At 37.1% G+C, this 72,089-nt stretch overlaps 1 protein-coding gene and 1 long non-coding RNA gene across 2 annotated transcripts; both read left to right on the plus strand.

Moving 5' to 3' along the window:
• The first annotated feature begins 21,830 nt into the window (after window positions 1–21,830).
• On the plus strand, window positions 21,831–42,882 carry LOC140138886 (uncharacterized). Its single transcript, XM_072160670.1, has 4 exons — window positions 21,831–21,842; window positions 21,979–22,167; window positions 38,857–39,205; window positions 42,147–42,882. Exons 1-4 carry the CDS (start codon window positions 21,831–21,833, stop codon window positions 42,473–42,475), a joined length of 879 nt encoding a protein of 292 aa, XP_072016771.1. The 3' UTR covers window positions 42,476–42,882.
• Window positions 42,883–44,872: 1,990 nt separating this feature from the next.
• Window positions 44,873–53,391, plus strand: LOC140145971 (uncharacterized). Its single transcript, XR_011858161.1, has 2 exons — window positions 44,873–52,569; window positions 52,617–53,391. It is a non-coding gene; the product is annotated as an uncharacterized lncRNA (long non-coding RNA).
• The last annotated feature ends 18,698 nt before the right edge of the window (window positions 53,392–72,089 follow it).

The following is a 72,089-nucleotide window of genomic DNA, read 5'->3' on the forward strand; positions in this document are numbered from 1 at the left end:
GCCGTGTTGTTACCCCTAATGACCTTTGACCACAAAATATATGAAAACGGCCAAAGACATTGGCTAATGTCAATGCATGGGTGCATGTGGCACCACTTTGCTATGTTACTTGTGGCAGAAGGGGCATTTTGAAGGTTTTTCGTCTCAGACCGGAAGTGACCCCTTAATGACATTTGACCCCAAATAAAAAATACCACATATGAATTGGGTACCCATAATTCATGTGTGAACATACCGTTACTGTCCTATGTTTTTCTTAGCAAATAAAAAAAATTGAAGGTTTTTCGTTTTATACCGGAAGTTACCCCTTAATGACCTTTGACCCCAAATCTGTGAGGACCCCATAGACACTGGGTAATAACAATGCATGTATGCAAGTGGTGTTACTGTCCTACGTAATTTGTGGGAGAAGAAGCATTTAAAAGGTATTTCGTTTTGTACCGGAAGTGGCCCTTAATGACCTTTGACACTTAATAAAAAAATACCACATATACACAGGGTAACTACAATGTATGTGTGAACATACCGTTACTGTCCTATGTTTTTCTTAGCAAATAAAAAATTTTGAAGGTTTTTCGTTTTATACCGGAAGTGACCCCTTAATGACCTTTGACCCCAAATCTGTGAGGACCCCATAGACACTGGGTAATAACAATGCATGTGTGCAAGTGCTGTCACTGTCCTACGTAATTTGTCGGAGAAGAAGCATTTTAAAGGTATTTCGTTTTATACCGGAAGTGGCCCTTAATGACCTTTGACCCTAAATAAAAAATACCACATTTACACAGGGCAACTACAATTTATGTGTGAACATACCGTTACTGTCCTATGTTTTTCTTAGCAAATAAAAATTTTTGAAGATTTTTCGTTTTATACCGGAAGTGACCCTTTAATGACCTTTGACCCCAAATCTGTGAGGACCCCATAGACACGGGATAATAACAATTCATGTGTGCAAGTGGTGTCACCGTCCTATGTAATCTGTGAGAGAAGAAGCATTTTGAGTTGAAATCACGTTTTTGACCCCTATGACCCCTGCGTGACCTTTGATCCCACGAGTTTCATATGACATGTAGGGGCATGGTCAATGATGGTTATGACCAAGTTAGGTCAAAATCGGTGTAAGCATGTAAGTGCTAGAGCAAATGAAGTGGTCGGCAGAAAGAAGAAAGAAAGAAGAAAGAAAGAAGAAAGAAAGAAGAAAGAACCTGTAAGAAAAAAGACACAGCCGTGACTAACGTCACGGCTGTGTAACTAGACTAAGCTGTGGTCTAACCCACGAACACAGCCGTGTTGTTACCCCTAATGACCTTTGACCCCAAAATATATGAAAACGGCCATAGACATTGGCTAATGTCAATGCATGGGTGCATGTAGCACCACTTTGCTATGTTATTTGTGGCAGAAGGGGCATTTTGAAGGTTTTTCGTCTCAGACCGGAAGTGACCCCTTAATGACATTTGACCCCAAATAAAAAAATACCACATATGAATTGGGTACCCACAATTCATGTGTGAACATACCGTTACTGTCCTATGTTTTTCTTAGCAAATAAAAAATTTTGACGGTTTTTCGTTTTATACCGGAAGTGACCCCTTAATGACATTTGACCCCAAATAAAAAAATACCACATATGAATTGGGTACCCACAATTCATGTGTGAACATACCTTTACTATCCTATGTTTTTCTTAGCAAATAAAAAAATTTGAAGGTTTTTCGTTTTATACCGGAAGTGACCCCTTAATGACCTTTGACCCCAAATCTGTGAGGACCCCATAGACACTGGGTAATAACAATGCATGTATGCAAGTGGTGTTACTGTCCTACGTAATTTGTGGGAGAAGAAGCATTTTAAAGGTATTTCGTTTTGTACCGGAAGTGGCCCTTAATGACCTTTGACCCTAAATAAAAAAATACCACATATACACAGGGTAACTACAATTTATGTGTGAACATACCGTTACTGTCCTATGTTTTTCTTAGCAAATAAAATTTGTTGAAGGTTTTTCGTTTTATACCGGAAGTGACCCCTTAATGACCTTTGACCCCAAATCTGTGAGGACCCCATAGACACTGGATAATAACAATGCATGTGTGCAAGTGGTGTCACTCTCCTACGTAATCTGTGAGAGAAGAAGCATTTTGAGTTGAAATCACGTTTTTGACCCTATGACCCCTGCTTGACCTTTGACCCCATGAGTTTCATATGACATGTAGGGGCATGGTCAATGATGGTTGTGACCAAGTTAGGTCAAAATCGGTACAAGCATGTAAGTGCTAGAGCAAATGTAGTGGTCGGCAGAAGAAAGAAAGAAGAAAGAACCTGTAAGAAAAAAGACACAGCCGTGACTAACGTCACGGCTGTGTAAGAAGAAGAAAGAAGAAGAATAAGCTGTGGTCTAACCCACGAACACAGCCGTGTTGTTACCCCTAATGACCTTTGACCCCAAAATATATGAAAATGGCCATAGACATTGGCTAATGTCAATGCATGGGTGCATGTGGCACCACTTTGCTATGTTACTGGTGGCAGAAGGGGCATTTTGAAGGTTTTTCGTCTCAGACCGGAAGTGACCCCTTAATGACATTTGGCCCCAAATAAAAAATACCACATATGAATTGGGTACCCACAATTCATGTGTGAACATACCGTTACTGTCCTATGTTTTTCTTAGCAAATAAAACATTTTGACGGTTTTTCGTTTTACACCGGAAGTGACCCCTTAATGACATTTGACCCCAAATAAAAAAAAATACCACATATGAATTGGGTACCTACAATTCATTTGTGAACATACCGTTACTGTCCTATGTTTTTCTTAGCAAATAAAAAAAATTGAAGGGTTTTCGTTTTATACCGGAAGTGACCCCTTAATGACCTTTGACCCCAAATATGTGAGGACCCCATAGACACTGCGTAATAACAATGCATTTATGCAAGTGGCGTTACTGTCCTACGTAATTTGTGGGAGAAGAAGCATTTTAAAGGTATTTCGTTTTGTACCGGAAGTGGCCCTTAATGACCTTTGACCCTAAATAAAAAATACCACATATACACAGGGTAACTACAATTTATGTGTGAACATACCGTTACTGTCCTATGTTTTTCTTAGCAAATAAAAAAAAAAATTGAAGGTTTTTCGTTTTATACCGGAAGTGACCCCTTAATGACCTTTGACCCCAAATCTGTGAGGACCCCATAGACACTGGATAATCACAATGCATGTGTGCAAGTGGTGTCACTGTCCTACGTAATCTGTGAGAGAAGAAGCATTTTGAGTTGAAATCACGTTTTTGACCCCTATGACCCCTGCGTGACCTTTGACCCCACGAGTTTCATGTGACATGTAGGGGCATGGTCAATGATAGTTGTGACTAAGTTACGTCAAAATCGGTGTAAGTATGTAAGTGCTAGAGCAAATGTAGTGGTCGGCAGAAGAAGAAGAAAGAAGAAAGAACCTGTAAGAAAAAAGACACAGCCGTGACTAACGTCACGGCTGTGTAAGAAAGAAAGAACCTGTAAGAAAAAAGACACAGCCGTGACTAACGTCACGGCTGTGTAAAGATCCGATAGCATCACAAGACCTAGCCGGTGTCCCGGCTAGGTAAGAAGAAGAACTAGATCTGGTTACAGATCTGGACCTAGCCGGAGCCGGAAATGCCAGTCTTAAAGTTTATGGACATCTCATACCATTAATGGTGCATCACTGTAGCATGTAGGGGCTTTATCCGTCTTCCATAGGCTGAGATACAGCTACTTTTCCGTAATTTTAAACATTTTTTTGCAAATTTGATGTTTTGACCTCCTTAATGACCTTTGATCCCAATACAAAAAAAACCTTATATACACCACGAAAATGCATTGTTACAATTTAAATTAAAAAAATCTACTATGCTTAGTTATGGAGATAAAAATTCTTGAAGTTATTTGGCTTAAAACCGGAAATGACGTCTAAATAACCTTTGACCAAAAAAATAAAAATACCGTGCACACATCGGGTAACACTAATGCATATATGAAGTTTATTCAACTCTGGTCTGGTTACGTTTTGAGATAAAAAAAACATGAACATATTTGATGATTTTTGGTTTTTGATCGGAAGCGACCCTTAATGACCTTTGACCCCAAAACTGTAGACACCCCAAAGACCCTGGTTGGTAGCAATGCATGTGTGCTAATGACAATACTCTGCTATGTAATTTGTAAAAACAGTGATTTTTTGAATATTTTTAGCTTTCAGACCGGAAGTGACCCCCTTAATGACCTTTGACCCAAATTCTGTGAATAATTTATAGGCACTGGATATAGCCGATGCATATGTGCAAGTGACGTCATTGTAGGATGTAACATGTAGGAGAAGAAGCATTTTGAAGATATTTGGTTTTATACCGGAAATGACCCCTTAATGACCTTTGACCCCAAATTTGTGAATATCCTATAGACACTGGATATAGCCGATGCATATGTGCAAGTGACGTCATTGTAGGATGTAACATGTAGGAGAAGAAGCATTTTGAAATCTGTTGCCAGAAGAAGAAAGAAGCAGAAGAAAGATCCGATAGCATCACAAGACCTAGCCGGTGTCCCGGCTAGGTAACTAGATCTGGTTACAGATCTGGACCTAGCCGGAGCCGGAAATGCCAGTCTTAAAGTTTATGGAAATTTCATACCATTAATGGTGCATCACTGTTGCAAGTAGGGGCTTTATCCGTCTTCCATAGGCTGAGATATAGCTACTTTTCCGTAATTTTAAACATTTTTGCAAATTTGACGTTTTACCTCCTTAATGACCTTTGACCCCAATACAAAAAAAACCTCATATACACCACGAAAATGCATTGTTACAGTTTAAATAAAAAAGATCTATTATGCTTAGTTATGGAGATAAAAATTCTTGAAGTTATTAGCTTAAAACCGGAAATGACGTCTAAATGACCTTTGACCAACAAAATAAAAATACTGTGCACACATCGGGTAACACTAATGCATATATGAAGTTTATGCAACTCTGGTCTGGTTACGTTTTGAGATAAAAAAAAATGAACAAATTTGATGATTTTTGGTTTTTGACCGGAAGCGACCCCTTAATGAACTTTGACCCCAAAACTGTAGACACCCCAAAGACCCTGGTTGGTAGCAATGCATGTGTGCTAATGACAACACTCTGCTATGTAATTTGTAAAAACAGTGATTTTTGAATATTTTTAGCTTTCAGACCGGAAATGACCCCTTAATGACCTTTGACCCAAATTCTGTGAATAATTTATAAGCACTGGATATAGCCGATGCATATGTGCAAGTGACATTATTGTAGGATGTAACATGTAGGAGAAGAAGCATTTTGAAGATATTTGATTTTATACCGGAAATGACCCCTTAATGACCTTTGACCCCAAATTTGTGAATATCCTATAGACACTGGATATAGCCGATGCATATGTGCAAGTGACGTCATTGTAGGATGTAACATGTATGAGAAGAAGCATTTTGAAATTTGTTGCCAGAAGAAAGAAAGAACTAGATCTGGTTACAGATCTGGACCTAGGCGGAGCCGGAAATGCCAGTCTTAACTTAAAGTTTGACCTTTGACTGGCTATTATGGACATCTCACACCATGCATCACTGTAGCATCTAGGGGCTTTATCCGTCTTTCATAGGCTGAGATACAGCTACTTCTTCCCTAATTTTAAACATTTTTTGCAAATTTGACGTTTTGACCTCTTTAGTGACCTTTGACCCCAATATAAAAAAACCTCATATACACCGAGAAAATGCATTGTTACAGTTTAAATTTAAAAAATCTACTATGCTTAGTTATGGAGATAAAAATTCTTGAATTTATTTAGCTTAAAACCGGAAATGACGTCTAAATGACCTTTGACCAAAAAAATAAAAATACCGTGCATACATCGGGTAACACTAATGCATATATGAAATTTATGTCACTCTGGTCTGGTTACGTTTTGAGATATAAAAACATGAACATATTTGATAATTTTGGTTTTTGACCGGAAGTAACCCCTTAATGACCTTTGACCCCGAAACTGTAGACACCCCAAAGACCCTGGTTGGTAGCAATGCATGTGTGCTAATGACAACACTCTGCTATGTAATTTGTAAAGACAGTGATTTTTTGAATATTTTTAGCTTTCTGACCGGAAATGACCCCTTAATGACCTTTGACCCAAATTCTGTGAATAATTTATAGGCACTGGACATAGCCGATGCATATGTGCAAGTGACGTCATTGTAGGATGTAACATGTAGGAGAAGAAGCATTTTGAAGATATTTGGTTTTATACCGGAAATGACCCTTAATGACCTTTGACCCCAAATTTGTGAATATCCTATAGACACTGGATATAGCCGATGCATATGTGCAAGTGACGTCATTGTAGGATGTAACATGTAGGAGAAGAAGCATTTTGAAATTTGTTGCCAGAAGAAAGAAGAAGAAGAAGAAGAAAGATCCGATAGCATCACAAGACCTAGCCGGTGTCCCGGCTAGGTAACTAGATCTGGCTACAGATCTGGACCTAGCCGGGGCCGGAAATGCCAGTCTTAAAGTTTGACCTTTGACCGGCTATTATGGACATCTCAGACCATTAATGGTGCATCACTGTAGCATGTAGGGACTTTATCCGTCTTCCATAGGCTGAGATACAGCTACTTTTCCGTAATTTTAAACATTTGTTTGCAAATTTGATGTTTTGACCTTCTTAATGACCTTTGACCCCAATATAAAAAAAACCTCATATACACCGAGAAAATGCATTGTTACAGTTTAAATTAAAAAAATCTACTCTGCTTAGTTATGGAGATAAAAATTCTTGAAGTTATTTAGCTTCAAACCGGAAATGACGTCTAAATGACCTTTGACCAAAATAACAAAAATACCGTGCATACATCGAGTAACACTAATGCATATATGAAGTTTATGTCACTCTGGTCTGGTTACGTTTTGAGATTAAAAAAATGAACATATTTGACGATTTTTGGTTTTTGACCGGAAGTGACCCCTTAATGACCTTTGACCCCAAAACTGTAGACACCCCAAAGACCCTGGTTAGTAGCAATGCACGTGTGCTAATGACAACACGCTGCTATGTATTTTGTAAAAACAGTGATTTTTGAATATTTTAGCTTTCAGACCGGAAATGACCCCTTTAATGACCTTTGACCCCTTATCTGTGAACACCCTATAGACATCGTTCAAAGTCAAATCACATGTCCTAAGCATGTTACCATCACATGTAATTTGTGGAAGAAGAAGCATTTTGAACATATTTGGTTTTATACCGGAAATGACCCCTTAATGACCTTTGACCCCAAATCTGTGAACACCATATAGACACTGGATATAGCCGATGCATATGGGCAAGTGACGTCATTGTAGGATGTAACATGTAAGAGAAGAAGCATTTTGAAATTTGTTGCCAGAAGAAGAAGAAAGAAGAAGAAAGAAGAAAGATCCGATAGCATCACAAGACCTAGCCGGTGTCCCGGCTAGGTAACTAGATCTGGTTACAGATCTGGACCTAGCCGGAGCCGGAAATGCCAGTCGTAAAGTTGATGGACATCTCATACCAATAATGGTGCATCACTGTAGCATGTAGGGGCTTTATCCGTCTTCCATAGGCTGAGATATAGCTACTTTTTCGTAATTTTAAACATTTTTTTTGCAAATTTGACAATTTGACCTCCTTAAAGACCTTTGACCCCAATACAAAAAAAACCTCACATACACCACGAAAATGCATTGTTACAGTTTAAATTAAAAAATCTGCTATGCTTAATTATGGAGATAAAAATTCTTGAAGTTATTTAGCTTAAAACCGGAAATGACGTCTAAATGACCTTTGACCAAAAAAATTAAAATACCATGCACACATCGGGTAACACTAATGCATATATGAAGTTTATGCAACTCTGGTCTGGTTACGTTTTGAGATTTAAAAAAAAGAACATATTTGATGATTTTTGGTTTTTGACCGGAAGCGACCCCTTAATGACCTTTGACCCCAAAACTGTAGACACCCCAAAGACCCTGGTTGGTAACAATGCATGTGTGCTAATGACAGCACTCTGCTATGTAATTTGTAAAAACAGTGATTTTTTGAATATTTTTAGCTTTTAGACCGGAAATGACCCCCTTAATGACCTTTGACCCAAATTCTGTGAATAATTTATTGGCACTGGATATAGCCGATGCATATGTGTAAGTGACATCATTGTAGGATGTAACATGTAGGAGAAGAAGCATTTTGAAGATATTTGGTTTTATACCGGAAATGACCCTTAATGACCTTTGACCCCAAATTTGTGAATATCCTATAGACACTGGATATAGCCGATGCATATGTGCAAGTGACGTCATTGTAGGATGTAACATGTAGGAGAAGAAGCATTTTGAAATTTGTTGCCAGAAGAAAGAAGAAGAAGAAGAAGAAAGATCCGATAGCATCACAAGACCTAGCCGGTGTCCCGGCTAGGTAACTAGATCTGGTTACAGATCTGGACCTAACCAGGGCCGGAAATGCCAGTCTTAACTTAAAGTTTGACATTTGACCGGCTATTATGGACATCTCACACCATTAATGGTGCATCACTGTAGCATGTAGGGGGTTTAACCGTCTTCCATATGCTGAGATATAGATACTTTTCCGTAATTTTAAACATTTTTTGCAAATTTGACGTTTTGACCTCCTTAATAACCTTTGACCCCAATATAAAAAAAACCTTATTTACACCAAGAAAATGCATTGTTACAGTTTAAATTAAAAACATCTACTATGTTTAGTTATGGAGATAAAATTCTTGAAATTATTTAGCTTAAAACCGGAAATGACGTCTAAATGACCTTTGACCAAAAAAAATAAAAATACTGTGCATACATCGGGTAACACTAATGCATATATGAAGTTTATGTCACTCTGGTCTGGTTACGTTTTGAGATAAAAAAAAATGAACATATTTGATGATTTTTGAGTTTTGACCGGAAGCGACCCTTAATGACCTTTGACCCCAAAACTGTAGACACCCCAAAGACCCTGGTTAGTAGCAATGCATGTGTGCTAATGACAGCACTCTGCTATGTAATTTGTAAAAACAGTGATTTTTTTAATTTTTTTAGCTCTCAGACCGGAAATGACCCCTTAATGACCTTTGACCCAAATTCTGTGAATAAATTATAGACACCGACCAAAGTCAAGTCACATGACCTAAGCATGTCACCATCACATGTTATTTGTGGAAGAAGAAGCATTTTAGAGTAAAAATCACATTTTTGCCATTGTGAGCAGGTCAAAGGTCAAATGGAGTTCAATGTCATGTCACATGTGGGGACATGGTCAGTGGTGTTTGTGACCAAGTATGGTCAAAAACTGTCAAAGCATAACAGAGCTAGGGCGAAACGTGGCAAGTCACGCACGTGTTGCCAGAAAGAAAGAAAGAAGAAAGATCCGATAGCATCACAAGACCTAGCCGGTGTCCCGGCTAGGTAAAGAAAGAAGAACTAGATCTGGTTACAGATCTGGACCTAGCCGGAGCCGGAAATGCCAGTCTTAAGTTTATGGACATCTCATACCATTAATGGTGCATCACTGTAACATGTAGGGGCTTTATCCGTCTTCCATAGGCTGAGATATAGCTACTTTTCCGTAATTTTAAACATTTTTTGCAAATTTGACGTTTTGACAACCTTAATGACCTTTGACCCCAATACAAAAAAAACCTAATATACACCACGAAAATGCATTGTTACAGTTTAAATAAACAAAATCTGCTATGCTTAGTTATGGAGATAAAAATTCTTGAAGTTATTTAGCTTAAAACCGGAAATGACGTCTAAATGACCTTTGACCAACAAAAATAAAAATACCATGCACACATCGGGTAACACTAATGCATATATGAAGTTTATGCAACTCTGGTCTGGTTACGTTTTGAGATTTAAAAAAATGAACATATTTGATGATTTTTGGTTTTTGACCGGAAGCGACCCCTTAATGACTTTTGACCCCAAAACTGTATACACCCTAAAGACCCTGGTTGGTAGCAATGCATGTGTGCTAATGACAACACTCTGCTATGTAATTTGTAAAAACAGTGATTTTTTGAATATTTTTAGCTTTCAGACCGGAAATGACCCCCTTAATGACCTTTGACCCAAATTCTGTGAATAATTTATAGGCACTGGATATAGGCAATGCATATGTGCAAGTGACGTCATTGTAGGATGTAACATGTAGCAGAAGAAGCATTTTGAAGATATTTGGTTTTATACCGGAAATGACCCCTTAATGACCTTTGACCCCAAATTTGTGAATATCCTATGGACACTGGATATAGCCGATGCATATGTGCAAGTGACGTCATTGTAGGATGTAACATGTAGGAGAAGAAGCATTTTGAAATTTGTTGCCAGAAAGAAAGAAAGAAACTAGATCTGGTTACAGATCTGGACCTAGCCAGGGCCGGAAATGCCAGTCTTAACTTAAAGTTTGACCTTTGACCGGCTATTACGGACATCTCACACCACTAATGGTGCTTCACTGTAGCATGTAGGGGCTTTATCCGTCTTCCATAGGCTGAGATACAGCTACTGTTCCGTAATTTTAAACATTTTGCAAATTTGACGTTTTGACCTCCTTAATGACCTTTGACCCCAATATAAAAAAAAAACCTCATATACACCGCGAAAATGCATTGTTACAGTTTAAATTAAAAAATCTACTATGCTTAGTTATGGAGATAAAAATTCTTGAAGTTATTTAGCTTAAAACCGGAAATGACGTCTAAATGACCTTTGACAAAAAAAATAAAAATACCGTGCATACATTGGGTAACACTAATGCATATATGAAGTTTATGTCACTCTGGTCTGTTTACATTTTGAGATAAAATTTTTTTGATAATTTTGGTTTTTGACCGGAAGTAACCCCTTAATGACCTTTGACCCCAGAACTGTAGGCATCCTAAAGACCCTGGCTAGTAGCGATGCATGTGTGCTAATGGCGACTCTCTGCTATATAATTTGTAAAGACAGTGATTTTTTGAATATTTTTTACAAATTTTTCAGACTTTTACCGGAAATGACCCCTTAATGACCTTTGACCTCAATTTTTTAAATAAGTTTTAAGCACTGCCACATGTTGATTCATATGCATGAGTCACATGATCATTGCATGTAATTTGTGGAAAGAGAAGCATTTGAAATCAACATTTTTGACCATAAGGTCAAGGTCAAAGGTCACAGTCAGGTTAAAGTCAAATGTAAGGTTTGGCCTAGTCCAGTGGTCATTTGGCTCAAGTATGGTTGAAATCTGTCAAAGCATAAGAGAGCTAGGGCGAAACGTGGCAAGTCACGCAAAATGTCACGCTTTGTTGCCAGAAGAAGAAAGAAAGATCCGATAGCATCACAAGACCTAGCCGGTGTCCCGGCTAGGTAAGAAGAAAGAAGAAAGATCCGATAGCATCACAAGACCTAGCCGGTGTCCCGGCTAGGTAAGAAAGATCCGATAGCATCACAAGACCTAGCCGGTGTCCCGGCTAGGTAAGAAGAAGAAGAAAGAAACTACTGGGAAACAGGAGTCTAGCCGCCGCTCGGCTAGACTAAAGAAACTACTGGGATTCAAGAGTCTAGCCGCCGCTCGGCTAGACTAACTAGATATATTGCATCCTTAGTAAGGCTGCGAAGTCTAGCCGTGACCTTGAAATGACATCTGATGACCTTGAAATGACCTTCACCACATTTTGCATCATATCCACATAACATATACTAATTTTCATTCAAATTGAATAAACTTTGTAATTTGACCCCTTTTGACCTTTAGTTGACTTCTGGTGACCTTGAAATGACCTCCAATATATTTTGAATCATATCACGATCACATATACTAATTTTCATCTAAATTGGACAAATATTAGAATTTGACCCCTTTTGACCTTTCGTTGACCTCTGGTGACCTCGAAATGACCTCCAATATATTTAGAATCATATCAAGATCACATATACTAATTTTCATTTAAATTGGACAAACTTTAGAATTTTACCCCTTTTGACCCCACAACAGACCCCTCCTCCATGTTTAAGCCAAATCTGATTACAATCGTATATGAACATAATGCTAGAGCCCTTTTGGCATTATTCTGATGATCACAGCACGTAATATGCAGAAAATATTGAATTTTAAAGTGATTTTCAGTAATCAACCATTTTGTCCCCTATTTGACCTTGAACTCAAAATCTGTGAGGACCCCATAGACACCAACTAATGTCAATGCATATGTGTCAGTCGCATCTCTGTACCATAGAATCTGTAGGAAAAGAAGCATTTTGAAGGTATTTGGTTATGTGCTGGAAATACCACCTTAATGACCTTTGACCCCAAATCTGTGAGGACCCCATAGGCCCCGGCTATAGCCAAGGTCAATGTATAAATCTCATTACTGTACCATGTAATCTGTAGGAGAAGAAGCATTTTTGGTAAAAATCACATTTTTACCCAACATTACTCATGCATGACGTTTGACCCCAAATGGGTCATGTCAAATGTAAAGGCTGGGGTAGTGGAGCTTGTGCCCAAGTTTGGTCATAATCGGTCAAATAATAAAGGAGCTAGAGCAAATTATGTTAAATGTTGACAGAAGAAGAAGAAGAAGAAGAAGAAACTAGACTTAGCTGTGGTCTAAGACCACGAACACAGCCGTGTTTTGACGCCTTAATGACCTTTGACCTCAAAATATATAAAACGCCCATAGACATTGGCTAATGTCAATGTATGGGTGCAAGTGGCACCACTTCGCTATGTTATTTGTGGCAGATTGGGGCATTTTGAAGGTTTTTCGTCTCAGACCGGAAGTGACCCCTTAATGACCTTTGATCCCAAATGAAAAAATACCACATGTACAATAGGTAAACACAATTCACGTGTGAATATACCATCACCCTCCAATGTTTTTCTTAGCAAATAAAAATTTTTGAAGGTTTTTCGTTTTATACCGGAAGTGACCCCTTAATGACCTTTGATTCCAAATTTGTGAGGACCCCATAGACACTGGGTAATAACAATGCATGTGTGCAAGTGGCGTCACTGTCATACGTAATTTGTGGGAGAAGAAGCATTTTAAAGGAATTTCGTTTTATACCGGAAGTAGCCTCTTAATGACCTTTGACCCTAAATTAAAAAATACCACATATGCACAGAGTAACTACAATTTATTTGTGAACATACCGTTACTGTCCTATGTTTTTCTTAGCAAATAAAAATTTTTGAAGGTTTTTCGTTTTATACCGGAAGTGACCCCTTAATGACCTTTGACCCCAAATCTGTGAGGACCCCATAGACACTGGATAATAACAATGCATGTGTGCAAGTGGTGTCACTCTCCTACGTAATCTGTGAGAGAAGAAGCATTTTGAGTTGAAATCACGTTTTTGAACCCTATGACCCCTGCTTGACCTTTGACCCCACGAGTTTCATATGACATGTAGGGGCATGGTCAATGATGGTTGTGACCAAGTTAGGTCAAAATCGGTACAAGCATGTAAGTACTAGAGCAAATGTAGTGGTCGGCAGAAGAAGAAAGAACTAGACTAAGCTGTGGTCTAACCCACGTTCACAGCCGTGTTGTTACCCCTAATGACCTTTGACCCCAAAATATATGAAAACGGCCATAGACATTGGCTAATGTCAATGCATGGGTGCATGTGGCACCACTTTGCTATGTTACTTGTGGCAAAAGGGGCATTTTGAAGGTTTTTCGTCTCAGACCGGAAGTGACCCCTTAATGACATTTGACCCTAAATAAAAAAATACCACATATGAATTGGGTACCCGCAATTCATGTGTGAACATACCGTTACTGTCCAATGTTTTTCTTAGCAAATAAAAAAAAAAGACGGTTTTTCGTTTTATACCGGAAGTGACCCCTTAATGACATTTGACCCCAAATAAAAAAATACCACATATGAATTGGGTACCCACAATTCATGTGTGAACATACCGTTACTGTCCTATGTTTTTCTTAGCAAATAAAAAAAAAAATTGAAGGTTTTTCGTTTTATACCGGAAGTGACCCCTTAATGACCTTTGATCCCAAATCTGTGAGGACCCCATAGACACTGGGTAATAACAATGCATGTGTGCAAGTGGTGTCACTGTCCTACGTAATTTGTGGGAGAAGAAGCATTTTAAACGTATTTCGTATTATACCGGAAGTGGCCCCTTAATGACCTTTGACCCTAAATATAAAAATACCACATATACACAGGATAACTACAATTTATGTGTGAACATACCGTTACTGTCCTATGTTTGTCTTAGCAAATAAAAAAAATTGAAGGTTTTTCGTTTTATACCGGAAGTGACCCCTTAATGACCTTTGACCCAAAATCTGTGAGGACCCTATAGACACTGGATAATAACAATGCATGTGTGCAAGTGGTGTCACTGTCCTACGTAATCTGTGAGAGAAGAAGCATTTTTAGTTGAAATCACGTTTTTGACCCCTATGACCTCTGCGTGACCTTTGACCCCACGAGTTTCATATGACATGTAGGGGCATGGTCAATGATGGTTGTGACCAAGTAAGGTCAAAATCGGTGTAAGCATGTAAGTGCTAGAGCAAATGAAGTGGTCGGCAGAAAGAAGAAGAAAGAAAGAAGAAAGAAGAAAGAACCTGTAAGAAAAAAAGACACAGCCGTGACTAACGTCACGGCTGTGTAAGAACTAGACTAAGCTGTGGTCTAACCCACGAACACAGCCGTGTTGTTACCCCTAATGACCTTTGACCCCAAAATATATGAAAACGGCCATAGACATTGGCTAATGTCAATGCATGGGTGCATGTGGCACCACTTTGCTATGTTACTTGTGGCAGAAGGGGCATTTTGAAGGTTTTTCGTCTCAGACCGGAAGTGACCCCTTAATGACATTTGACCCTAAATAAAAAAATACCACATATGAATTGGGTACCCACAATTCATGTGTGAACATACTCGTTACTGTCCAATGTTTTTCTTAGCAAATAAAAAAATTTGACGGTTTTTCGTTTTATACCGGAAGTGACCCCTTAATGACATTTGACCCCAAATAAAAAAATACCACATATGAATTGGGTACCCACAATTCATGTGTGAACATACCGTTACTGTCCTATGTTTTTCTTAGCAAATAAAAAATTTGAAGGTTTTTCGTTTTATACCGGAAGTGACCCCTTAATGACCTTTGATCCCAAATCTGTGAGGACCCCATAGACACTGGGTAATAACAATGCATGTGTGCAAGTGGTGTCACTGTCCTACGTAATTTGTGGGAGAAGAAGCATTTTAAACGTATTTCGTATTATACCGGAAGTGGCCCCTTAATGACCTTTGACCCTAAATATAAAAATACCACATATACACAGGAAAACTACAATTTATGTGTGAACATACCGTTACTGTCCTATGTTTGTCTTAGCAAATAAAAAAATTTGAAAGTTTTTCGTTTTATACCGGAAGTGACCCCTTAATGACCTTTGACCCAAAATCTGTGAGGACCCTATAGACACTGGATAATAACAATGCATGTGTGCAAGTGGTGTCACTGTCCTACGTAATCTGTGAGAGAAGAAGCATTTTTAGTTGAAATCACGTTTTTGACCCCTATGACCTCTGCGTGACCTTTGACCCCACGAGTTTCATATGACATGTAGGGGCATGGTCAATGATGGTTGTGACCAAGTAAGGTCAAAATCGGTGTAAGCATGTAAGTGCTAGAGCAAATGAAGTGGTCGGCAGAAAGAAGAAGAAAGAAAGAAGAAAGAAGAAAGAACCTGTAAGAAAAAAGACACAGCCGTGACTAACGTCACGGCTGTGTAAAGAACCTGTAAGAAAAAAGACACAGCCGTGACTAACGTCACGGCTGTGTAAGAAATCGCCCAGAAACAGGAGTCTAGCCGCCGCTCGGCTAGACTAAGAAGAAGAAAGAAATCGCCCAGAAACAGGAGTCTAGCCGCCGCTCGGCTAGACTAAAGAAAAACAAATATGTAAGGGGTAAAACAAATTAAGAGGCTTCAAGATTAAGGGCCCATTTCTTAAAATGCTTACTAAGCTTTCCCTTGCTTTCAGCAATGGGCTATTCCAGAAAATAGATGCACACCCCCTATAGAGGAGTTCGGATATCCGGACTTTTTGTCCAGTCATGACTGTTGGAAATCCAGACTTTTAGTGTGCCCAAAGGCAAAAAAATCCGGCAGAAAAATAGTTCAAAATCAGAAATCCTCAATTTGAGAACTCATTTTCAACATTTCCATGATATTTCCTTCATTTTTATTTGATTTCCAAGCTTTTTCCAGTAACATTGGCAACTGGAATTTCAGTCGTTTTCAGAAAGCAGACTTGGAAATCCAGACTTTTCTTTGATTGAAACTTTACTCCTCTATAGGGGGTGTGCACCTATTTTCTGGAATAGCCCAATTTTATATTCGGTGGTTCTCTTAATTTTAACCAAATTTTAAAAAGCAACCAAATTCGGCTGGGTTTGTTGAAATTTACATCTGTGCAAATAAAATTTCAAACATTAGAAAAGAAAATTGATATGTTCGGACAAATTGGTAACATCAAACATTTTTTCAAAATTGGTAAATGTAAAAGACTCCCCAGACACACTATTGATTAAAAAGCATAATTCATCCCAAATACGGGTAACCTTAACCATGTTAACACATTCACAAAATAAATACTGATATTTTTGCTAAGGTTGCCGAAGGGTTTGTGGCAAAATGGATTGTGTATGATATTGAACCATACATAGATATGAAATCAATTTGGGAATGTCAGTGGTATATCAACATCCCATTACCTGATCAATCTTGTGCACACACTTTTCCAAGGTTCAGACAAAATAAAGAAGTTGGGGCAGCAAAAGGGACTTAATGACAGTAACTTTCCCAATAAGTGATAAATTCCTATGCCTCCAACAAAAGTTAAGGGTTTGCTCAATCTGATTAAGTTTTGGGATAAAATTGAGTTCATAAAAAGAGCTGACATTAAGAGAAAAATTAACGCCCAATGTTTTAAAAGTGTTTGATGAATTCCACCTAAGGCCGTCATCCTGAAATAGACAAAGATCGGTTCCCTTGAGACTACCAATGTGGATAGCTTCAGATTTAGACACATTAATTTTAAAGCCAGAAAAAGAGGCAAATTTGTCAAAAAGTGCCTGAAAAGAACCCAAATGTAGCCTAAAAAGCAATAACAAAGAAAAACAAATATGTAAGGGGTAAAACAAATTAAGAGGCTTCAAGATTAAGGGTCCATTTCTTAAAATGCTTACTAAGCTTTCCCTTGCTTTCAGCAATTTTGTATTCGGTGCTTCTCTTAATTTTAACCAAATTTAAAAAAGCAACCAAATTCGGCTGGGTTTGTTGAAATTTACATCTGTGCAAATAAAATTTCAAACATAAGAAACGAAAATTGATATGTTCGGACAAATTGGTAACATCAAACATTTTTTCAAAATTGGTAAATGTAAAAGACTCCCCAGACACACTATTGATTAAAAAGCATAATTCATCCCAAATACGGGTAACCTTAACACATTCACAAAATAAATGCACAAGTGTTTCAGGCAAATTGTTGCAAAAATAACAGTTTGGCGAGTCAGCTCTACCGATTCTATGAAGAAATTTGTTAGTACAGATTGCCCTATGAAATAATTTAAAATAAAAGGACCTCAACTGAGTTTCAATAGTGCAATTAAAATTAGCACTATGAATGTCATTGCATTCCACTTCATCCAAAATATCCAAATAATCGACCCATTTATTTTCAACCACCACTGCAGCACATTTCCTCATAAAAGAATTCTTGGAATTCTGAAACCAGAAGGGTTTGAGATAGGGCTAACCACAAGGCAATGGCTAATGCCATTAATTCCAAGTTTGTGAGCGTGTCCTCCCATGTTAATCCCATGGATCATTCTGAGCTTCCAACCTTCTTGCCCGCTGTGAAACCTGCCCCGTTCTTTATCCATGGGATGTGTATAGCGAGCTTTAATAAGAGAGTTAAAACTTCAAAATCAAGTGGCCCGGATGGAATTCCTCCCAAAATCATAAAGGAATTTGCTTATGAACTGAGTGGCCCTTTAACAGATGTGTTGAATTGTTCTTTTGAAGAGGGAATTGTGCCACACCAGTGGAAATCTGCCATAGTTGTCCCCATTCCAAAGCAACACCCGCCCAGCATTGATAAAATGATGCCTATATCACTTACTGATATTTTTGCTAAGGTTGCCGAAGGGTTTGTGGCAAAATGGATTGTGTATGATATTGAACCATACATAGATATGAAATCAATTTGGGAATGTCAGTGGTATATCAACATCCCATTACCTGATCAATCTTGTGCACACACTTTTCCAAGGTTCAGACAAACGCAACAATGTAGGAACGGTAGTCCTCACGGACTTCTCCAAGGCATTTGACCTGGTAAACCACAATATAGCTGTTGAAAAGTTGATTGCTTTGGGGGTCCGGGGGGCTATCGTTCCTTGGGTTTGCAGTTTCCTCAATAATCGCACTCAGTGTGTGAGATATAACCAAACCTTGTCTGATTATGCCCCCTTGTGTGCTGGTGTCCCTCAAGGTACCAAACTTGGTCCCATCATTTTCCAGGCTGTCATCAACGACGCTGCTGAAGGTTGCAGTTCTCACTACTGGAAATATGTCGACGATTTCACATTCGTTGAGAACCGTGCGTGTAGTGAGAAAGGCAACCTTCAGTCTGATCTTGACGACTTCCTGGACTGGTCTGTAAGTAACCACCTGAAACTCAACCCTGACAAATGTCAAGCCATTCAAATCTGTTTTATGAGAAACCCACCTTCTCATCCCATTCTGAAGATAGGCCATTCATTGCTTTCTTTTGTTTCATCTGCCAAAGTCCTGGGCATCTTCATACAGCAAGATCTTAAATGGGATGCCCAGGTGGATCACATGTGCAAGTGCGCTCTAACAAACGCCTCTTCATGCTCCGTTCTCTGAAACGTTTTGGTTTCAACGTTTCGGAGCAGACCACAGTTTACGTTGGTTACATACGTCCCCTATTGGAATACTCTGATGCCATTTGGCATTCATCGCTCACTGTCAAACAATCAAATACACTTGAGCGAGTCCAAAAAAGGGCATGTAGAATCATTTTGGGTGCTAATTATATTTCGTATGATAATGCAGTTAGTGTATGTAAGCTGGACTCTCTCTCTCTCTGCCAGGAGGGAACAACACTCGCTTAAGTTCGCGCAATCGCTTGCTAAATCAGAGCGTACCAACATGTTGCTCCCTCCTAGTAGAAGTGAAGTCCATGGAAGACAGCTGAGAAATGCAGCCCATATCTCCAAATTGCGTGCACGGGGTACGCACAAGCAGATTTGCTGAAAGCCCCGTTCCCTACATTAATCTGTTGAATAAGCAGTAGAAGCTTGTGTGCTGGTGGCTTCCCATTGTGGCCTTTTGCATCTCTCTGCTGTTTTTCCATGCCAAGTTGCCTTTTTTTGCTTTATAATTTATGTGTAATTGATTTCTTTCATAATATTTGTTTATTGTCTCTTGTATAATGCAATTCGGCCGTTTGGCCGCGATGTTGTGCAGGTTAATAAAATCATATCATATTAATGCAAAGAACTGAAAACAAATAAAGAAGTTGGGGCAGCAAAAGGGACTTAAGGGAAGGGGTATGAACGTTTGGACAGTATTTATTGTGGGACATTAGAGCACATCAGACATATCGAATTGCATTCTGAATACGAAGAATGTCATTCTGATATCAAATAATTTAGATTTTTGAAATTCGCAATGTAATACACATTTTATGGCAAATCATTAAAATTGATATTTTTGATATTTAACAGTACTCGAAGTAAACTTTTTAATCTGATGATTTATAATTAACGTGTATGTAGGTGGGATGAAAAGCCGACGATCAATTGAAAATTTTGACCTTTCGTATTGAAGATATGGATTTTTTCCCCAAAACACCAAAAAAAAATTAGGTCTTTTTGGAAAAAAATCCATATCTTCAATATGAAAGGTCAAAATTTTCAATTGATCGTCGGCTTTTCCTCCCAGCTACATACACTTTAAGAATATATCATTAGATTTATAAAATTTACTTCGAGGACTGTTAAATATCAAAATTTGAAAAATATCAAATTTTTATAATTTGTCATAAAATTTGTATTATATCGTGATTTTCAAAAATGAAAATTATTTGATATCAGAAAGACATGCTTCGTATTCAGAATGCAATTCGATACGTCTGAGGTGCTCTCATGTTCCATAAAAAATACTGTCGAAACGCCATAAACGCTCATTCCAGATCCCTTAATGACAGTAACTTTCCCAATAAGTGATAAATTCCTATGCCTCCAACAAAAGTTAAGGGTTTGCTCAATCTGATTAAGTTTGGGGATAAAATTGAGTTCATAAAGAGAGCTGACATTAAGAGAAAAATTAACGCCCAATGTTTTAAAAGTGTTTGAATTCCACCTAAGGCCATCATCCTGAAATAGACAAAGATCGGTTCCCTTGAGACTACCAATGTGGATAGCTTCAGATTTAGACACATTAATTTTAAAGCCAGAAAAAGAGGCACATTTTTCTAAAAGTGCCTGAAAAGAACCCAAATCTCCCTGTAAAAAGCATATGGTATCATCTGCCAGCAAATTGATCTTTTTTTCCATGTTGCCCACCTTAATTCCTTTGATATCATCATTTCTGCGAATTGCGATGGCAAGAATTTCAATTGCAAAAAGAAACAAAAACGATGATATTGGGCAGCCCTGAAAAATTCCGCGCGACATGTTATAAAGGGCTACTAAGAAATCCATTATTAATAATGTAACTTTTCCTTCCATTATAAAAAGTTTTCATCCACTGAATAAAGTTATCCCCAAGATTGAACCTGGATAAAACCTCAAACATGAACAAGAAACCATGTTCAACTCTATCAAAGGCCATGGTTTTTGCAATAAGCAGCATAAGCTTATAATCAGTTCTCAGCAGAGAAAGGGGACGGTAACTTTTAACATAGTTTGGATCCCTGTCTTTTTTTGGGCAGCAAGGTGATAATACCGTTTCGTTGGGATGATGACAAAATGCTATGTTCAAAAGAAAAGTTTAAAGATGCAATCAACAAGTCAACAATGTCCTGGAAAAAAACAATATAAAATTCCACTGGCAAACCATCAAAACCGGGAGATTTATTCTGGTGCATGGACTTCAGGTTTGTAAGTAACTCTGACTTTGAAATAGGTCTATTCAAAGTCTCTTGCAAATTCTCAGAAAGTTGTGGAATGTCAAGCTGGTCTAAAAAGGAACTAGCAGCCTGTTCAGAATCCTCAGTAAAACCAGAAGTGTAAAGATTATTATAAAATGAATGCAGTTCCTTTAAAATCTCATCAGGATCTGTTTGAAGGGTGCCATCATCCATAGTGAGACTACGAGTAACTTTTTTTTCTTTCAAAAGTACGCTTCTCTAGTTACAAAAGTATCTAGAACTTTTCTCACCGTGCTCCACCCATTTCATCCGAGACCGTACAACCAAGCCAGCTGTTTCCTGACTTTCCAAGGACTGAAGTTGATATCAAGGGTATTACTTGCATCACTGTTCACTGGGATGAGGCTGTTGAGTTGGCTGCACGTTTGTAGAGCCCAATACGTAACAAAATCCCAGTACGTATCAATTTGATCTTACACACGTTCACAAATCTGTTTAGCACACGATTTAAGTGAGAGAGTTTAAATAATTTTTATGTGGAGTCGAATCAATTTTTCTATAAAAGAACATGAAACAGCAGGTAAGTGTGTATTGATTTGGCCGAAGTGATTTTGAGCAAAATATAACATGTGGGCCTATAATTTGCGCTATAAGTTTATAACTCTATAATAAAATCCGTGGCTTCAACATAACCTTTTTCAACATGATATTTGCAGGAGCATGCAGGTGAATGTGAGTTTGAGTTGATCAAATGTCTGGAGGCAGGATGCGACAAGTCTTTAAGACTGAGAGCACTCGATCTTGCACACCATCACGAGAAACCCATGAAGAGGTCTGTCAGCTCATGGTACGAGACGGTTAGCTGCAAGAATTGTGGGGAGGAGCAGGTCTACAAGAAAATGAAGGTAGGTTGTGACAATATGAATAGGAGGTGTGGAAAAATACATTCATTGATTAGTTTCTATCACTCAAGCTTAACTAAGATTTTACATTTCACATTTCGACGGCGAGCCGCGGCGTTTTGATCTTTATCGATCACCTCAGTTAGGTGATCTCTTAGTCAAGTTGTTAGACTGCATATCCTCCGTCAATACACGCTTTTTCAATGGGAAATGAACGTTGCTGGGATGATGTCACGATGAGGATAGGCCTATAGCATTTATTCCGTATTGAAAAGCGCCGTGTACTGACGGATATGCAGTCACCCGGCGGAGGAACAACAGGCTCCCCATCTTATCATAATACTACAATGTCACTGAGCTATTATAATAGGTCCAAAAGTCAAAAGTGCCTAATTTGCATAAATCCAAAATGGCCGCTTATGCCGGGTGAAATTCCAAATTTGGTCAATTGTTGTTAAAAACCATACCATTACCAATGTAGGCTATCCCTTTTGTCATAAGGATTCAGAAAAAGTATGACCTATCTCCGATGTACATTTTCTTGAGTTATAGGGGAAAAGGTCAAGGTCGTGTGTCATGAATTGGGGGCCAAATGCGTTACATGCTCAAAATTAGAAAAATAATCACGCTTTCACACAAAAATGATTGTAATTCATCTCATGTTTGTCAGAAACCTATAATTTTTATATCATCATAAAGCTGAAAGTGTAAGGAAGACAATTGTTCAACTTTTAAGTTGATATACAGGGTGCCACAAATATTATATAGGGTGGAAAAGTTACATTTTCGTTGAAAAAGTTAAAAAAATGGTTCCTCTCTTACTCACTAACATAAACACCTGTTCTGCTAAAATCTTTTTAGATGTGCTAATAACATTGTAGGCTCTCAAAAAAAGCAAACTTGTAATGATGAGTTATGTAGCCTAACTGAGATACAGGGTGTTCAAAAGCCGTACATAAATTTTTATGATTTTTATGACATTATCAATCAAAACTTTTTTCCTATATGTCCTACACAAAAACCAATGGCATATTTGAATTCCTCATCAAATTTCCTTCTAAAAAATATTAACTTTTCCAGAAGTAGGGTAACTTCTTCAACAAATATGACATTCCGAACATTTCGGAGCACAAATGCATGCTTAGTACAGTAACGTATAGGAAAAGCCTAGAACCCATGACACTGCAGAATGCAGCACATTAACAACAAATTAAACCAGCTTGGAGTAAAATTGGTCAAGTTACCTACATGTGTACTAGACATAAATATCAAAACAATTGTACATAATTCATCCTAATACCTTGCTGGGTTATGAAGTTACAGTAAAAAATAAATTTGAGAGGCACTGAAAATCAATATTCCCTATGCTTAAACACACGCCTCAACCGTAGACTTTGCATCGTTTGAATTGCAATATCTCAAAAAGTAAATACAGTGTGAAGTTTTTACTTTCCACAGTTTTAGGTAGATAAATTAGCAACAAAATGAGACCATTTCTAGTTCAATAGCTCTCTACATTCTTGAGATCTGGGCCAAAACGTCTTGAATTAGTTTTTTAAATGTAACACCACCACCTTTTCCTATACCCCAATTCATGACGCACGACCTCAAATGTTAAAATTAAATGCTGATAGGGGCCTAAACATTAAGTTTAGGGTAAATTGGGGTATATGGAACGGTGGGGTAAATGGAACGCTGAGAATACAATTTCCTCATGCAATCAAGAACAAAATTGGACAACATCATACCGAGTGCTCCATTTATCCCAACGCCATAGATTCCGCTTTTGTTTCATACCCCAAACTTGGGTTTACTCGGTATTGGAGTGGAAGAAAATCTCAAAGGTTGTCACTGAACATAATTTGAATACTGTGCTGAGAGTTGTCATACAATATTGGCAATATGTTTGTTATCTACAATAACATAAATGTTTTAAACAAATAAATAGCAGATTTTAATGATGAAATTATGCAAATTAATATGCTAATTAGCAAATTAATTGGGTTAGTTTCATGGTAGATTTAGGCCCCCATGATTTATTTTTGTAAATCTGACAACCATTTTTTTCCGTTATGTAGGGCCTACCAAGAGAAAGTGCATTTTTACATGGAATTTTACCATGTTTATAAAAAGTCATGAAAACAAAATTATTGTTATTATTCTTTTGTTTAGTCACAAAATATATGTTAAATAAAATATTCTGATGTCTTTTCAATGTAAATATAGCTATGAATAGGCTCCTTGCAAATAATGCCCCTTGTTCCAATTACCCACCCCACTGTTCCAGTTACCCCAATACCCCCAAACAAACAAAAAACGCCTCCCTCTAGCTCTCCTCTTCCCTCACTTAGGCCTACTTTTGAAACATTAATCATTAAATACTCGGCCTTATTTTTGTAAGCTCATACGAAATAAAAAAATAAAGGGATAAAATGCGGGGGGACTAGACCTATCGGTGGGAATTTTTGTCGAAAGAAAAAAAAAAAGGGGGGGGGCAATTTAGTAACGCTAAAAAGTGGGTGTGATGGATTATTTGAGTGTGCATGTGTTGGGGCCACAGGGGCAAATCCATCAGGGGCGTAACCAGACCTGACCTTCGGGGGGTGAGGGTGGGGCAATATTGGAAAACTTCCCAATTTCTGATCAAAAGTTTTAGTATTTATGTGCGAGCGGCTTGCCGCAAAGCGTTAAACGGGTGGGGTCCAGGGGCCCGCCTTAGGGCCCCTGGTGGGGCCAGCTAGGGGCACTGAGAGGGCGCACCACCAAATCACTCCACGATTTATGTACCAGTGAAATTCGGTTAAAATAGTCCATAGGGCCTGCACTTTGGCTCGTTTTTGCAGGTTTACATGGTCCAATAATCACAAGATGACTGACATGTGGTAACAAAGGAAGCAGTCACTGCAATTTGATTATGTCCCATATGATTGGCCATTCAAGACACCCCTGTGAATATACTATAGCGGCCTTTTCAAAATATAATACCTGTTTGCTTGACTGTATTGACAATACCCGGGAACAATACACACAGTATATGCATTGGACAAACTTTTAACAATAAGCATGATAAGTGATGATGTGACCTCCAGATTTATACATCGTTCGTCTCGCACACTGACAACATTTGATTGAATGGACTGTAGGCTACTGCGCCGTGATTACGGTGAAGGACACCGGTTCAAATCCTTTGTTTGGAGCCAATCGATAAAAGCATGCAGGGCTTCTATACACCTATCCGACTTCGCCATTACTGCGGTGTCCCCGATGTAAAACTGCGGTGTCCGAGGTCGGGGGTTCCATCCATTATTTATTTTGTGCTATATAGTATTGTACCCGGAAGTTGTACACAACAGTGATATTCAATACACAATCATGCGTATTGAATTACGAATTAAATCTCCCGCTCTGGTACATCTGTGTTGCCGTCAATAGAGGGCCAAATACAGTAAACGCTTCTCGGATTGGTGTATACCCATGTACAGTTTATCCCTACATAACCTATGTCTTGAATACGCTGGCAAAGTTATGTAATAATCGGATTAATACTATATAGCAGTAGGTAAAAACAAGTTTTGAATAATCCGCGCTATAAAGTCCCATTCAGTGATCCCAGCGAAAGTGAAAAAAAATCAAATTGTTACGTTTATAAATTTTTTTGAAAAAAACAAATGGCAAAAAAACAAAACAGGAAAACGACAGTATTGACGAAGTTGAAGCCCCATTCAAATACATGTAGCTAATTTATATACTGTCAGTACCGGTATATAAATTACAGACTCGCGTAAATGCATTATTTTTTGTCTTAGACACACGGTTTTCGGCTGAACCACTGCACTAGCAAGCTATGTTAGCACATCTATGACAATGACGAAAGGTACAAAATCAGCCATAGGCCTTTAGATAGCAGAAGACACAAAAGTGGCGTTTTATGACCTTTGACATTCTTTTGTGGCGAGTGACATGGTCTTTCAATTCACGCCGAGTGTCCTTGACAGGTTTGACTATGCTTCAGTGGTCATGAAAGAATTCAAAAGATAACCTCTGCCCCAATAATCCCAAGCAATTGTCTAAAACTGCTCCTCGGATCATAAGAACTCAGTCCTCAAATGATAGTCATAATAATGTCCAAAATATAAAAATTACTGACTATCATTGAAGACTGAGTTCCGCATCTAGTATCCAAAATCTGAATTTTGATGATTTTTACGATCGTCGGGATGAAAAAAATCAAAAAATCACTGAATGGGCCTTTAGTTCCTCTCCTTACCTTGGCAATATAAATCAAAGAAAAATAAAGAAAGAAAACAAGAAAAGAAAATTAACCAAATTAAGGGATCTGGAATGAGCGTTTTGAGCGTTTCGATAGTATTTTTGTGGGACATGAGAGCACATCAGACATATCGAATTGCATTCTGAATACGCAGAATGTCTTTCTGATATCAAATAAATTTCATTGTTTGAAATTCACGATATAATACAAATTTTATGACAAATTATTAAAATTTGATATTTTTCACATTTTTGATAAATAACAGTCCTCGAAGTAAATATCATAAATCTAATGTTATATTCTTAAACAGTCCCTGGCATGATACCATACATGTATAGGCCTATGTATAGTAAATTTGTCTGCTTTATCTGTTTTGTGCTGTTTAAGGAAATGGTTAAACATAATTTCCATAAAATGTAAGCTTTTACTGTCAGCTAGATATGTCCCCTTTTAATTTTGAGCAGAACAAGTGAGGTAAAGCAAAGAAAATTGAAATTTACTACTACTAGCGCCAATGAATGTTATAAGATTGTAAAACGGTACGATCCTCTGGGTCGGGGGTGTGTGTGGGAGTGTGTGCGTACGTGTGTCCTGCACGCGTATTTTTTTTCTGCAACTATAACGGGACGCAATACGATACCGGTATGTTATAAGAATCAAACTTACAAGAAAGATGGCTCTTGTCAAATCCTGCAATTCTGTCAGAGAAAATATGCATATTTGCATCAAATTTTTAATTAATTGACATAATTGATTAATTAATAAATATTTTATTTAATGATTTACCATAATTCCAAATATGTCAAACAATATGTCAAATTAAAGCTAATGAAATGCTTTATAAATTGGTCAGAGCGCATTTTGCAGAATGCATTTAGTACTTTAGTTACATGATTCCAAACATTCTATTCCAAATTTTTGCTATACACGCTGTACTTTTAAAATCCGCGCCTAATCAATAATAATAGTCTTTCATTCCATTGTCAAAGTACTGTGCTCCCTGTAGCTGTAGCATTATGGAGTGACCAGGTCCTAGAGTGTGATGATTTTGTAGCAGATGACAGTGCTCATTCAAGCCTGTCAAGGTCAGTTAGTAGCCACTTGCTGAATGGATGGCCATGATCAGCTATCAAAGAGATGCCTTGTGCAGCTGCCAATCACAGTAGAGGTTTGATAACATTTGGTTAAAACCCAAATGTGATATAAGGACAAAGCTGTGCATGTTGGTACTTAATTGTTTGGATTCTTACGTTGAAATTCCCTTGTATTAGTATTTTTATGTGTAGTGTATAGTGGTCATAAATTATATAGCTTTTAAATTTTGGGCATTTTTGCTCTGTTGCACTGTACCATTATGGAATTTGAGCAAATCAATTACCGACACAAGCAGGTATACAGTGTATTATTGTAATTTTATTTCGTATCTCAGGAGCACAGCTCACTTGGTAAGGCATCAGAATTTGGTACACTAGCGCTTCGAACTTTAAATCGGAAGGTGGTGAGTTCGAGCCTCATCACGGTCACATTAATTTTAAAACCAAATATTGTTCGAACTTTTCATATTTGTTTTTCTTTTATTGTTTCTTTTCTTTGTCTTTTTTTTTCTTGTTTTCTTTATTTTTGTCTTTATTTTTCTTTGATCCATATTGCCAGTGTAAGGAGAGGAGGGAACTAACGGCCCATTCAGTGATTTTTTTTCATCCGGACGATCGTAAAAATCATCAAAATTCAGATTTTGTACAAGACTGCGGAACTCAGTCTTCAATGATATAGTCAGTAATAATCTTTTGGTCATTATATGACTATCATCATTAACGACTGAGTTCTTATGATACATCATCCGAAGAGCAGTTTCAGACAATTGCTTGGGATTGTTGAGGCAGAGGTTATCTTTTGAATTCTTTCATGACCACCGAAGCAGAGTTAAACCTGTCAAGGACACTCGGCGTGAATTGAACTGACCATGTCACTCGCCACAAAAGAATGTCAAAGGTCATAAAACATCAACTTGGTGTCTTCTGCTAGTGGTTCAGCCCTAAGCCGTGTAGGCCTATTTAAGACAAAAATAATGCATTTACGTGAATCTGTAATTTATATACTGACAGTATATATAAATTAGCTACATGTATTTGAATGGGGCTTCAACTTCGTCAATACTGCCGTTTTCTTGGGTTTTGTGTCAATTTTTTTCATTATATTTTTTTATAAAAGTAACAATTTGATTTTTTTTTCACTTTCGCTGGGATCACTGAATGGGGCTTTGCAACGCGATATATTCAAAACTTGTATTCACCTACTGTTATAGCATTAATCCGATTATTACACAACCTCACCAGCGTATTCAAGATATCCAATGCAAATAATCACCTAGATTATGACGTATCATACCGTAAATATGGCGGAGTACTCAAATTCATTCAACAAAAGCATGATTACAAGCTATTGCAATCTACCGCGACAGCTCGTCTCACACACATAACAAAATGCACAAATACGATCAAATAGGTTGACGACAACGTTTGATTGAATGCACTGCATTGTGCCATGATTACAGTGAAGGACACCGGTTCAATTCCTTTGTATGGAGCCAATCAATAATTTCACGCACATCCTCTATTATTGCCCAATTATTGCCCGGGATGATTGCACACTGTAAAAGAGCTATTGTTATAATGTTTGATGAAATCGTGTTTAACTACCGTATTTGCTTAAGAAGGGGCACAATACAGATAAAGCAGACAGATTGACTACATGTGGTACATGTATATACATATTAATATAGGGAATGTGTGTGAGTCGAGTATCACCTAATTATAATAGGGGCGTATCCAAAAATGAATTCACGCCCCTTTCAAATGTCGAGCCAAAGTGCAGGCCCTATGGTCCACCGCTTATTTCAGCTTGTTGCGGCTTTATTTTCTAAAGATATTGTCAAAATTCGCACGTTTTTAGCTCATTTGCTTCCGACAAGTGTCTACATGAAGGAATCCGAGAAAAACTCCCAATATTTTATTTCAGAGGTGAAGTTTTGGCGCGAATTTGAACAACGTCCGGTTTCAAAAATTGAGTGATTTTTTAGGGTTAAATTTGCACCTTTTTTCTTTGCGGCCAAATAGCAAAAAAAAGTAGATGGTCACCAATATATTCTGTTAAAAGAATAATATTCTACATGTGATAAGCTTTAATTTGATACCAAAAAATTATCTTTAGTACGTTTTTGCAGTGACAAAACGCCATCCAAACGTGCGTATTTTCCTGTGTTTAATATCCAATGGCGCAATCATTGGTGGTGCGCTCTCCTGAGCCCCGGTGGGGGTCAAGGGGCAGATCCCCCTGAAGCTCCAGGTTTTTGGCACTAAAATCAGTGTTTCAGAGTACAAATTTCACAATGAAAGTGAGTATAGAAAGTTCCCTCTTTCTTTCCCTTTTCTCTTCTCCCTTGAGTCACTTCCCCTTTCCTCTTCTCCCTTCCCTTTTTTCTTCCCTCTTTTTTCTTCTTTCCCCTTTCTCTTCTTCCCTCTTTCTTTCTCTTTTTTCTCTTCTCCCTTCCCTTTTTTATTTTTTCTCTTCTTTCCCCTTTCTCTTCCCTCTTTTTCTTCCCTCTTTTCTCGATCTCTCCTTCCCCTTTTCCCCGTTCCCATTTTTTTGCTCGCCTTCCCAGTTCTTGCCCCCCCCTACGCCACTGGGCAAATCCCCGATGTATCATCATCTGAAACCACCGTGAAGCAAATTATTAATATTAATGAAATGACGTCATGCACCGTGTTGCACCGCGTTTCGGTTTCGTGGCTGAAGAATCCAGAGATCATACAAATAGGTTTATCCTATAAAAAAAAATTACTACTAGTACTTGTAGAAAATTTACCGCATTTGGTGATGCGGTGCACCAAGACAATGTAGTTGTTTACTGATAAGCCTAGTAGGCCCTATTTTATTCATTCATAGGCCTACTTCTTGTAGGCCTAATTGTCTGCCAAGTGTCAATAACTTAACTTGAAGGTTAACCAAGTTAAAAGGCCGCATAATCATATTTTTCAAACCAGATTTTTTGGCATTATTTGTAATATTTACACATGTATCAACTTGCACCTGGAATCAGCCAAATTTGCTGTGTTTGTAGGTCATTAGGTCAACAGAGAAATTTTGACATAAAGTCATAATTATGACTTTATGTCTGCCCAGAGAAGATGTAGGGCGTAAGTCTGCCATAGAACTCCATGTTAAACAACCGAAATAGCCAGTGGAGTTTGTTATTGAAGCTTAAAATGGACAGAAAGCCTTCGCTGTAGTTATTTCTAATAGGCCTATTATTTCAGCATTTTGGGTAAACAATAACAAAATTAAAATTTGGCGGAAATCGTACATTATAACTTTCCTCCTTTTCACTTGGTTGCTATAATCACGAAATAACCTACCGTACTCCTTCAATTCCCGGCTTCAATTCAAGCAATTCATCTCATCTCATCTGTATAGTCAGCAAGACATCATTTCTCGACGCATCAATTTAAAACAATTTTGATTTTTATTACACTTGCGCTGGGAGACACAGGCGCTGGGATCACTGAATAGGCGTTTAACTTTACAATGAGTCCCTGAATTAATAAATTAGTTCCTGGGCCTATTTAAATCTTTAAGGTTCTGTTTCTAAGAACTTTTTAAAAAATGTAGTGAAAACATGGTAACCCGGCATGGTAACCGACACGAAGTGCCTCACAGTATGCAGTACCTTATTAATATTCATAACCTTCTCTGTGGTGGTGTATATAGTTTGAGTGCTGCAGTGTGTTGGTGTTATTTAGTCGAAATCGCGGAAGTGGCCAGGTCCAGAAACGAAAGTATCTAGCCCAAAATATCCAAATAAGTGACTTCAATTAGTCTATTTTGTGCAAAACATGTTAATTTAACGTATGGAGAAAACAGCTGGGTGACTGTTCACCTTCGTAGATTGTAAGTGTGCCGTAGAAGAAGTAAACTAAACGTGGGTTATCATGACATGACTCGTGACGGAGATGCAAGGTTGTCGAATTCTGCATTGATTATAATTCATTGTATCTCGAGCATTTTAGTTTACCGACAACATTAGTACTATATTTTTCAAAATAAGGTTCGTACAATCACTTATCTTTCTTCCCATGTTATTATCAAAATGTATATAGTTTTGTTGGTGTTTACTTCAGCCAGTTTGTGAGTTGTGTACGTTGTTGTTGTACTTGTAGTTGGTCACATGTCATGAATTGGTCATCTTTTGTGTAACATAATGTTAAATGATAAAAATATCACCAATTTTGATTCACTTCAACACAACTTTTAATGAATACATTTTACACCATTATAAGTATATATTTCTGGAAAGCTTATATTACAAGGATGCCAAATCAACATAGTATAACATCATAATACAGGGTGGGTAAGAAATATACAGGGTGGAAGATCAACAAAATTAGCATCTTTCTTGTCATGGTAAACCCCATATTTTCTTTTTCTGAAAGCTATGTAGCTCAAAATAAATATGAATTCAGAAAGACATTGCATGGGCCCTTCAAACTAATTAGGAAGAAAAACTTTGGTATCTCTTGCGTTAAACATACAGGGTGGTCAAAAATTGTAAAATAATTTTAGAATTTGTATGACATTATCAATTAAAACTTTTTTCCTCAATGTCTGGCACTAAAACTAATAGCATAATTGAATTCCTCATCAAATTTCCTTAAAAATATGTGTAATTTTGAATAAGTAGGGTGTCTCAGGCAAGAGATAGGCCATTTAGAAATGTTGGAGCATTACGTGTACACTTTGTACAGTAACATATAGGGAAAACTGCCTTAATTAGCATTTAATTTAGCAATTAATTAGTTACATCTTTTGTTACAGTTGATCTACTATGAGGTAGATCTACAGTCCAGGATTATATATGTGCAATTTGTGGTCCATGCTAGTTGTACTTTTTAAGATACAAAGGTTTGAAGTTTGCCATATTTTCACAATTTTGTGTACAATCCTATGGGGCTCACCCACCCGGCTCACCCGCCCTGGCCCTCCATTGACACATGTTACATATTGAAGTATAACTCTCAAAGTAGTTGTCCAATTGACTTGGGGTTTTTTGTATTTGATAAAGAACATAATTATCTACAAAATGACACCAAACTTTCTACAATAGGTATTATACTTTTAGAATAAACCAAGCTTGAAGTGCGAAGAAAGCGTTTTCATGTTACGGCCCCTCCATTTTTGGGTGACCTATTTGTGACATGCGACCAGTTGTACTAATTAAATTAAGTTTCAGGTTAATAGCCTTTAGCATGTTAGGCATGTTCATAAAATTTTGAAATTTAATAAATTCATCTAAAATTGCTTTCATTAAAAAGAGAATCATTTAACTTAAAAAATGAGGGTCAATCATGTATGTCAGGGTTCCCGTTAAGGGTTTTAAAATGTGCGTCATGTGTGACGCAAGTTTGCTGACAAGATTGAAAAAACTTGCGTCCAGACAGATTTTTGTGCGTCCATCTGAAATTCACGATCAATCATACCGGGAACGCAACGGCAACCCCTCCTTGCTAACACACGTACCCCGGGTCTACCTCATCAAATGTTGATTGTTAAAATAACATTTTCGCCGTGATATTCCACCTCCAGTCGCAATGATAATTTTTCTCATTTCTGCATCACTTTTTGTCCGAAACATGGTCAGAAACAGCTGCAAAAACATGCGCAAAGTCTGTCAATCTTTAGCAAATTTTCGTACTTTTACTTCCGGGTTTTACTTTTACTTCGATCCACGTGTTGTTGATGATGCTATAAAAGCTAAAACACGCGCTGCCAAAATAAAAAAAAAAAAGGTTATCATTTGGATTTTGTCTTTAAAATTGCTTTTATTCATCGTAACAATAATACTAATAAAGGAAACGTAGATTATTTATGAAAAAATAAACTTAAAATATTAAAAACTGAATATTGTCAGGTTGTGATAAATAACTAAATAAACATTAACTGCACGTCGTCAGTTCAGCATGCTTTGTAAACAAACAATTGCATCAATTGGGACTTTCCCCATCAAACAGCGATCGCAACGGAAAGCATGCAAAAAGTGCACGATTTCCTGACGTTGCATTTACAAATATTGCAGAATTTACTTCAATTCTTAGCAGGTTGGTCAAAATTTTGGGGCTTTTATTATCGTAAAAATAAAACAATTTCTTATTTTGTCATCAATCAATGATTAAATTTGAAGTTTTGTCTGCGTCCACATGGACATAAAATACTTGATTAGCCATGTGAACTTGCGTCCAAATTTGTAAAATACGCGTTTGGACTTAATGAGCGCACTACTAACGGGAAGCCTGATGTATGTACAATTGGCAAGTTAAGACAGGATCTTGGTGCACACATTTGCATTCATTGACATTAGATTACGTTAGTACAAGGAACTTATACGATGTCCTCATTCACAAACTGATACTATCTGTCCATCGTATAAGACTGTTACCGTACGGCAATGTGGTGAAGGAATATTACACAGTCAAGAATAGGCTCCATCATTTTTTTTATTATGATCCCTCCCAGTCTCCCGAAACATCAAACATCAAAAGCGTTGCACTTATACTTACTTAAGACTGTCCTTTTTCACATAACGCAGACAAAATAGGGTCAACTTGCCTAGAAATGGCCAAATTTTGGCAAGAATCTCTGTGTAATCCTATGCAAGTCCCACATCACATCCATCACATCGTTATCGGCGATCGAGGTTTTTTTTCTTCTGAAGTTTGGTTGGTACCCACCAGCGTCATGCATGTGACGTGACACAGCTAAAATAATCGACCGGGAATCGGGGATCGTTAAAACGTCAACAAATTTCAAAACACAGAAAGCAGTAAACTTAATGGCAACGGTCCGAATTTTGAGCCATACAAGTTTACGTGGTGAACTAAGATTAGGTATGCCAGGTGAATTTAAATTTGCCATCAAACCGCATCATTTTATATATCAAATTAAAGCCCTTGAGTACAGAAAGCCAAAACTGTACTACCCGTGACTTGGTGTAATGTCATGTATGTGCAACCAATTGGCAGTATTTTGCGATTTATTAGTTGAAATCAATATACCCGCCGGCTATGGAAGACATGATCATAATTTCTCATACAGGGGGAGTACTGGAGTAGATTTCAAATAGAGTCATCCATTCGGGTAACCCTGTTTGAAATTCACACTGCCTGTTGTAATGTGGAAGATTAACATGATTAAGGGGGTACTACACCCCTGGACAAGTTTGTACCTATTTTTGTATTTTTCTCAAACATTATAGCGCATTGGTGACAAGTGGCTAACTCCACAGAAATGGTTTATTTTCATAAATTTTAAAAGTTCATTCAATGCTTCCAAGTTATTGTTTCCTGGAAAGTAGACTAACAAAGCTTTCAGAAACCACTTTTGTTTTTTGCCTTGCACAATTTAATATATTTTTATGACAATTTGAAGTAGTGGGAACTGGAACAGGTTTGTGTATCCCTAATTTTGCAGGAAATTGCTGATCTTATGAGTATTGCTGATCCCAGTGTACATGCACAAAAGATATGTATTAGTGGTTTAATATTAGCTTTGATATCTCTACTGCAATTCCAGAACAAAATTTAAACCCATCAGTAACATTATAAATGTATACTACGGCCTTCAAATGTGGGTATTGAAATGTCCCGTCTGTCACAGAAAAACATCAAAAGTTGTTTATTTTCCATATTTTAATATATTTTGTTCAAAACTTAATTCCTATCTCATATCAAGTAGGCCTCATATAAAAAACAAAGTAAAATTGTTCACTGACATTTAGTATAGAAGATATTCCATCTCAAAATGTGTCCGTCTGTCACATTTTAGCATTCTTACCATGTACAATCAAATGGGGGGACATTTTCAAGTCAGAAATTTTTTTTTTTTTTTCAGATTCATATTCTGCACTAAATTTTGGCAAATAAAAAATGATTTAATGCTCATTTTGACAATTAAAATTCCATCTGGTAGTCAAACCATTGTAAACACTAAAATTTGATCATTTTATGGGTACTGGCTGTTTGAGGTTGACTCCCTTCGCATGCGAGGCCTCAAATGATGTTTAAGGTAATATTTTATCATGATTAGATGTTGTTTGTAATTTCTGTATGAAAATGAATCCCACAAAGTATATTTGAGCAACTCACCATTGCTCTAAAGAACACTGTAAAAAATGTTCAAAAATGGTCCCGTCTGTCACGTCCCGTCTGTCACGACTTTGGCGAGCTCAGGTATAAAAATCTCAGCTTTGTATTTTTTGAGTATGATGTTTACTGAAAGTTTATGTACCAATGTTTAATTTTGACAGCATTTTTCAATAAATCTCACTTGAGAACAGATGGAGTTTTGCAAGAATGTACTTTAAAAAAAAAAAAGGGTGCTTTTTCCGTCCGTCTGTCACGCTGTATTTCAATTTGCAACCATACAGCCATTGAATCACTTGGTTTCATCTTGTGTGTTTTAAATTAAATTATGACATGTTCTCTTTGACTTGGAGTATAATAATTTGGGATAGGTCTTGTAGATTTTTTTGTTGAGGCATTTGAAAAAAAAAGAGCCTATCTAAATGTCCCGTCTGTCACGCTGGAGTTAGCCAAGTAAGATAATAGGGGCAAGGACTACAACTACTGCGCTGAAAATTCAGCAACTCAAGGCAAGTAGTTATTGATTTATTGATCAAGTATTGGTTTTCCCTCATTTTTGACTGTAACTCCACAACTGTTGTCTCTGCTGAAATAAAATTTCCAGTGCAGTAGTTGTAATCCTTGCCCCTATAATATACATATTTTACATGTCACCAATGCGCTTTAATTTTTGAGAAAAATGCAAAAATAGGCACAAAATTGGCCAGGGGTGTAGTACCCCCTTAAGGTCATGTCTTTCATAGCTGGGACTGGGTGTATGATTGTTTAACTGGAATAACCCAATGGATTGATACATGTACATTTCAGAATATTTAAAACTAAAAACTAATACAAAGAAACTCAGACAAAAACAAAACAACAATATCAACAAAACAAATGAAGTATAACATACCAGGGACTGTCACTTTTTCTATGTTATAAATCTGAACAAATAAAAATGCCCTATGCCAGAATTCAAATTGCATACAATGCACAGGTACTTTGCCTATGGTTGGTGTTGTGGAGCTATCTGTATCTCTTTCATACACTCCTCTAGAGATAGTGCGAACCAATCAGAGCAAACCTTAGTAAATACTAGGGCCCGTGCATACATATGGCTCAAAATAAGCTAAGGTGTCATAAAAGTGTAACACACAATTATTTTTCCAGCTCTTTTCTTTTGGTCTCCAACCAGGTTTAAATTATAGTATGCACATAATATCGTTCATAATACACTAAAAAGAAAGATAAGTTATAGACCATTTACTTCACAAATTTAATTTTCTAGCCCTTGCGTACGTTATATTTGACAGACACAATTTTGATGATTTTCTGCAATCAAATAAAAATTTATAAAGTATTACATAAGGTATTTTGTGGTTATTTAGGTGTAGGACCTACAACAACTGATTGTGGAAAAAAATGTGTCCAAATATTACAATAAGGAGGATAAATTGTTATAAATAAAATATGTGTGTCTGTCAAGCCATAACATACACGCAAGATGTCTGTCAAATGTAACATACAGAATAATAATTTGGCAAAAACAGTAGTTCAAGATGGGAAATTGAATAAAGATCACATGCAGTTTATAAATCACATGTTTTAAAACACTTTTATAAACTCTAAACTATCATCATAATGTGAACATCAAGTGATTTTTTATTTTTTAAGCGTATTGCGTATGTTACTTTTGACAGACACATACAAATCTTGCGTATGTTGCTTTATGTACAAATGTTTGACAGACAACACTTAACAATGGATTGTGTCATCAAAAAGCTTCTCCTCACAAAGTGATAGTGCCACAAAGCTAGGTGGAGCTAAATGCTATGTCATGTAGCATAATTAGCTGTATCACCCTAGTTTAGCAGGAATTACAGCACCGTCTTGCGTATGTTACTATTTGACAGACATTTCAAGAAAAATTTTAAAATTGTTATATGTTCAAAAAAGATGGCAGCCACTTACAAATTGATTATAATATGGAGAAATGAAGTTATTTACAATAGATTTACCCTTTAGTTTATGCTTCAAGTCTTTGTTTATAAAAACGGAGGGACTTCAAAATCAATCAAAAGTTTGACAGACAATAGTAACATACGCAAGGCAAACTTTTAAATCCTTTTTGATCTGTTAACTTATAATTCATAATGCCTCTTTCTGTTTGTTTGATTGGTTTACTGCACCATTTTGGGAAACAGGTCACATGAATTTCTATAAGGATCCATAAAAAAAATTAAAAGCTGTTGAAAAAAGGCGTCTCTTGGCATGTTACAAATAAAAGTGTAAAAATAGGCATTTTTACAGCTATTTTTTTAATTTTTTTTATTATTTAGAGTGAAAGGATTTTACTTAAATTGTGTATGCTATGTCTTTACTACCTAAACTTGCCACTAAACTAGCAAATATTCCATTTCTATAATTATTATTTTAAAAAAAAGATGTCAAAATATATGGCTATAATATGACACCTTAGCATATTTTGAGCCATATTGTATTGCACAGGTGCGTAGTACGCGCAGTATTTCGGACGCGTTCATTTTTCTTGCTGGAGGATGCATTTATATTTACTTGCATTTGCCAACAATTTTAGTGGCAATTTTGTAATAAAAATAGCAAAAATCACCTGTTTTTTTGTGTATGAAAAAGGTTAATTAATGCTATTATCACTTGTTGCTAGAGAAATTCTTTAAAATAATGCTCTTGTACTGAGATGTTGATGCGTCTAATGCACTCCTCCCTTCAGGGCTCGTGCATTAGATGCATCAACATCTTAGTATGTGTGCATTATTTTGTACAATTTCACTCTCAACAAGAAATACGCATTTATTAACCTATAATTAATATATATTGACTCATGTATGAATGTATTACCTTAGTCTGGGGCGGACATTTTAAAAATGAATTAAGAAGAGCAGCAACAACATCACTTTCATTACATTCCAGATGTTTGAGGAAATTTGCACGAGTCCGTTTTATTTTAGGGCCATTTGTCTATAAATGTAACTGGTCTTTACATGTAGCCTACTTGTATGGAGAGAGTGCCGATTGAGGGCGCTATAATCCCCATTTTAGGAACAAAAATGTGATTTAAAAAAAACGGACTCGTGCAAATTTTCTAAAATTTTCAGAGTATGTAGTATGAACACGTAGAAATATAGCCTAATCAAGTAGTTGCCCTATCTGCTCTTCTCCAAAAAAATAAAAAGTTCTATACATCAATGATATTTTCATAAATTACTTTTTCAGATGGCTACTGCCGATGAGACTACAAAGACCAAAGAGGAAACCCCACCCCAAGAGGTTTTTGTCACTATAGACTTGGTACATTACGTCTTAGACGGGGCAACGGAGGAGTTGTGTAAAAGTCTCGACCCAGCCAAAGCCCAAAGACGACTCATAAGCACACACCATCTATCTGGAGATGACAACAGAGAAATAAACTCAATTCCAAGATTAGATAAAAAAGTTGAGAAACTGTTAGAAATATTGAAAACATGTGAAGTAGAAGCTTATACCGTGTTTGTGCAAGCTCTATATGAATTCCGACCTGAACTGTATGAACATGTGAAGGCCATTGAAGGGCACTACCTAACAAGTAAGTGGGGGATGAGGCTGTCATTCGGGTCACCTACCTTTAAAGATTTTCTGATGTGAAGGTCAAGTTATACCAACGACTCTCGAGATATACTATAGGATAAGCCACTTGTTTGCACAAATGAAGTCAGTCACACAGCCAATGGGCGATGCATGTGATGGCATAGCTGTAGGCCTACGTGTAGGAGTGTATCACCTGTGGAAGAGATGATGCATGTTTACGTTGACCATCGTTTAATAAAAAAAAATTAAATGGCGTAAAATGGCGAACATTTGGTCGAATCTTTCCATTACTATCATATCGTGAAAAACCAAATAGCTGAGGAGTTAGCTCAATATACTAGGAAAATATTTCTTCGATGACCCCATGACGAGACTGGCTAAATAAGCTGTATTTTTGCTGGAAAGGGTCTGAATAATTGGCAGTCGATGTGCACCATCTTGGAAAATATTTAGGGTACCAAACTCCCCAGCAACTGTCAATCAAACTACCGTAAACTACGGGATAAGTCTGTTTCAGTATTGAAGTAGTACACACTACGTTGTCGTGCACATGTACACGTAAATTTTAGGCTAAGCGACTAGTACAGTACCAAACTCCCTAGCAACCGGTACCAAACTCCCTAGCAACCGTCAGTCAAACTGCCGATGTGTCAGTCAAACTGCCGTGAAGTGACTTCAATTTTTATACAGGGATTGAATACGAGTGCCACGGCCCTGGTTATACTCTTAGTATAATATACCAATCAGGCTTATAACATACCGTCGGCAGAGTGCTATACTATCGTAAGTGCAATAGAATGTAATAGCTGCCTTTTGTTAAACACCTATTGTTTGCAGCACAATCCCCTCATTGTAAAGTGTTGATGTTCTGTATTACTTGCCTGATATACCCAAGATATCACCTTTACATGTAGTACATACATAGTTAGGTGCTTTTCTAGTGTTATTGGTTAAAAGTAAGTACATTTATTGAAATGTTGCAAATGGCAGCTATTGCATTCTACTGCACTTACGATAGTGTAGCACTCTGCCGACGAATTATATATTGCACACAAAAAGTATCTGTACACAATAATTTATTATAAAGGACACTAAACCTAATAAAATAGTCAATGACTTTAATTTGTTCTGCATATTTTGATACCTCATGCGGCACAATGCAACTTTATTTTGTACCAATTTTAATGAAAAAACTGCATTGCAAAAAGAGACAAATGTTTACATAGACTTCTCTCTCGAAAACACGCTAATTATGACAGTGAGTGAGTGTTGATCTGTCACGCTGTAATGAGCCGATTATAAAAGCCGGTGGGAATTGCCCTGATAGGAAGAAATATCCCAAATGTGTCATTTTTGAAATGCTCTTTTTATTCCATTCAATTTGGTATAACTTGAGGGAATAAAGTCACATCTTGTTGAATGAGGTGTCAAAATTATCCATCTATTGATTACTTAATTTGGTAATTTAGGCTCAATATGAAGAGTTTTGATGCAAAATCCCTTACATCCATTTGAGTAAATTTGAGAACACATAAAAAAAATCACTGATGTAAGGTTTTTTTTGGCGGGATGCTCATCCTACCCAAGCATCCTGCCAAAAACTGAGTGCTTTTGAATTGCAAACCCCCATATATCAGTACATTTTTATGATTTTCTTTAAATTGATTCAAGTAGATGTAAGGGGTTTTGCATCAAAGCTGTTCATATAGTAGGCCTAGTGTCTATAAGATTTTTTAAGTGTGTATGGATAGTTTTTGTGCCCAGTGTATTTAAAGGTGGGTGACCCGATTGACAATTTAATTTTGAGCTGAACAAATGGGGTAAAACTAACAAACTCACTATTTACTCCCAATTCCAGAAAAATACAGCACTAATTATTTGTGATTAAAATATTTTATCCTGTTTTGCTAAATTAAACATAGCTTAATCCTAATCCTTTGGTTAGAACTAACTGGCATTCAACAAAAATCAATTTCTGGAAAAAAAAAATTTTTGTGGCCAATTTTTGGAATTTTTTTCTGATATTTTTGGGCCAATTTTTGGTGTGCTATGACAATTAAGCCCAAAGACTTGTACTGAGACTAATATCAGGTTACGTATTCTAATATTTAGAAAACATATTAATAATAGCTGTTATTTGAACTAATAATTTTAAATAAAATATAAAATTATGAGCAAACTCATAGCCTACATGTATACTCAAAGCATGCAAAATTGCATATTTGGGGCCTATTTTCCTTCAAATTGCAAAAATTGAAAACATGTTACTAAAGGATTAGAATTTAACCGTTTCATTTGGCAAATCAGGATAATATTTCTTTAATCCAAAAAATTAGTATTTTTGAGCAAAATATCGCCTATTGTTGCGTGTCACTTCGGCGATCGTGACTTGAGGTCGGTCGGTTTGATTGTGTTATAAATGAACATCCCATAAGCTACATACTACATACTGTGTTAAGTGTTATGAGCATTGAGCATGTGTTTGACTAAATATCAATTAATCCTTGAATTTTGCATGGTTTATTAGTTTATTTTAAAAAGTACATATGTGACACGATCTGGTCCATGGGGGCCAAAGGCGGCACATTTGAAACTGAGATAAAGGTATATAAAAATATAGAGTAATAAACAATAAAATACATAAGAAAATATGCATCAAAAAACTTCATAACTTTAAAACCAAGTATGCTAGACCTTTGGTGTTTTTCAGTAAATGATAGCTTATTGTATGTATAATGTAATAATTGCAGTAACTCAATTTTCAAAAATGCCTCCTCTGGCCCCCATGAACCAGATCGTGTCACATATTACAAATTTGAAAAAACAATTGAAGCCGTCCTCTGCAAATGTCACAATATTATTTTAACTCTAATTTCAAATTGTAAAAATTCTGCCACTCATCGCACCAACCTCCTGCTTGTCATTTTTACTTATTATAGGTGGAGCAAGATCGAAGAAGCGTCCCAGCAAACCATCATCAGCCGGTGCAAGCAGTCAAGGATCATCAACAAGTGGGGGCGCTAAACCAGGGAACAGCAGTCGACAATCTGCAGGAGGTTGTAATTATGGCAACCGGCAATACAGCCAGCAGGCAAATGTGAACTTCCATCAATTCAATGTCCGAGCAACTCAGATTAATGTACAGGGAAAAGTTATCAACATCGAAGGCGACCAAACCATCGTTGGCGGAAACGTGTATAATTTTCCCGGTAATGTGACTATATACAAGGATAAGGCTTATGGGGATAAACCGTACCAGAAGAAATGATGCAACGCAATTACTGTGTATAGACCATTCTCATAGAAATGCCTGTGCTGAAATAGTGTTAATCTCATGAGTGCTACAATGTACCTGCTGATTGATTGGTCACAAGAGAACTGTTATGTTTTATTGAGCCAATCAGCAGAATGGTAAGAAATATAAGTGTTAACCATGTGAGTACTAACTAGCTGGTTGGTTACAAGAAGACTCATTATGTTTTATTGAGCCAATCAGCAGAATGGTAAGAAATATAAGTGTTAACCATGTGAGTACTAACTAGCTGGTTGGTTACAAGAAGACTCATTATGTTTTATTGAGCCAATCAGCAGAATGGTAAGAAATATAAGTGTTAACCATGTGAGTACTAACTAGCTGGTTGGTTACAAGAAGACTCATTATGTTTTATTGAGCCAATCAGCAGAATGGTAAGAAATATAAGTGTTAACCATGTGAGTACTAACTAGCTGGTTGGTTACAAGAAGACTCATTATGTTTTATTGAGCCAATCAGCAGAATGGTAAGAAATATAAGTGTTAACCATGTGAGTACTAACTAGCTGGTTGGTTACAAGAAGACTCATTATGTTTTATTGAGCCAATCAGCAGAATGGTAAGAAATATAAGTGTTAACCATGTGAGTACTAACTAGCTGGTTGGTTACAAGAAGACTCATTATGTTTTATTGAGCCAATCAGCAGAATGGTAAGAAATATAAGTGTTAACCATGTGAGTACTAACTAGCTGGTTGGTTACAAGAAGACTCATTATGTTTTATTGAGCCAATCAGCAGAATGGTAAGAAATATAAGTGTTAACCATGTGAGTACTAACTAGCTGGTTGGTTACAAGAAGACTCATTATGTTTTATTGAGCCAATCAGCACAATGGTAAAAAATAGTAAAAGTGTTACCCCTTAAGTGCTACCTGCTGATGTTTTATTGAGCCAATCGGCAGTATGTTATGAAATAGTGTAGGCGTTAACCCCATCTGCTGATTGGTTACAAGAAGACTATAATGTATAGTATTATGTTTTATTGAGCCAATCAGCAGCATGTTATGAAATAGTGTAGGTGTTAACCCCATTAGTGCTATCTGCTGATTGGTTACAAGAAGACTATAATGTATATTATTATGTTTTATTGAGCCAATCAGCAGCATCGCGTGGGTTAAACCCAAGAGCAGTGTTAACCAGCTAAGGCACACAATTGGTGAAGTACTCACCAGGGTTGGTGCAAAGTCTTTCAGGAAGAAGAAGAAAAAAGGTTTTCAGTCCAATTTGACCATAATTTTATTTATATTTTTGGCCCAAGTCTTATGCTAACTAGAGCGATAACCGCACCATAGCTGAACCATGTGGCTTTGGCAGTATATTGTGGTAGGCCTATACCACTGTCACCCGGAGTCTGTAATGGACATGATCTCGAAATGCTACGAAGGTATGACCACCCGAGTGGTGTTAATGAAGGAGGAAAAGTAAAGAATATAAAATAAACTAGAGCAACTGTGCCCTTTGCAAGGGCACAAGGTAAGTTAGGCGGATGACTGTGACGATCTGATCAAGCAGCAATACTGTGCAGGATAGGCTAGTATTAATTTTAATAAGACTGTTTTAATATACCTTGATCGTGAGAAGCTGGCATTTTGAAAACTCGACTTTTGACCTCTGTATGACCCCCTTAATGACCTTAAATGAATGTTAAAATATTTAAAACATGTTAAGAATGTCATAATGATCATTGCATTTAAATTTCAGGTCAATTGAAGCATTTTGAAAACTTGACCTTTGACCCCTTTATTGCCCGTTAATGACCTTAAATGAATTTTAAAATATTTTCAACATGTTTAGAATGTCATAAGGATCATTGCGTTTAAATTTCAGCTCAATCGGAGCATTTTGGAAAACTTGACCTTTGACCCCTTTATGACCCGTTAATGACTTTAAATGAATCTTAAAATATTTTTTAAATGTTTAGAATGTCATAAGGATCATTGCATTTAAATTTCAGCTCAATTGGAGCATTTTGAGAACCTTGACCTTTGACCCCTTTATGGCCCCTTAATGACCTTAAATAAATTTTTAAATGTTTGAAACATATTTAGAATGTCACAAGGATCATTGCATTTAAATTTAAGCTCAATCGGAGCATTTTCAGTTAAAATGACCTTTTTGACCCCTGTGACCCCTGGATGACCTCCGACGTTTGGAAATATTTTTATTATATTCTTTATGTTTTCCTCTTTCATATGACACCACTCATGGGGTCATACCTTCGTGGCATTTAGAGATATGTCCATTTCAGACCAAATGGTTAGTCAGTAAGCTAGTAACTTAGTAAGTAAGCTAGTAAGTAAGCTAGTAACATTCACTCTTATAGGCTGATACCATTTCATGGTTCAGCAAAAATCTCAATAAATGGTCAAGTTGGCCCAACAATAAAAGCCTTAGAGGGAACACTGCCTGTGAGTACTACCTGCTGATTGGTTACAAGAAAACTATTATGACTTCTTGAGCCAATCAGCAGCATGGTAAGAATGGTTGTAGGACTGAAGAGGATTGAGCTTTAGTATTATAGAAAAGCTGTTTTAATTGGTCACTCAGATGAATATTTTGCTTTAAAATGAATCAATCAGAAATGCTGTAAGGACTCTGTTTTGCTTACAATTGGAGAAAATTATTCAGTTTTTGTTATTTTGTGCGTCAATATAGTTCCAACTTACACTCGCATAAATTCACATAAGCGCGCTCCAGTGACACATTAAGTAACGCACAACTAGCATAGGTGCTGATGAGTCCAATTGGATTAAACTGGTTTTTTGCCAATTATAAGCTGAACAAACTGTAACATGGTGCCCTGGTGGTATAGTTTGTGTTGTACATCTAATATTTATAATTAGACTACTTTGTAGCCCCTTTTAAAATCCATATTCTGATATTAATTCATTGCACAATGAACAAGAACAACAACAACAAGAACAACAACAAGAACTGCTCCCATCCGAAAACCATCCATAACCGGTGATACCGAACTCTGGCTGAACAGCCATTGTGTTTGTGGAAGGGTGCAGTTGGGGTGAATTATTGATGAAAAAGGGACTACTGAGTAGGCTAATGTGATATATGTTTGGATGATATACATCACAATCATATCACATGTATGTTGTGTCTAATCCTTAATAAACACAATGTAAAACTATGCTGCTAGGTATAGTTTATTATTAAGTAAATAATTATAGTGGGCAACTCCAGTTGAGATTGATACACCCTGTGGAAGATGTGACCTTAATCTCCCACACATGGGGTGTAGATTTCAAACGGAGTCACCCATTCAGGTAACCCCATTTGAGATTCACACTCCCTGTGTGGGAGATAACTGTCACATCTTCCATAGGGGGTGTATGGATTTCAACTGAAATAGCACAACTTGCTTTGCTGGATCCTGATGGAAAGGAGACAATGTCAATGAATGGCCAATCCTATGTACACATTTTGTAAGTGTTATATTATTTAGTAAGGTCCTTCAGCAGTGTCCGAATGCTCTTCCTGATTATCATGTAAAAAGAACTAGGTCACGTCTGGGTCACAGGATGCTACGCAGATTGATCGGCGAATTAGGTGCCAATGTGATGATGATGTGCTTTAATTAGCCAATCAGAACCACACTTTCGTGCTAACACTGTAAACAGTGCCAACTGGCCAGACTGCTGAAGAACCTTGTAGAAAACTATAAAATTACCATAATTCGTACTAGGGCACAAAACACTTTTCTGATGACATTATTTCCAGCATATCTTGTAAAAATTAGCACTGTACTTTTTGACATTGACTAACATTTTTCACAGGGCTATTTTGTGAAATTTGGAGTTAATCACCCTCATGTATTTTGAGCTAATCAGCCCTATGTATTTTGAGCCATATTCATACCATTTGTGATGCGATCTTCTTTTTGTTTCCTGTTGTTTTGGAAACTCTTTAATTGCTCATATCTTTGGAACTGGTTGAAAACATTCAATTTCAATGCGGTTTTCTGCAAAATGCAGCTTTGCAAATGATTTTTACTATCATTTAAGGAACTGAAAATTTAATATTTCCGAGGACAGTGATATAAAATTGGATCGGTTGAGCCCATATTTATTAGTCGAGCTATGAGTTTTAAAATATTGGGACGAGACGTAGTCGAGTCCAATATTTTACAACTCATAGCAAGACCAATAAATATCGGGCGTAAAGCATCCAATTTTATCATTATTATGTTTTGGATCCAATATTATCACAACTTGGATCCATCAAAACATAATAATGAAGTAAATTGGATCTGCTGTATTCATTCTGATTGAGCACAGTGCTTCCAACTTGAACATAATTTGTTATGTTCAATTATGAGAATGGTCTGTTGCATGTGTAGTCCAATGTAATGTCGTAGATGATTGTGTAATACTTCTGAAATGCCTTTTGCAGCTCTGGCCCAGTTTTTAAAATAATTGGTGCCACCAAACTAAACATAATTTGTCCAATTATGTGAATGGTGTTACATATGGTTGTGAACACATCGAATAGAGTACAAGTATAAACGTTTCACTGCTAAAAAATCAGGAGCTTCGTTCTTTGTTGAAACTGTGCAAAAGCTTTATGCTACTCGTGCTTGGCGGAACTTCGGAAGCGCTTCATGTGTTAGATACTAGATAGGGACAGTGAGTTTATCATGGACTGTACATTATTCTGCACTTTGTCATGTTCATAACGACAAGAAGAAATGTGTACTGTAATCCAATGTTAGAGATGATTATGTAATACTTATTATGCCTTTGCAGCTCAGGCCCTATGCCTATTTTTATAAAATCTGTGGAAAAATGACATTTTTCCACTAAAGTATTCTACAAACATGCAAATTATATGGACTAAGTTTTAGCCTTTAACTTAAAAGTCTCTTGGTAACGGGGCTTTGGAAGGCCTACTGTTATCCTGGACTGACCTTTGTGTTCCAGGTTATAGCAGATGAGGTGAGCACAACGTTTCTTTAAAATACCCATATATCCAGTACTGTCCATATCATACTAGCAATTGCAAGGGACCTAACTTTTTTTATTTGTGACTAACATAAATTTTATCGCTTGCCAAAATCTGATTGATAAGTCGCTAGTACGCCCTAGCGTCAAATTGCAACCAGTTGAATTGAAGGCAACTTTGTTGCTTTGTAGACAGCCACGACTGAACACTGGTAGTGTCTGTTGAATCTCATACTGTGAGTGCTAGTATGATGATTTGCCTAGCAGTGTTTTATGATTTGGATAATGATTTGAATAGGTGTAAAAAGATGTTGCGAGATTGCAAGACTCGTAAGTGCTAAGAAATATGAAAGCAATTGTGATAGTCTTGTATTATGTCGGCGGATTACAGTAAGAATTTCAAATGAATGAACACAGTGTGCCATTTTAGATGTGTACGTAATTGCATGTACCTGTTGCGTAAATTTTTTTAATTCACTGTGGGCACGTTGTCATGGTGGAGTGGCAGGAACCTGGGTGTTTATTCATTCATTTATTTGAAATTCTCCCTGTAGGCTAACCTTTCATTTGTATTGTTTCAAGCATTTTGAACTGATTTAAAATGCAATTCCAATATCTTTTTAAATTGTATAAACATGAAATATAAACATTGAGAGAAGCTCTCTGTTGGCCAAACTGAGGGAGGATGGAGAGGCTTTGGTAGCCATCGAAAGTCATTATGTTGTATACATTAATTTGGTGAAATTTTTAGTTTTAGAAATATGTGCTAATATCTTGTATGACTGTGTGTGTAAATATCATTTTGTACATTTGAAGAGTTTAGATGTGAAAACCGATATATCCATTTCCTCAATTTGAGATATTTTAAGCAAATATAACTAATCAAATATAGAGAAAATAGTGCTAATTTCAACCATAGTTTTCAAAGCCAACATTATGGCAGATGTTGGTGACTTTAACTAAAAAAGTTTAAAAGCGGCGTTTATTGGCTTTTGCATTAAAGCTCTGTATTTAAACCCATTTGTTTTGTTTTTTTAAATCTTGTTGGTGTGGAAAACTGTTATTTAGCTTAAAGCGGGCAGTTTCAACCTGGATTTCCCAGGAAGTGCCTTATCAGGTTTTGAAATTAGATTTAAGCTATGAGCACAGAGCACTGCTGCCTTTCTTACAGTACCCTTGATTGGTTTAAGTTGCATGATATAATCATCTGATCAACCAATCAAAATACAGCTTATAGATCACTTAGCAACTCTTGATTGGCTCAATGCATAATATTGCCCTCATTGTAACTAATCAAATTACTTCTTTTACAGGCCGATATTTCAGACAGGTCAATATCTGAATACTAGTGAAATATGTTAAAAAACCAAGCAACAAAAAAATTTAGAAAATTAACTTCCTGAAATTGGACTACCATATTCGATCTAATTAGCTCCCCTGGTGCTTATGTCAGTCACCTTTTTGGTGGTTGGGGGGCCTTATTTAAATGATGAAATGCAAGTTAAAATTGGGAATTTATGTTTAATAAATAGGCCTATAATATGAGTGCATCAAATCATAATCTTAAGCCGGAAAGTTAAGACAGCAATTTTATTGAGACATGTGACAGAATGTATTTGTGCATTTAAAAGGGACGCTTAGATATTTGATACTTGGAAAAAATTCTGTAGGGGGGGGCACTTATTAGGAGAGGGCGATAGTTCAAATGTGATAATCCGTACTGTATATAATTTGCATCCAATATGAAATTCATTCCAACCTAAGTTAATTATAACTATATTAGCCAAAATGATATCATCTTGAAAGGTTAACAACCTCCATCCAACAAGCATGTAGCTCAAAGAGTAGACCTGAAGGTGTGGAGTATGAGTACCCAACACACTCAAAGGTCATTCTATGCATGTAGAAGTATGTTGGGGTTAATGAACTGTGTACTGACAGATGAGCATGTGTGAAATCCTAGTGTATAACTTTTGCCCAAGTTTAAATGAAGAGTTCAGGCACAAAACATGTTGTACACCGTGTGCTGCCTTTTGTTATATTTATATGTTATTATACACAGAGAAGAACGGCAGTCCTTTGTTCAGATTGACGTGAGCGCCCTGTTATTTAAATGAGTGACCTACGCGGAGCTTTGTGTTCACTTCAAGGGCGCCGATCTGCGCCGAGCAACGTTTTAACGCAAAATCTGCCAATCAGATTATCGGTCTGTTGCTATGATTGTCAGACAATTGATTCAGCCAATCCGAACACAACTTTCGTGTATACGCTCTGCACGCTCTCAAAATGTAAACAAGTGCCTTCCTTCCCTGACAAAAACTGTAGTGTGTCCGTTTCATACCAAGTTCAGAGTAATGCCATTTGAGTGGCAGATTTGAGCAGTTGCGTCGCCAGCGTACAGATATTATCGCTCTTCTATGCATGTTTCTATGCACTGCGGGATGTGCGATTTGAATCTGCCAATGTGAAATTCAACATGACGTTATTCTCAACTTGAGATGAGGCAGAATATAATAACTGCATATTGTTTAGGAGCTGCGTGGCGCACTGGTTAAGGTCTTTGCCTTTGGTGTGGCAATTCCCTTCACCAGGTCACTTACTCACTTGTGTCTGGCGGAAGTTTCATCAGCGTTATTTCCCAGATTTCAGCTGTTAATGCCTAGATATACGCTTGATAAAAAAAGAAAAGATCAACACCTCTGGCTAATGCCTTGTTTACGGGTGGGCCGACTTTTCAAGTAAGGTCGGTCGGATGGGATTTTTTTTTTCTGAAGGATAAAATATCCCCAAAATATTACATGAAAGCTTGATGGCAAAAAAAAAAGTAAGTCAAAATCAATCAAAAATCAAAATTAAGCCAAAAATGGCTTATTTTACATGATTTTAGCAAAACATAAGTAACAACTCTGCCAAAAATGCAAAATCTGGATCGGTCGGGCTGTAAAACAGGATGTTGTTTTTTTGTCACCTGAATTCTAAGTTTTTGATCCATAGTCTATATTGTAAGGCTGGTTCAAAATGTTCATCATGTGTGTCTGGTAACTAATATATTTCAGTTTATAAAAAACATTTTGAATTCCGGTCACCTATTGTTAATTTTATATTACTTCTGTGGTCCAGGTAGATTGTGTAGAAGAGGTGAGGTCTCCTCTCCTTCTACACACTAAGGACCAATGGGTCAACTGTCTTGTTGTCAAGAGTGTTGATCAGCCAATCAGCGTGATTGTTCATCACTTCTGTGTTTACGCTCGGTGCACAGCACCGACCATGGAAGTAATAAAAAGTTAATTTTATTGTTTGAAAATTCACAATCAATCCATCTGCCAGGGCATTGTTGCATAACCCCAGTGGGCTACACCCCCTATGGAAGACATGACCTTAATCTCCCTCACAGGGGGTGTGAATTCCAAATGGGGTTACCTGAATGGGTGACTCGATTTGAAAACTACACTCCGTGTGTGGGAGATTAAGTTTGTATCTTCCATACAGGCTGAGTCAAAAAGAAGTAAACTCATGTTTGATGGGCTGTAACTCGAGATTTGCAAGGAATCTGCTAAAAATAAAAAATACCACTGAAAAGAGCACATTCTACACGTCTAAATACAAAAAAGAATTGTTGTAATTGCTCACAGCAAACTAAAGTTATATTCATTTGAATACAACCACCCATTTTTGTAGCTGCACACGGCTGATTGATTTTCATCCATTTCAATTTCGACGAATCAGCAAAGTGCTAACAGGATTTATTGTTGAAAAGACAACTTTTGCTTTTAATTAATATTCAACAAAGTCCATGACGGTACTATAGTTTAATTGTAGGGATACCAATTCAAGTCTTTACGAACGATCCAGGAGAAGCTTGATTGGGGAATGTTGGGTAAAGGATTGAGCTGATCTTTGCTCTTGCTGTAACGCATGTCTAACTCTAGCAATGTTCACTTGTGATCTATATAGCAGTTCGTGGTCTGCCTGAAGCTTCCGGCTGTCTGTTCCTTAGTGTCCCATGCACATTGAACTTGTTCACATTCTTATATACTACTCCCTTACATGAAACCAGGTTAGCTTTAGGAAATTGGAGACGAAAAAGACGCCGAACATCAGTGGGACTCTTAGTTTCATGATACTTCGTCGACAGAAACGTGCACTCCCGTGCGGTAAATTGTGGTGCCATGTTGTCATTTTATTATGTAGTGCAATGAAGTAAAATTCATATTGAAAAGAGCCCTTTAACATGTAGGAATTATTGAATGAAACCACACCTGCCACATAACTTTATTTGCATTTGAATATCGCACCTTACCAATCAATAAAATAGATAGGCCCCTACTTGGGAAGTGAAACCGTGTGCAGCTACAAAAATGGGTACTTGTATTTAAATGATTATAACTTGAATTTGCTGTGAGTATTTGCAACAATTGTTTTTTGATTTAGACGTGTAGAATTTGCTCTTTCCAATGGTATTTTCATTTTTAGCAGATTCCTTACAGCTCTCGCGTTACAGCACCTCAAACATGAGTTTACTTCTTTTTGACTCAGCCTGTAGGGGGTGTATGGAGTTAAAATGAAATGGCACATTTTGTTTCCAGGCCTACATGTAGCCAACTGATTGAAAATTATAATGCTTTAAAAATATAAAAATGCAGTACTTATTTGCTATGTTATTTCCTTGTAGATACCGGATTTGGTTGAAATGAGGGTTGTTAATGTGGTTGGGAAGAAAAAAATTTAAACATTGATTGAATTAATGAAAATCTTATTTAAATAAATAAAAAAATCAGATGCGCTTTTTTTTCCCGATTAAAATATATGACAGTATTGAGTATTCTAGTTGAAATCCATACACCCCCTATGGAAGACATGACCTTAATCTGACACAGGGAGTGTGAATTTCAAATGGGGTTACGGAAATGGATTTCAACTGGAATAGCCTGTTTTAACTTTATGATTGACAAGATTTGTTTCAGAAATATGCTAGATGTTGCTCCTGGGGAAAACAATCCCTTTTTAAGGACAACAATGGGATAGATCCGAGTTTGTATATATAGACCATTGAGTTAGTATCAAAGAGTACCAACTCTGCCATGACATCCATGTTTGCGTGTCGCTCATGGAAGTCACTTAATGTACCTCCAAATAACCAATGAGGTAGAATCAAAGAGTACCGACTCTGCCATGTTTGTGTGCCACTCATGAAGGCCACTTAATTAATGTAACTCCAGATAACCAATGAGGTAGAACAAGGAGTACCGACTCTGCCATGTTTGTGTGTTGCTTATGGAAGCCACTTAATGTACTTCCACGGATTATTTCGCTATGTACTCTCAAACTTGATTCAAAGCATGAGCTTGTTTGCGTTCTGCGTGTAACGCTAGGCACCACTGCTTGCGAAAATCTTTGAAACCCTCAAACTTAAAGAGGCAAAATATCATTCGATTTCTGGTCCTTGCCGAAGAATACAGGAGGGACATTAATTGGCCTCCATGAGCAACAAAACAAAATGGTGGATTTGCCATTTATAACATTGGATTGGTAATCTTTGTGTATTGTAATATCTTATAGACCTTAGTGATAATTTTTTTATCTTTCGACAGCCATGGTGTTACTGTCTATGATTTATCAACAAATTTCATGATATAAAAGATGGCTGATTTTATGATATTTTTTTCCTATTTATGATCATTAGATTAGATGTGGACCATTTTTGCTTGAAAAGCATGCCTTAGAATTATTGAAATGAGGGACAAATGTACTTGTATCATGAAATTTAACCAAATGTATTTCTATTTCATGTACATGTAAGACTGTAATTACATTACAGGTTAATAACCTGTACAAATTATGTAAAGAAAGTGAATATTTAAACATACTTTTATTAAAGAATATTGTCATACATGTTTTAAAATATATGTATGATTCTGAATGAGTGTTTGTTTGTTTGTTTACTCAGGTTGGTCTGTGAGGTACACAAGCTAATCTGGTTTCAGAATTTATTTTAGTGGTTCAGTAGGGTTGCAGCATATGGGGTTATTCCAGATGAATTCTGCACCCCTCTATGGAGAATATTTGATGTCAAAAAAAGAACAATTTATGTTGGAATTTGTGACAATCTTCAGTGTCATGCTATTTGAAGTGAAAGTTGATATATTTATTGGGTTCATTTTTGCACTATTTTATATTTAAGTCGAGATGTTACCGAATGTGTGCATATTTAAACAGATAAGAAGAGCTAGGGGGTGGCTGTCGGGTACAGAATGACGGAACACAGAGTATTCATTTATGCATTACGTTGCACTATTAAGGGAGCTCAATTATGACCCTTACCCTCAGATATGTGAGGAGGTGGCCGGGAGATCATCTTTTGTGCGGTTACATTAATGACTTTCCCCACCCCCTGGGATACATTGAGGGCATCTTATACCCACTAATGTGACGTATAGACTCAAACACACATCACATACACAAACCCATCTCAATATGTGACTTGACCTTGACCGTGGTGACGTTTGAAAAATGGCTTCAAAATCGACATTTTAGCCTCCATTTCTCCCCCTCCCCTCAAGATGTGGGTGATAGCGGATATTTGTAATGAGTGAATTTTGTTTACAACCTTAGGGAACAAGTTATGTAATGAAAGATCAAGCACAATCAATATTATCATTATATCCATTGTTTTCAAAAATGCTGATTATATTCAACTGATCCTTTAATTCTTTTGAGGAGTGTATTTTTGGGAATAAGTCAAGAAAGCCACTGAATGCATTTATATTTCCATAGGTCTTGCCGTTCTTGAGTTAAGGCCAATAATATATCAAAACGAAAGTTCTGGTTATTTTCAATCATGCAAATGGGGCTGAAATGACAGCGACACTCCGTATATCAAACATTCAGATCCCCTTTATAGAAGCCATACAATTCCTCTTGTGTGTCAGCTTAATTTGTCTCAATATTTGAGTGCAAGCACCGCACGGTGTGCTCCCTTCCAACTAGCCTTAAGGTTAGCAACTATTTTAAATTGTTGCGATTTGGTAGTTCACAGCATCTTGCGAATACTAGTGAGCTTTGGCAAAATTGCATTGATCATTTCATAGCGAGTGTGTAGAAGAATTCAAATATCACAGATATACTTCTGTAGGTCCTGTGGTTCTTGAGTTATGTTGTAAAGAGGGCTGAAACAACAACACTTTTGTAAAACGTACATAACACATTAACAACAATAAATCAAGCAAGTTTTCAAAGTATATGATTTGTAGAATTAACTTTTGCAAAACATCAAAGTGTAATTTTTCAATAGTATATTGATTTAAATAATGAATAAATTGTAGATAATGGATAAAAAACCTTAAACTGGTAAAAACTGCACAAAAGTAGAAGAAACTATTGGCAGTCAAACATTAAAAACAACACAGAAAGCTCATAAACAGTAAGTATAACTTTTAATGAATCATTCAACATTTGCTTTGTTTCAAAATGCACACGTAGGCCTACTACTCCCGATTCCAGAAAAATACTGCACTAATTTTTTTTGAACTAAAAAAATATCTTGTTTTGCCAAAGAAATACCTGAACTCCTCATCCGTTAGTTCTAACTGGCAATGAAAGTCAAATTTTAATATTTTTGCAATTTCAATGGGCCAAAACATACAATTTTGCATGTTTTCTTACAGTCCCAAATTCTAAGACTTCGCACAAGCCTGTCTAAGCATTCAAAATCTTGAGTATAGGCTGAGAGTTCGCTCATAATTTTAATATTTTATGGGTTTTTTATAATTGGATATTAAAAAGATTAGCAAGTATGTTTTCCAATTATTATCATGATTATAATGGATAACTTGAATTATTAGACTTTTTACAAGTCTTTGGGCTTGATTGTCACAGCATACCGGTACGAAAAACACCATAAAAACGCATGTTTGTGGCCATTATTTCCAAAAATTAGCAACTATTGAAAGTTTAACTTTGATTGCGAGTTAGAATAAACAAAATGATTAGGATTTTAGGCCTAAAAAAATTGTTTGATTGGCGTAACCCGACCGACCCTAAAAATAGGCACGACCCTAGACTTTTTTTCTTATTTTTGTGCACAAAATGGATAAAAAATATAAAAAAAGATTAAAATTTTAAAAAAAAAAAAAAAAATTGCCGACCGACCTACCCTAATTTTTTTTTACATGTTACGCCAATCAAACATTTTTTTTAGGCCTTAGCTAGGTGGCAAAACAAGATACAGGATGAGTCAAAAAAAGGGCAATAGAGAAAAGAATCCATTTTTATTTAAGAACCGATTTGAATCTTTTAGGTTTTAAAACATTTTATAAATGATATATCCATTAGTGACCTTGTGTGAAAAAAACAAGGAATTAGCATTTACCGTTTTGTTTTTATGACACATTTTATAGCGATACCCAATTTTAATGTTTGTCCAAGAAACATCTAAAATTTGAATGTCAGCCCACTCTGCGTAAGGTAGATTTGAATCAACTGCTATTTTCTTAACCTCGTTGGCATTGAAATAAAATGGAGCACCTAAAGTGTTATTGTCCTTGGTCTTGTTTAAGGAAAAGAAACATTATTTGTTGTTATTTTCATTTTACCTTTACTTTAAAGATGTTTATTCTCTATCAAAAACATACACATTTGTAGTCGGATGTCGAAATGAAATGCGCGCAAATTGAAGAGGAGTGAATTATAAAATATCCAGTAAGTTGGACATATTGGGATTAAAAAAACTGGAGTTGGAGTCGAGTGAGGTATGAAGGACTTAAAGTAATGTTAGAAAGTTTGTTTGAACTGAAAAAAGAAATACGCAAAACTCAACCTTATTGAAGTTAAAGTCAGTTTCAGAGCTGGTGTCTTTATCGTGCATTGTGTGCTCTCATTCAAAATACATGGTACCTCGTGGACAAATAATGAAATTGGGTATCGTAGCAAAAGGACTCATAAAAATGAAAAGGTAGATGTGATTGACTTCATTTTTTCACAACAGGTGACTATTGAATGTGGCATTTATAGAAACTTTCAATAATTGGAAAGTTCAACGTGGTTCTTACATAAATATCGATTCTTTGCTCTATTGCACTTTTTTTTGACTCACTTTAATATTTTTTTAATTCCCAAAAATTAATGCTGTAGTTTTTGGAATAGGGAATGGGCAATGAACATGAACAGATGAAATCATTCTAATTTCTGAATTTAAAGTTCTTATACGTTATTAAGAAAATCGTTCTGCAAAATAATAATTAAGGCAGAAATATTATTTTCTGTTGCTTAATAATTTGTTTTGAAATGAAAAAGGTGAAACATAGTTCCTATCAGGGTTTAGTTTTTGCCGAAAAACACCATAAAAACGCATGTTTTTGGCCATTATTTCCAAAAATTAGCAACTATTGAAAATTTGACTTTGATTGCGAGTCAAATAACATTTTGCTCCCTTCTTGCCTATTATACCTGTATATATTTTCTCAGTTTGATTTAACTAACCACCCAGCAAACACAAACATGTTTTTAAGGGGGTACTACACCCCTGGCCAATTTGGTGCCTATTTTTGCATTTTTCTCAAAAATTATAGCGCATTTGATACAAGTAAGATATATGTTAGGGGCAAGGACTACAACTACTGCACTGAAAATTCAGCGACTCGAGACAAGTAGTTATTGATCAAACACTGGTTTACCCTCATTTTTGACTGTAACTCCACAACTGTTGTCTGTGCTGAAATAAAATTTCCAGTGCAGTAGTTGCAGTCCTTGCCCCTATAATATACATATAGTCCAGTCAATTTAAACAAATTAGTGGTGTCACCCACCACTAATTGCAACAGAATGTTTTTCACTTTTATACATTTAAGAGATGTCCCCTGAACATCATACCAAAAATATACTAAAATTTACTTGGTGGAAAGGTAGTTTTTGGCGGGAAAAGGTCATACAGAGGTCAAATTTCAAAATTGCTTTAATCTTTTTAAAAACTATACCAAAGCATTCCTCTAGTCTTAAGGATTCAGAAAAAGTATAGTTTGTCATATCTATGATGTACCATTCTCAAGTTATAAGCAAAAAGGTCAAAGGTCAAATTTTGGGCTCCACGTGGGTCAACTTCGAAAAAATGCTCCGATCTCCTTAAAAATGGTCTCAATGTGTTCGTACTTAAAAAACACTCCAAAATAAGAATAGTTTGCCGTATCTTGGATGTTTCGTTACCTAGGTAGCAGGATAAAAGAGGTCATTGGCCATTGAACTCTATTGACCCCGACCTAGTTTTCGATGTTACGCATCATTAAACAACCTAAACAGTGCAAATATTCTTTAAATGAATTATGTTTGCAAGTCGAATAATTTGAGACCATTTTGGTTTAAATCAGACAATGTTTAGTTTTTTGACCTCTGTTGAACCCAACATTTGACCTTTGACCTTTTCGGTTAGGCCAAAAAAAAAGTGTTTGTTTGCCCAGACACGACCGACCCAAAAATTCAAAAAACATCATACACTTTTTTTAATATTTTTTACAATGATATAAAAATAAAGAAAATGATGTTTTTTCCCCATAAAAATGCCAAATGACACTTGAAAGTTAATATTCCTGGCAATCACAGCATTCATTTTTCCCATTTAGCCCTCCCCAACCATGGCAACAATATTTTACCATCAATCAACATCAATATAGAGAACCAAGCACGACAAGTAGGCCTACATGTACTAGTATGGTCTGGGATTTTGTACTCCAGCCCGATTTTGTTACCAAAGAGGTTAAACTTTATATGGTAAAGGTTAAAATACATTCATAGATCAAAGCAGCCAATCAGAAAAGCGGTTAGAAAAGTATGTGGAGTACATTGGTTGTGTATAATGTGCAATCCGCGTACTACGCGCAGTGCTTTCAGACGCTTTTTGGGCGGGTAGATGCATTTTTATTTGGTCCTATTTGCCAACATTTTTAGTGATAGTTTTGTTATAAAAACATCAAAAATCACATGTTTTTTTTTCTTCTTGTGTAGGAAATACTATTCAAATACATGTAGGTTAATGAACGCGTTTTTAATACTCTCCCAACAAGTAATACATGTTCATTAACCTATAATTAAAGTTTGACGCAAGTACAAAATGTAAGGCTGAATGTCGTATATTTTCTCTTACACCACTTGCTGCAACACATGTACACATCTTTAAAAAAAGAAAAAAAAAAAAAAAGAAATGGAAATCGGCCTACCGACCCACTCCTTTCTACCCCATGTCTGGGCAAACAAACACTTTTTTGTTGGCCTTATAACTCAAGAACCGTACGTCACAGATATGGCAAACTATATTTTTTCTGAATCCTTATGACCAGAGGAATAATTTGGTATAGTATTTAAAATGATTGGAGCAATTTTGAAATTTGACCCCTGTATGACCTTTTCCCGCCAAAAACTCCCTTTCCACCAAGTATATTTTAGTATACTTTTTGTATGCTGTTCAGGGGACATCTCTGACATTCATAGCAAAAAAAAAAAAATTCTGTTGCAATTAGTGGTGAGTCAAAACCCACTTTGACTGGACTATCTTACTTGTCACCAATGCGCTCTAATTTTTGAGAAAATGCAAAAATAGGCACAAAATTGGGCAAGGGTGTAGTACCCCATTAAGACGTTACATAGACGTGTTTTTGGATCCACGTGGTTATTATAGGCCCTAAATAGCATGAAAACATTTTGAAACCTATATGAAAAACACTAACATTTTACAAGTGTTGTCAAAATACTAATGTCACATTTTTTGGGGGAACATTTTGGCAAAATACTTTGTTAACACTTGGGCTAAATAGCATTAATTATGTTGGAATGTTGCAACAAGTTTTATGCCATTAAAACTTTTTATATAATTAATCCGACATTTAAACGTTTTCCGTAAACATGGTAAAATATTTTGCATTAATGGGTACGTTCTATAATTATTAAACTGACATGAACCTGATTTTTAAACCAAGCAATTTCTTTTTGTGAAAATTTTGCCCCATCAAAGAAACCAATCCTGTGATAACTTTGACCTCCCGTCTCGCCTCGCGTCTGTTTAATATTACTAAGTAATTTCTGCTATCTTCCGAAGATAGGAAGTGATGCATAGTACGCACGCGCACAAATTCTTGAATGCAGCAGTTTGTCGTGTGCTTGAGGGTACGACATTTATTATTAGGGCGACATGGCAGTCAAAGAATAATATAAACTCAGCGTAGTTCAGTACGATATGAATGCAAATTAACTGAATGTTTTCAACTAATGTTACTCTAAAAATAACCAAATTACCTTTGCTTGGAGCTTGGACATAGAAGCCATTCTTGTACCTTTCATCGAATCGACGAAACATTCTCAATGAAATAGCATAAATTATAGGGAATTTTACGGGTGAACGAATAGGCATGTTCAATCTAGAAACATTGACAATATGCCATTTACTTGATACACACCACCGTTGGTGTAAATATTGAGTTTCTAGATCATATTTGACAAATTTATATGAAGTAAAGAGTGTTTTATTAATACCCTTTATTTCGCAGCAGTGTGTATCATGTAAATGGCAGATTCAATATTTCAAAAATAATTAGACACAATATATTTTTGTTATCAACCATTTTGATAGAAACGTTTAAATAAACCGTTTTTAACCCTTTTTTTTTAACTTGCTGCAAAACATTTTAATATAATGTTATTAAAGTTAGGGATGAAAAATTATTTGGAAACGTTTGCAAAAAAAAAAATGCAAATAACATTTTGATATTTTGTTGTACAATAGTATTTTTTCATACAAGTTAACATATACCGAAATTTAATGTTTTAACCAAAACCTAGTCCGATGTGCTCTGGCGATAACACTCCGATCGGCATGCAAAGTAGGCCAGCAACGGAACCGCTACATGAACAATGGTGAACGAGCTAACCAAAACCAAATAATTTTTTTAAATTAAAAAATAAAAGCTTTAAGCCAAATGAAAAAAAAAAACCAAAAAACATTTGTTTAACGCCCACTTCCCTCCTCATTTTCTGGGATCTCTCCATCATTTTTATTTTCAATTTTCATATTAAATTTTAAAATTTTGAAAACTCGTTTTTTAAAGTCACGACGCTGTTATTCTTCCGAGGCGGCGAGGCGGTGTGCAATCTGAACGAAGGATCGTAGAAAAGCGTACATAGCAAGCTGCTCAAATACTGGATCCCTTAACCATTTGTCGTCGCATAGCAGTGCGCATACGGTGGTGTGTTATTATACGACCTCGCTACAGGACTACGGGTGGACACACCCGAACAGAAAGCCATTTCTAGATACCATTTCAGCGATTGGTGAATCATCAAATACCTTCTAATAATTTAAGGTATTTTATAAGGTGAAGATTGGGGTGATTTTCTAAATACGATCGACACGACTACATCAGTATTTTAGATTTCAAGGTAAGTACATTAATGCTGGATATATTTTCCTCTCTCTCTATATATAGTACTAGGAGCTTTAATGCGACTAAAAATATTGTAACAGGGATAGCGTTAAACACGTTTTTGATAAAATGCATCAATTCAATTTCAAATAATATCGCGGATACGCATACTGGATGTAGACAAAACGCCCTTTATGTCGTTAGATGATGGTACAAAAAAGCAGTCAATTTAATGTGTAAAATTGATGCTGATATATAGCGTAGTGCATTTGCGTTGTATGAACAGTGACTTACCATGCTTATAAAACGACAGCGATATATATGCCTATGTATATTATGCCTTTGTCTGCAGCTAGTATTAATAATACGAGCTACGGTGTTGTGCTTGAATGCTAAGGGATAGCATTTTTGGTCATCTTCCGTATAAAAATATTATTTCATGCAAAATAATAATATTTAGAGAATCATTCATATTTTAAACAATAAAATAGTGTACTTGAATTATTACGGTACTATATAGGCCCTATATGGGCCTAATATATAGCAAAATGCTGTCATACGCATTATATGCTTGTTTAACATAAAATATTTATGAACAGCCACATGAGTCTTAATTAACATGATAAATAAAACAGTAGGCCTACAGATTTGGAGGGTGTGGAATATGACAAAAATTATTATTACACACTAAATTTAAAACAACTGTATTTCCAATCCATTTTTTTTTTGTTATTTGCTATATGTATTACACGATAACCAGTTTCAAATTATTTGACCTTTGACATCTGATCAATTTTCCTCTCCGTCCAAGATCATTTTGACAAACACGTTTGTGTGTTTAACACGCGTCTATAAAATATGCACATATATTACTGAGTAGATAATGACTACAATTAATTAAGAACAGTGTTAATATACTGTCTGTAGGGGAGAGCGGGGAGTGTTCGCCCTAGGGGCAGGTCCGCCCACCCCTTGTTTCTCAGCACTACGGCTATCGGGGGATTTGGTGATGGCAAAATTAGGTGACATAGGTCATTATAAACTTCTCATATTAGCTACGCGACATATAGGGACGTGTTCATCGAACTGCAGCCAAAACAAAAAATTACACCAAAACGTAATTTTTTGTTGCATTAATAATGTTGTATTATCATTGATACATAAATACAGATGGTTTTAATGGAAATCTGTGTTGGGAACATATGGGATTTCTCAAAGATTTAATGCAGTTATAAACTCCTTATTCGATTTGTATTTTGCATACCCTGAAGAAAATACAAAAATGTGCACAAGGGGCACGTTCGCCCTTTTGAGGATGGGGCATGTTCGCCCTATATCTTCCCCGGGCGAACTTACCCCAAACTGGAGGGCGGACCTGCCCCATCAGCGTATTATGCAAAATATTGATAATTATACCATTAAACAAGGTAAAACTACTGAAAAGCATGTTTTTAAAGTTATGTGGTATCAGTATTACTCATACCACCGTTTATGTCCTAATCCATAATCTCCCCGAAGTTGTAAACATGATACGTTTAAGCTCACTTTGGACCCCTACATTTTACCATGACCCGACCCCTGCAACAAATTTAGTGACTCCCCAGAAGAGAATGAATGCCCTGTATACTCTTGCTAAATGTTTGCATTGAATATGTTATTGTTATGCAATGTTTAAATCTTTTTTGTGATTAGGGTGAACTTACCCCACCATATGGGCGAACCTGCCCCAATATGGGGCAAGTTCGCCACTTTGCAAAACTTTTTGTTTGCTCTATCCTGTTGCTATTGTAAGGCCTATAGTTCTGGGATTGTGGCCGTATATAGCTAAGACATAGGGCTTTCACATGGGCTAATCAGGTCATCCCTAACCTTAAAATTGACATCGCTAGGCTGGTCAGAAAAAAATAGGGCGAACACTCCCCGCTCTCCCCTACTACATGTATGCCCAGCTAATTTACACATGATGATGTCGTATAGGCCTATATATTTAGGCTGCTCTTCAAATATGTCACTACTCGTAACATCTGCCCGGTGCATATATCGTGAAGAATGAACAATGGTTTTTGCCCCGGTTTACATCCATTAATTCCACAGCTCGCAGCTGTAAATTCCGACATAAAAACAACAAGATTCCCTACAGTTAATTAATATATAGGACTGTAAAACTAACGCAGAGTCGTAATGCAATTTAATATAAATTACAATTATTTTTTTCTTCAAATTTCATGTATTTTTGAAAATGTTTTTACATGTGGTATACATGTATTGAATATTATATGGTAGAAATACATCGATTGCTCAGTGCTAGAAGTGGGTAAGTGCAATAGCTGCCCTGTGATAATTGGGTAATTTACACACGTCATATTGTCACATCTAAACATAGCAGCTATTGCACTTACCCACTTCTGGCACTGAGCAATCGACATGTATTATGTTGGTAGCTTATATGGAATATTGCGGTAAAATATAATCATTGATAAATGGTCGCCACAATTACACTTTTCTTTGCACTTTTACCAACGGTAATTAATAATGCTGAAATGGAACGTTCCTTTTTTAATCAAGTTTTCTATTTTTTGCTATAAATCGGAGGTCACTGAACTATGTTGAATACTGTGGAGGTTTAGGCAACCTTTGTTCTACCAGCGGACTTGCCAAGTAGGACCGGTCGTCGGATTTTTCCCCTGGAAGAGGCTTAATTCCCGGGCTTAATTGTACCAAAAACAATAACCAAAAGCTTAAAAAAATTGGGAAAAAATTGTGTGAATTAAAAAAAAAAATTGTTAAACAATTACAGTCAAAATCAATCCACTTCGGCCAAACATCTGTTTCATTTATTTTTATTTATTTATTTATTTATTTATTTATTTATTTATTTATTTATTTATTTATTTATTTATTTATTTATTGATTGATTGATTGATTGATTGATTGATTGATTGATTGGTTGGTTGGTTGGTTGGTTGGTTGATTGATTGATTTATATATTTATTTATTTACTTATTTATTTACTTATTTATTTATATATTGATTGATCAACATTTTTTCAATTTGAGATAGCATTTGAGTTTTGAGATTTGAGTAGCATTAGAAAAATGTGTACCGGTATCTTGGTTTATTGGGCTATTTCAGTTGAAATCCATACACCCCCTGTTAGCCTTAATCTTCTATTCACCTATGGGCTGTAAATGTCACCCATTAAGGTAACCCCATTTGAAATTCACACTCCCTGTGTGGGAGTTTAGATAAGGCATGTGTTCCAGGGGGTATAGATTTTAACTGGAATAGCCCAAATTTCCCAAGCAAAGGAGTTTAGACAGTGAAATATTGACCATGTTTTCAGTGTTGAGAGCGCGGAGTCTCGGTGAGTATAGAATGCATGTTATCAGCATAAATTCAAAAATTCTGTCGCTTTGACCCAAAATTAAATTTCCACAAAACAGTCAAACATGATTAAAGCGTGAAATCCAAAATTAAAGGGTGTCAGCCCAACTCAACCCGACATGCTCAGCTGTTACATACAATGGTTGGAGTTACAAATTCAAGGTTTTACCGTACTGAAGCGACCTATCATTCAACGAAATCTTATTTTTGTTGGAAACGTAATATAAGCAATAAACATGATTAAAATTAAACTAAAAATAAAAATAAAAGTGACGAAAAGAAAACATGCCTAAATTAAATCCGAGTTTTGAGATATTTTCACAAAATATCAGGAGCTATCTGAAGAACAACTAAACCAATACAGCTAGGGCTTGTTTGTATTCATTTTAATGCATGCATTTTCCATGCTGATTCCAAATACGGTGATGAAAATTTACAATTCTGAAATGTTTGATTAAACAAAAAATTCAAACATTTAGAGAGTTAAACCGTGTGGGACATGTTGCTCCCTCCCTCTTCTTGCAACCCGTAGGCCTATAGGACGTTGGCCACCGTGATATTTTATATTTTTAAGCTTTTTCAGTGCTTTCTAGCTATTTCCTACAAAATTCAAGTATTTTTTCGAGAATCACTTACTGATCAGCTGATAGTACATTCCTACTGCTCAGTGCCAGAAGTGTGTAAATGCGATAGCTGCCATGTGTAGATGAGTACAATATACTGTGTGTAAATTGCCAAATGTTCACAGGGCAGCTATTGCTCTGACCCACTTCTGGCACTGAGCAGTCGATGCTGCTTTAAGTGCAATTGTCTCAGTCTTTCCACTGGAAGGAAATTCAAATTTCCTTTAATATAAATAATTTCCATGCAATCCAGCAAAATGTATATTGAAAGAACAAATTATATCAAAACTAAAATTTCATTTTTAAATCGAAAGGAAGAATTACATCAAAACTAAAATTTTATTTTCAAATCAAGGTTGCATTTTTTAATTTTGTTTTTTAACTGAAATAATCAAATTTCATTTAAAAGGAGCTGAATTTATTATTTTTTGTCTTATGTAACCATATTGATTTCTACATGCTTTGAAATTTAAATGGATTAAAATTGTGTAATGGGAATAGCGATTTTGACAACCACTATTTCAAGAATTCAGAACATGTACCACAGAGGGAGTATGAATTTTAAATAAAATTAGCACATTTGGTAACTCCACTCGACTCTTTCACAGAGGGTGTATGAAATTCAAACAGAGCAGCCTAATGTGCTAATTCCATTTAAAATTCTTACTCTCTCTCCCGGGCTCTCTCTCTGTGGAACATATTTCCAAAATCTTCCACGGGGGTAGTGTGGATTTCATGGAATAGCCCAATTATTGCACATTCCGTTATGTAAATTCTACAAAAATATTTTGCCAATGTAGGCCTATATAGAACAAAATTATGAGAACATGTGCACTTTATGGGAACATATGAAAATATACCAGGCGTGCGTCATCGAATGTAGATGATCGCAAGTATAGAAATATGCCACACCTCTGTGGAAAAAATTAAGCGAAGTCTTCCACAGAGGGAGTATGTTTTTCAAATGGGATTGGTTATAGGTTAATATTTTGTAACCCGCATTCCCTCTGCATATATGGCTTTACACAATATTCCACAAACGGAGTGAGTATTTCAAATGTAATTTACCCAAATTGTCTATTCTATTTGAAACCCACAGTCCCTCTATGGAAGACTTTAGCTAAATCTTCCACACGGGGAGCGTGTATGTCAAATGGAATGGCGCGATATACTCGTAGTGTCGTCTTCAGTGTAGCGGAATTCCATTAGGAAAATTATAAAAATACATTTTATTTATAATAATTTTTGGAAACACAAAATTGACGACATCTATTGTCAGATATCAGTGGCGTATCTAGAAGGCCCTTACCCCGGGGGGCTGAGATGGTTTGTGCCGCCCTGGAGAAAAGATACAGGATGCCGCCCTACCCCCCCCACACACACACACACGATTATTTGGGAAGTCTGAGGGGAATGTTACCTCCTAAGAATTTGGAAAAAAAAATTTGGTGGACGATTTTGACACTATTATATTGTAAAATTATACTTAGAAAAAGTGAAAATGAAGGCCCAAATGAAGCAATTCGTGGACCAAAACTGATTTTGTGTTCTAAAGAGAAGAGAAAACGGCCACTTGTTTATCTATACGTAGGAGGTTGTCTGCTCAGAATGATGGTCCAAATTGAAGCCATTGTGTGCATCATTTTTCACTTGTTTATCCACAGGCAAGGGGTGTCTGAGAGATGTTTCCCCCTCATAAAATGTTGCAAATGAAGGTCTAAAATGAAACCGTTTGGTGCATCACTTTTTACTTGTTTATCCATAAGCTGGAGGGGTGTCTGAGGGAGATATTTCCCCTCCTCCGAAGTTGGAAAATTTTGCCAATTAAAGGTCCAAATTGAAGTCATTTGATGTATAATTTCAAAGTTGTTTACCCAATAGCAGGGGAGTGTCTGAGGAGGATCCCCCTCCGAAGTTGGACAATTTTGCCAAATGAAGTTCCAAATTGAAGCCATCTGGGGTATAATTTTTCACTTGTTGAACCAGGGGAAGGTGTCTGAGGGGATGTTCCCCTGCCAAGTTGGAAAACTTTGCTAAATGAAGGTCCAAATTGAACCCGTTTGGTGCATCGTTTTTACTTGTTTAACCATACGCAGGGGAAGGGGTGTCTGAGCGTGGATGTCCCCCCTCCGAAATAATTGTACAATTTTGCCAAAATTAATAAAGGTCCAAATTGGAGCCATCTGATGCATCATTTTTCACTTGTTTAACCATATGCAGGGGGTATCTGACAAGACTGAGGGTGGATGTTCTCCCTCCGAAGTTGGAAAATTTTGCTTTTCACTTGTTTATTCATTCACAGGGGGTTGGTTGTCTGAGGAGTGATGTCCTTTTGCTGGTCCCTGCGCAACATGAGTGCCACCTCTGGCCCATCAAATAGAAGACACCCCCCCACATCTGTAACCCAAGTTTTTTCCAAGCTGTCCCCATAATTCCTTTACCGGGAAATTTTTGAAAAAGTGCGCACGTAGCGCGCAGAAATTTGCTATTTCAATGCTAAAAATTCAAAAGGGATGTATCGGCATGATCAGAGTCACCGAGCCAGGGGCCGAAATTCCTAAGGCCTACTAAGAGAACATTACCGGGACAAGTGCGCGCGAAGCGCGCGAAAAATTGCAGTTTCAATGCTAAAATGAACACAATTGAGGACAATTGTGCCAAAGGAAGATGTATAGGCGTTTTACAACATTTGGTTAATTTAGTCCCGGTGTTTTGATCCAGCTCATGAGTTTTATGCTTATTACAGGCATCAGAGGAGCTGCATATAGCACTCATATTAATGATTTACATAATGGATGAAATGGATGAAAGGATGGAATTATGACTCTCCTTTTTGAGATTCGTGATTGTGTTCAAGTTTGAGATGAAAAAAAAAAAGAATTTCCAATGGGGCGTCTCACAGATCTACTCACAGAGAATGAGTTTGCCGAGATAAATGCGCGAGAAGCGCGATCCAATCTGGCATTTTAATACTAAATGTTCCAAAATGTTTGGTTATAAGTTTGGGTCTAAAATAGACCAAAAGGAAGATGCAAATCATAAATTGTCACAACATTTCTCTCGAATGAACAGGTAGGGGAATTACTTGCCACCCTGCTCTATGGACAATGGCGTAGATTTCTTTTTAACATGGGTGGGTTGGAAAATGCCTTGAAGTACAGTGAAGCCAGAGCCTTTCAGTGACAAAATTAGTTTATGGTACAAATTCGCTCGAAGCGCCAGAAAAATTGACCATGATTGAAGCTAAACAGAAGTGGAATAATTGGCCTTTTTTAGGTTTATATGACAAAATATAATTGACTTCCATGCAACGCTAATGGCACGGGGCTATATGATTTTTGTTTCCCTCTGAAAATTTTGGCTTTGAAAAAACTGCCTTTCATAAGGATTAGTTTTTAAATTCGCAAGAGGTGCCGAAACACTTTTGTCGCTTGCATCATGGAAGGTGCTCAAAATCCACCGACGGGTGCTGATTCCAACACCGGCTGCACGTACCTTTTTTACTCTCTTAGTTTTAATGATCAAAGCAAAATAATCAGTTTTGTTGAAATTCGCGCGAAGCGCGCAATAATTTTGATTTTTACTGCTTGGAAGGGGCTCAAAATCCATCGAGGGGGCACTGTATCTGATCATGCGTTTATTCGGGTTTTTTTTCTGACCCTCTGAATTTTGCCGGCTGTAAAACAATCTTTCATAATGATTAGTTTTGTTGAAATTAAGATTTTCACTGCTTGGACGCGGGCTCAAAACCAATTAAAGAGGCGCTGAACCCAACGCAGGGCGGCAAGTTCCCTGTTGTCTCCCTTAGTTAAGGAATGGTCATGCATGGCGTTAATTTTCCTCTCCTTCTCCCCTTTATCACTCATTAATTTTGGTTATAATGAAGTTGAATATCGTCAATTGATCTTTCAAATTAATTTGTGTTCAAATGCGCGCGAAGCGTGCGAAAAGTTTGACTTTTATCGCCAGGAGGGGCGCAGAATCGATGTTGAATTGGTCAATTCGGCGCCCCTAAGGGTGGCGCCCAGGGAACGTGCCCCCTCTGCCCCCGTCGTTACACAACTGTTGAAAGCCACCATTTATATGCGGTTTTCTCTCCTTCATCTGCTTTATTCCTGGTTTTAAGCCATCTTCCTTGTATGTGCCGCCCCATAAGCCACCTTACTTTTATGTAGTGCCGCCCACAAGCCACCCGGCTTCCTTCTATGTGTCACAGTGCAGGCCCATAGTTAAACAGCGTGATATACCGTTTTCCACTAAGAATCACGACGTGCCGCCATTTATATGTGACTGACAAGCGTTTTCTCTCCTCCCTCCCTGTTCTTTTGTCCTGGTGTCACCTCACAAGCCGCCCTCCTTCATCTATATTTATAACGTCTGTTGTACGTTTCCGCCGCTCCCCCCTTTCTCTTGGTTACAAGCCAACATGTGCGGCCCTACAAATAGGTAGCTGATAAGCATTTTTCTCCCAGTTTACTTTTTGTCCTTGTTACAAGCCGACTTCCTTGTATATGTGCCCCCAAAAATCCCCATACTTCTGTGTGCTGCCCCACAAGCCACCTTCCATGTAGTGCAGGCCCATACAGTCAAAAAGTGTGATCTACCTTTTCACCCCCTCTTTTCCCCTGGTTACAAGTCACGATGTGCCGCCCTATAGATGACCAACAAGTGTTTTTCTCCCCCCTCCCTCTACTTTTGTCCTGGTTACAAACCGCCTTCCTTGTCACAAGTCGCCAGGGGCGTAGCAAGAGCATCAGGGGCCCATGGACAAGGAACAGTACGGGCCCTTTTAACCAGGGCGGGATTAAACCTATATGGGGCCCTTGGACCAGGACAAAATTTGAGGCCCCGAACTCATGTGCCGAGGAAGGCATATGCACTCAAGTCAGTGGCCAAGTTATGGTTTACGTTTAACATAGACTATTTTAGCCCCAGATCAACACGAATGTTGCTATTTGTGCGCGCGAAGCGCGGAAAATTTTACAATTTTGCCATATTTTGGCCAAAAAAATTGCTGTTATTTTGGGTGCCCTGAACTCGGGCCCATCTGGCCCAATGGTAAATCTGGCCCTACTCTTCATTATCAGCCCTTAAGGCCTTATTTAATTTTCGCTTTTGTGCTCATGGCCCTGAACCCTTGGGCCCATGGACTTCGTCCACCCTGTCCCCCCGCTTGCTACGCGCCTGCAAGTCGCCCTCCTTGTGAGGTCACCCTGTGGGCATATTAGACTTGTTGTACATTTGCACCCCCTTTTTTTATCTTGGTTACAAGTTGACCATGTGCCGCCCTTTTATGGATGACTGACACGTTTTTTTCACAAGCCACCGCTCTCCTTGTATGTGTCGCCCCATGGCGCCCTTCTTGTATATGCCACCCTGTATGCATAAAAGTGCTCTGTCACCCCTAATATTGCCTGATTACACGCCACCCTACTAAAATGTGCCGCCCTATAGGTGATAAGCGTAATTTTCTTTCTTCTTTCTGTTTTTTTTTCTTTCCTTCTTTTCCTTTTCTCTTTTTTCTCTTTCCTTCTTTTTTCCTTTTCTCTTTTCTTTTCGTCTTTTTTTTCTTTTCTTTTTTCGCCCCCAAAGCCCCTTAAAAATACGCGCATGTTTATTGTTCTTAATGAGTTATGTACATTCTACAAAAGTTTTGTTGTTTTAGCCTTCTTTACAACATAACTCAAGAACCACAGGACCAACAAATGTATATCTGTGATATCTGAGTTCCTCTACACACTCGCTATGAATTGATTAATGCAAGTTTTAAAATAGTTGCTAACCTTAAATAACCGCTTCATGGCAAAAAAGGTTTTACTCTAGCGTTCATCTAATTTCTTGATTAGTTTTACATGTTAAAAGCAACTAAAACTTGCGCTATCGTCACCAAATAGCAAAATAAGTCTTATTCTGGAAATAGTGAATTATTTCAATAAGCGTCAATATATAATTATGCCACCTTTCAATCGCCCCTCTATCTCCCGGGCTCTATCTATCTATTTTTCTCCTGGCTGGTTACAAGTCACCCTCCTGGTTTATGCCGCCCTACAAGCCTCCTCTCTATATATCCCCCGTCTTTTAGAAGCTGCAGTTGTGGTATGTGCCGCCCCTCTATCTCTCTCTTCTCTCCTGACTGGTCCTCCTGAAGTGTGTCTCACTTACAAACCATCCTTCTGGTTTGTACCGCCCTACAAGCCACTTCTCTCTATCTGCCGCCCTACAAGCCGCCCTATATCTGCGTTCCAGTTATGTGCCGCCCATTTATCTCTCTATCATGGTTGGCTGGCTACAAGCCGCCCTCTATCTGCATTCCTGGTATGTGCCGCCCCTCTATCTCTCTATCATAATTGGTTGGCTACAAGCCGCCTCTATCTGCATTCCTGGTATGTGTCGCCCCTCTATCTCTCTATCATAGTTGGTTGGCTACAAGCCGCCCTCTGTCTGCATTCCTGGTATGTGCCGCCCCTCTATCTCTCCATCATGGTTGGTTGACTACAAGCCGACCTCTATCTGCATTCCTGGTATGTACCGCCCCTCTATCTCTCTATCATGGTTGGTTGGCTACAAGCCGCCTCGCCCTCTGTCTGCATTCTTGGTATGTTTCGCCTCTCTATCTCTCTATCATGGTTGATTGGCTACAAGCCGCCCTCTATCTGCATTCCTGGTATGTGTCGCCTCTCTATCTCTCTATCATGGTTGGTTGGCTACAAGCCGCCCTCTATCTGCATTCCTGGTATGTGCCGCCCCTCTATCTCTCTATCATGGTTGGTTGGCTACAAGCCGCCTCGCCATCTGTCTGCATTCTTGGTATGTGTCGCCCCTCTATCTCTCTATCATGGTTGCTTGGCTACAAGCCGCCCTCTATCTGCATTCCTGGCATGTACCGCCCCTCTATCTCTCTATCATGGTTGGTTGGCTACAAGCCACCCTCAGTCTGCATTCCTGGTATGTGCCGCCCTCTATCTCTCTATCATGGTTGGTTGGCTGCAAGCCGCCCTCTCTCTCTGCATTCCTGGTATGTGCCGCCCCTATATCTCTCTATCAAGGTTGGTTGGCTACAAGCCGCCCTCTATCTGCATTCCTGGTATGTGCCGCCCTCTATCTCTCTATCATGGTTGGTTGGTTACAAGCCGCCCTCTCTCTGCATTCCTGGTATGTGCCGCCCCTCTATCTCTCTATCAAAGTTGGTTGGCTACAAGCCGCCCTCTATC

This window comes from Amphiura filiformis, chromosome 2 (genome assembly GCF_039555335.1).
Source record: "Amphiura filiformis chromosome 2, Afil_fr2py, whole genome shotgun sequence".
Lineage (NCBI taxonomy): Eukaryota > Metazoa > Echinodermata > Ophiuroidea > Amphilepidida > Amphiuridae > Amphiura > Amphiura filiformis.

Excerpts from the sequence above, each read along its gene's own strand:
- LOC140138886 (XM_072160670.1), top strand. Across the intron at positions 22,168-38,856 it reads AGGTCTACAAGAAAATGAAG|ATGGCTACTGCCGATGAGAC; the intron begins GTAGGTTGTGAC and ends TTACTTTTTCAG. Across the intron at positions 39,206-42,146 it reads TGAAGGGCACTACCTAACAA|GTGGAGCAAGATCGAAGAAG; the intron begins GTAAGTGGGGGA and ends TACTTATTATAG.